Source organism: Pseudophryne corroboree, chromosome 1 (assembly GCF_028390025.1).
Source record: "Pseudophryne corroboree isolate aPseCor3 chromosome 1, aPseCor3.hap2, whole genome shotgun sequence".
Taxonomy (NCBI): Eukaryota; Metazoa; Chordata; class Amphibia; order Anura; family Myobatrachidae; genus Pseudophryne; species Pseudophryne corroboree.
In genome coordinates, this window is record NC_086444.1 from 443,747,214 (window position 1) to 443,819,302 (window position 72,089).

Genomic DNA, 72,089 nt, shown 5'->3' on the forward strand with positions numbered 1-72,089 from the left:
GTATGGTATACAGTACGGGTGAAACAGGGTTATCTTGAGTCAGACTATGACTTACTTGTTCCGAGATGATACCATTGGAGACTGCTTGTGTCAAGATGGTTTCTAGTTCACCTTTGTAACGCTGTGTGGGGTCATCAGGCAATTCCTCATACACATTCACATCCTGTAATTGAGAATAAATCTCCTGTTTGTAATCCGACAGATTCTGTAATACAATGCCACCTCCTTTGTCTGCGGTCCGTATGATTAAGTCTTTATCCATTCTCAGATCATGCAGTGCCTGTCGTTCTGCATGTGATAAGTTGTTAGAAATGGATCGTGTCTTTTGAGTCTGAGAGGCTACTGCTCTATCCAGAGTTTTAGAGAAGCTCTTGATGGACGCATTATTGGAGATGGGATCAAATCTGGATTTCGTTTTAATACAAGCAGGAACAGGGGCACTGCTGGATGGCACCGGGGGGGGGGAGATTTTTCAAAATATTCTTTGATTCTTAGGGAACGTGCAAATTTATAAGAATCAATTTTTCATTGAATGTCATTGAATGTTGTGGAGGGAACAAAGGAAAGACCTTTGCTCAAAACCGACATTTCCGCTGCACTCAAATTCCTTTTAGACAAATTGAAGACAGCTGTCACTTGCGACTCTTTGGCGTCTTTGACTTGGTCCCTCTGCCTCTGCCCGCCGCGCCTCGTGCGGGTCCTGCGGTGTCCTCGCGTTGTGCTCGTGTACGAACCCCTAAAGGGGGTTTACCTGATGCGGATGCTCTGTTACCTTCTACTTCACTTTGGGAACTGTATTCTAGACTTGATGAGTCCGTGTCTAGAGGACGGAACCTTCTTTGTGGTGGCCGGAATCGTGTTCTTGAGCTGCCACCTGGATTTTGTGCCCACGTGTACACGTTGTTTTCTTGATAATCACGTTGTACCTTGGTGAGTTTGTCTCTCTTGTACTTAACAAGATTCCGTTTATATGTATCCACTTGGTCACTCAATTTGGTAAGCCAGTCGGTCTCAGAGTCCTGTATAAAGGAATCCTTATGTAAGGATTCAAATGAGTTGATTTTTGATTTAATGAAATTCAATTCTCTAGCGGATTCTTCAATGACTAATAGAATCAGGTCATAGCTGCACTTATTAAGCACAGCTACCCATCTCCTACAAAATTCAGGATTATGTTTACCTATAGTAGGGATGTTTTTGACCTGGAATCCTCTGGGTATTTGCTTGGTACGGTGATAGTCCGATAAAGTTATGCCATGCAGGAGATAATCAACCTCTTTTTTATTTAAGCGCAGCAATTCATGGTATAGTTGTTCGGTGGATATATCCCCTCCTGAGGTTTGGAAGTTCTCTTTGAAATAGATGGAATTGGCCTCTGTGTCCGAGAAGCTGAGGGTTTCCCCTGGTGGTAATAGTATATTTCTGAAGTCACTCACTTGTGGATAGATGATTTCTTCTGACATTACACCACAAGTGCAAAAAGTGTGAGCTACTTCAGACAATGCTATCTGAAGAGCGGAGTCTTGACTGTGGTATTCAGTAGTTGGAGGGTGCCTTGCCGTGTTGCTGAAATCGAAACTGGTCCACACCAATCCGGATACAGGAACAAATGTACAGATGCAAAGGTGGCTGGCACTCCGTGATACAGTTCAATATTTACCCAGGTGCCTTCCTTACCACTCAAAGTGGAAATGTATGGATCATGCCTACATGAAAAAGACCAACCTGATCTAGCCACATAACATAGCGGAAGATCATTAATGTGTCCATTAATATGTGCACAAATTTTTGGAAGGACAAAGACAAATGAGCAAAGATAGACTGAAAGGGAACGACAGGACAGGAGGACAAGGAAGGGGAATTTCTCTGCCAAGGGGAAAAAAAATCTATCATGAGTATAAGGCTAACATTATTTATTGATAACAGAGGAGAAAGGAAGGTCAACAATAGTGGCAATTAAGAGGGGCCAGACAGACCTGCATCCAGCCACCCAGGCTATGCACCCTTACAAAAGCATTTCCTGGTGTCACGTCCATGCACTACTGCAGTGGCCTCCGTCAATGAAACAAAGGAACAGCATCCTGCCCAAGATACACAGTTCAATTGGTTACAAATCAACCCACTCCCTCAGATCATATCTACAGTATATGAGTAACTCATCCAGCTCCGATGGTGCAGTTGTCCCATTGGTCTAACAATTGCTTCCTTCAGCAGGCAAGTTCACTGAGAGAGTAAACCAGGTATGCAACATACATACGAAAAAACAACAATTTCTACACCTGCATGAAAATGCGCATATGGGCAGCAGAAGAATGGGAACCTGAAAAGGGTGTTACCTTCACCCCAATGAACACTTCTTAACAAACAAACAAAATATAGGTACCCCCTCTCTTGCGCCCCTGTAATTAATGAGTAATATAAGTTTGTCAACTCTACTTATCTTAAAGCAGGGGATTTCTTCGTATCCCGCTATCTCCTGGATTTAATTTGCACTTCAAATAATGGTCAAATGTATCTCCAGTGGCGTTTACATGCAAAGAAAAAATCAGAACACCATCTAGTGTAATAAATTCATAACACTTTTTTGAAAATTCTACAGTAAAGAAAGGATAATTCTTCACTTTAAATATAATGAATGTCAGTCCAATGAATGGATAAAAAGTCTCTTTTTTAATATTAAAAATTGCAATCCAGTTCCAACAATCTTCATCACAAGAAGAAAAGATATAAAATCATTTCACATCTCAGATTTATGAGGGTGGTCTCCTACCAGATTTTGGGATTTCAAAGTGCACGTATGGAAGCTGTGTAGATGTTGTATATCCCCAAGGATGCTGGCTCCAATCGTGGATACTTTGTCCTCTCCTCGTCTGGTCTGGTCAGTCCGCCACCGATCTCCTCTGTTAGCCAACGCGTTTCGATCAGATGATCTTTCTCAAGGCGTATATGCCTTGAGAAAGATCATCTGATCGAAACGCGTTGGCTAACAGAGGAGATCGGTGGCGGACTGACCAGACCAGACGAGGAGAGGACAAAGTATCCACGATTGGAGCCAGCATCCTTGGGGATATACAACATCTACACAGCTTCCATACGTGCACTTTGAAATCCCAAAATCTGGTAGGAGGCCACCCTCATAAATCTGAGATGTGAAATGATTTTATATCTTTTCTTCTTGTGATGAAGATTGTTGGAACTGGATTGCAATTTTTAATATTAAAAAAGAGACCTTTTTATCCATTCATTGGACTGACATTCATTATATTTAAAGTGAAGAATTATCCTTTCTTTACTGTAGAATTTTCAAAAAAGTGTTATGAATTTATTACACTAGATGGTGTTCTGATTTTTTCTTTGCATGTAAACGCCAATGGAGATACATTTGACCATTATTTGAAGTGCAAATTAAATCCAGGAGATAGCGGGATACGAAGAAATCCCCTGCTTTAAGATAAGTAGAGTTGACAAACTTATATTACTCATTAATTACAGGGGCGCAAGAGAGGGGGTACCTGTATTTTGTATGCAACATACATACGTTGGGATCGGCTCTCTCCAATGGAGAGGAAAGCAAAACCTGTGCTCTCTGCAGCAGCCATGGTGGTTTGGAATTCTTTGTTTTCCAGGTTGCCCAAAGTCACCCCCAGCGAACAGGAAGAGTTTAAAACTCACATTCACCCAGAGTTCTGTACACTGATGCCAAATAGTGTCCATTTACAAGACCATAGTGCCAGGGACTGATGTTATTAACTGTGCCAGTGCAGTATAGCGGATTGTGGCTGCATGTCATTCCAGCAGACTGACTATTAAGCACTTTAGTGCTGGGACATTTGTTTTGCCCCTGTTTATTTAATGTACTTGTTTGTCCAGGCTTATAGCTATCATATTAAGGAGTCATGTTTGCTGCCACTAAAGACAATGTTTCACCAATAACCTGCCTGTTGTGAGTCATCATATTTACAACCCTTTTACAATACAAAAAAAACCACATCCAAAATATGACCATATCTTACACAAGACACTGTAAAATCTCTAATCTGTGGACTCATTATCTCCTGCATTAATTATTACATTAGTCTTACTTGTCTTTTTTTCCAAAAAATAGACTCTCACCATTCCAATCCATCTTGAATGCAGCTACGAGGCCAATCACTGTCTGCTGATCTGCCTTTTCAGTCTCTCCACTGGTTACTGGTATTCTACCATATTCAATATAAAATACTTTTACTTATACATAAGGCTATTAACCAAATTACACCATGTACATCTCTTCACTTATCTCAAAATATCTCCCTATCCGACCTCTCTGCTCTGCAAAAGATCTGCATCTTTCATCCTTTTTTTGGGCTGCAACCACCCTGTGGAATGCCCTCCCACAAACAATAAGACTCTCCTCTAGTCTCCAGTCCTTCAAGCATTCTCTGAAACTCACCTCTTCAGATAAGCTTATCTGATTCCTGACTACACCCACATAGTACAGTCCACACATAACCTCACATACATAGGCATGCGCAGCTTATTTTATTAGGGGGTGCACCGCCTTTTGGACATGTCTAGGACTATTTTACATGCAGTAAAATTACATGGCTTAATCTGATTTCTCCCTAGTTCCTAATAATACAGGTAGATATAATACACCCCAAAGAAATAAAACATAAGGGTGCGACCACCGGTCAGTACTGACTGTCCGTTATGGCATAACCCTGAGACCTAGCTGCCATTGCACCCTATAGCTGCTTACTCATCCCCAACCTATCCCTGACCCAGTGGCAGAACTAGAGAGTGATGGGTCTAGGTGCATATATAAACCCCCGCCCCCCCCCCCCCCCCCCACACACACACACACACGCCCCTCCCCTTGAACCCTTTATTTTCAGATTTAGGGGGACGAACATTTGAGTTTTAATATAACACAAGTAAAGTTTATATTTTATTCATGTGCCATCAGAGCCACATTTTCCTCTTTTTATGCCATCAGACTTGGACTCTCTATATATGCAGGACACCAGCATTTGTCATACAAGTCCCCATGCTCACCAGCTACTGCTCCTTATTCACATTTCACCACACAGTATGAGCCGAAATTCACAATATGCAACACAGTATGAGGCAAATTCACATTATGCCAAACGGTATGAGGCTAAATTCACAACACGCTACATGGTATGAGCTGAAATTCACATTACACCGCACCATGTTAGCTAAATTTCACATTACACCACAGTGTATGAGCCAGAATTTACATTATGCCGCACGGTATGAGCCAAAATTTACATTATGCTGCACGGTATGAGCCAAAATTCACATTACGCCACACGGTATGAGCCAAATTTCACATTACGCCACACAATATGAGCCAAATTTCACACTATGCCACACAATATGAGCCATATTTCACATTACGCCACATGGTATGACCTAAAATTCACATTACGCCACACGGTATGAGCCAAAATTCACATTATGCCACACAGTAGGAGTCAAAATTTGCATTACGCCGCATGGTATGAGCGGAAATTCACATTACGCCACACAGTATGAGCCATATTCACATTATTATGAGCACTTTGTACCAAACAGCCTCCCCCTCTTCATTTTTTTGTCACCACCTTCATTTTATGTCTCTCTGTGTCATCATCCCCCTTTCATTCTGTTTCTCTGCCCCCCTTCAGTCTATGTTTCTCTGCCCCTTCCTTCTATGTCTCTCTGTCGATCCTCCCCATCCCGCCCTCCTATGGCTCTGTGTGTGTTCCCTTCTATATCCCTGTGTCCTGCCAGCCACCCTCACCCTCACCTTATGGGAGCAAAAGGACAGTGGACAGTGAGGCCAGGCAGCAGCATTGGTGTAGCAGTTGTACTCCTGACAGCAGCACAAAGTGAGAGCTGCTCTGCTGTAGATAAGTCATGCCACCGTGCCCGAACACCACGGGCCTTCGGCAGCGCGATGGTGAGTGGGTGGGCGGTGCAGTGCCAGGTTGGTGGGTGGTGTGGGCACAATGCCATTGCCAGAAAGCCACTGAGGGTTAGAGACATTTGGAATGACCCAATCGGCGGTCAACTGAAAGTAAACTTCAGCTCCAGCATCCGGCATCAAGGGCTGCTGGGAGCTGTAGTTTATATTCAGCTTGATCACTGTGCCGGCTCCTACTCAATTCAAGCAAGTTGCCTGGATCTAAGCCTCTGCTTTTGTGGCTTAGCGGGGTAAATTCGCTAATAGTGAGGGGCGTGCCGGACATTAGGGGGTGCCTGTGCGCACCAGGCATCCCCCGTGTGCACGCCTATGCTCACATATTTTGTCTTACTTCACTTTCACACCTTCCTGATCCAACATTGCACTGTCCTTGTTTATCAATGCCTATTTCCCTTTAAATTGTAAGCTTGTGAGCAGAGCCTTCCTACCTCTATGTCTGTCTGTTATTACTAAGTTTATTTTGTCACTGTTGTTCTAATTGTAAAGCGCAGCAGAATATCCTGTTCTATATAAGAAACTGTAAATAAATAAATAAATAATAAATGTCCTGAAGAATTGCAAACCAGACAAGGAATTGTGCAAAGTAATGAAACTATATACACCATCCACTCAACTACAGTCTGCCCAAAAGGAGAATGCAAGTGGGTGCTGAAGGCACTGAGAGAAACCCAGGGGGTAGAGAGATGACTAGCAGTAGAAGAGGAAAAATCCCACTCGCAGTGCAATGCAAACTAAGCAGTATATAATGGCACAGGGCAGATATGTCGAAGGAATTAAATGAGATGGTCATGTACTCAAGAACTCAGCAATGCATGTGATTGTGCATACGCTGAGTAGTGGAAAAGCCCAAGGTGCAAAACATGTGGACCATGTGAATATTATTATTATTATTATTACAATTTATTTATAAGGCACCACAAGTGTTTTGCAGGCGGGAGTATGTAGGGAGACGAGGTTGGAGATGTATGATGCAGTGGAAATAGAGAGGGCCTTGTATGTGTGGGTGAGGAGTTTGAAGAGGATTCTGTGGGGGAATGGGAGCCAGGTTTTGTTGAAGAGGAGTTGCAGATGTGGAGCAGTGGGAAAGGATTATAAGTCTAGCTGTGGAGTTGAGAATAGATTGGAGTGGAGCGAGATTGGAGAGTGGAAGTCCAGTGAGGAGAATGTTGCAATAGTCGAGCCGTGAGTGAGTTGATAATAAATTTAGTCCCACTCTGGGAGAAGAATGGCCTGATGTGAGCGATGTTGTATGGCTGGAATCAACAGAATTGAGCCAAAGATTGGATCTGGGGGGTTAAGGAAAGGGAGGAGTAAGAGTGACGCCCAGGCAGCGAAGTTGGGGAACAGGGAAGATGAAAGTGTTGTCAACAGTGATAGAGATATTGGGGAGGGGGGGAGTCTCTGGGGGAAAGATGATGAGTTCAGTTTTGTCCAAGTTGAGCTTCAGGGAGCACTCTCACATCCAGGAGGAGATGACAGAAAGGTAGCTGGATACCAGAGAGAGTACAGAGGGAGAGAGATCAGGGGAGGAGAGATATAGTTGCGTATCATCTGTATAGAGGTGGCATTGGAGGACGAAGGAGCTTATAAGCACACCCAGGAAATAGGTGTAGATGGAGAAAAGAAGGGGGACAAGGACAGAAACCTGGGGGACACCAATGGGGAGGGTGGAAGGGAGTGAGGTAGAGCCAGAGGCAGACACTGAGAATTAGCAGTTAGCAAGGTAAGAGGTGAACCAGGCAAGGACAGTGCTAGAGAGGCCAATTGACTAGAGCAGAGGTTCCCAAACTGTGTGCCGTGGCTCCCTGGGGTGCCTCGGGACACTTGCAGGGGTGCCCTGGGTTGGTGGTCCAGGGCCAATTCAAATTATTCATGGTCAATATAATAGGCAAAACCAGTGCTGGTGGCTGCCAGTCATAAAATATGTGGCCAAACAGAAGCAAATCTCGTCCATCACCACACAACTGATCCTAAGGATGACATATAAACGCGATCTACTTAATGTAATATTTCTTAATAAGAAATTTTTTCCTAGGGGTGCCGTGAAAAAAATTCTGATATTCTAGGGTGCCGTGATTCAAAAAAGTTTGGAAACCGCTGGACTAGAGGGTGCAGAGGAGGAGATGATGATCCACAGTGTCGAAGGCCGCAGAGAGAGCCAGGAGGACGAGCAGAGAAAATGACCCCTAGATTTGGCCAAAAGCAGGTCATTGGTGACTTTGACCAGGGCAGTTTCTGTGGAGTGGAGTGAGTGAAAACCAGATTGAAGAGGATCAAGGATGGAGTGGTCAGAGAGGTAGCTGGTGGTAATGAATACCTTCATTATCTACTAAGACATACCTTAATAATCAGAGCCTGAGGTGGGAGAAGGCTAAAAAGGAAAGTGGTAGATAATCGGGAGTAAAACTAAAAAGACAATGAAAGTAAGTAAATTCTACCCAAGTGCTGTTGTGGTGCCACTGTAAAAGTCTTTTGTTTACTCAACTGCCATACTGTATATCAGTGAGAATATATTGCTAATTAGATTAATTAGAGACTATACTCCTTTTAAACCACAGATGGAGCCACACTCATCTAGTGCGGCTCCATCGCATACGAGCGCTCCCGGCATGACTAGGCAATCCGTCGACTTAGTCACGCCGGGAGCGCAGAGAGACGCTTCAATTCTAGTGAATGGGGCACGTCATGGACGCATGTGTGCTCCAGGCGCAACGATAGGTGCACCCGGGCGGGCGCGCCCAGGCACAGACGGAGCTATGGTTAGCGTGGTCCATCTGTATAAGGCAGTTGATTAAACAAAAGACTTGTGGGAATTGAAAGGAGATTCAGTGTACTCCACCATTTTTATACCAAAGTCTCGGGTCTGACTAGGGCTTTTTAAACACAGTTGAAAAATGGGTCATACTCTGGGCAGACCCCTTTCACACCATGACACATTGTTATACCCCTTTCAGACTGCCAGCTATGAACACAGTTTATTGGCACATGAGCGTGCACCTGAAGTGCTGGCATTGTGGGGAGGAGATTGTCACATCTTTGCTAATAGGCTATCCCCCAGCGATACAGTTACCCGCGGTCATTGGGGGTCATTCCGAGTTGATCGCATGTAGCAATTTTTTGCTGCTCGTGCAATCAACTGGACACCACCTATGGGGGGGAGTGTATTTTAACATAGCAGGACTGCGATCGCTTGTGCAGCCCTGCTATGCTAAAAAAGTTTCAAGTAAAACAAGAGTAGCCCTATACCTACTTACCCTTTGCGACGGATCCAGCGATGCAGGTCCCGGATTTGATGTCAGACATCCGCCCTCAAAACACCTGGACACGCCTGTGTTCACTGGACCACTCCCGGAAAATGGTCAGTTGACGCCCCGACACACCTTCCTCCTGTCAATCTTCTTGCGGTCACCACTGAGACCGCTTTCTTTGTTCCCGGCGTCGTTGCCAGGTGACGGCAGTCACCAGGCAACAACGCACGTGTGCAATGCGCATGCCGCGATGCGCAGTTCCAACCCGATCGCACCGCTGTGAAGAAGTGCAGTGTGTGATCGGGTTTGAATGACCTCCATTGACCGCAGGCAAATGGATACTCCTCAGTGTAGTAAAAATTTTACAATTCTTTTGAATGGGAGCACATGGAAAACAGTGAGAAGTAGTTAAGGTTGCTTTAACAGTTGACTTAAGGGGATACATATGAAATCCTGGCAGGTGGGATGCCGGCTATCACTATACCGTCAGCAGATGCGCATGTGCCGGAATCCCGTCAGCAAGTCCCCTTGCGAGCTCGCTCGGCACAGGGTCTATTCCCACTTGATTGGTGGAGTGGACCAACCAACCAAGTGGGAATACCGGGCGGATGTCGGGATTCCTTATGTCTTCAAAATGCCGGCTGTCGGGATTCTATTCCGTCATCAGTCTCCTGAATGCCGTGATCCTAACAGCTGGTATGTTGATTGCATCCTGACTCAAGAGTCAACAAGACAACAAATGTTTGTTCTGTCACATTTGGGTGTTTAACAAATACAGATGAAACACACTTGTCATCTTGTCATTTTAATGCATATGAAATTTACTAACAAATGCTAACATAAATGTAACTCAGGTTAATGTGATTTTATTTGTATTTTACCATGTATCAAAAAAAGTAATATTAAGCACTAATATTTATATACAGGTGGCACTTGATATGCCTGCTGTCGGGATCCTAGCGCTCAGCATACGGGCACCGGAATCCTGACACCCAGCATACCGACAACTATTTTCCCTCTTGGTGTGTCCACGACACCCCTGGAGGGAGAATAAATAGCATGGCCCGCATAGCGCGTCACTGTTCCCGAAGAGTGGCGAGCGCAGCGAGCCTGCAAGGGGCTCTTTTGCACTCGACCTGCTGCCGGCATACCGATGGTCAGGATCACGGTGCTGGTATGCTGGACGCTAGGATCCCAAGCGCCAGAATACCGTTGTAGACCCTTATATACAGTTAAAGTATAAAGGACATTTCGTAAATTAACTTATTCAAGAGTAAATGTTAGTTGATTGCTACATGTGCAGTATGTACTAAATACACAAATATATGAAGAGTACTGTATAAGAAATTTTGTATATTGTATGTACAGTATGTGGGTGATATGCAAATCATGTAGCATCATTTCCTATTCAGTAACATCTTGTTATACATAAAGACAGAGCAATGTTCTGCTGATCATCTCATAAAGTGTCCATTAGTACTAAACACAGCAACAATGAAAGCTGCACTGGGCTTGTTTATATCACTAACATGTTTATCAGGTGAGACCCATATGAGACTTATCCTTGGTGATCAAAATGTGCTAATAAATTAATTATTACTATAGAGATGAGTTTGTGACAGAATTTCTATTGTTTATATTCCAGGTGTCCAGTGTGATGCCCGACTTGCCCAATCATCAGACCCAGTGCTGGTAAAGCCTGGAAACTCTCATAAACTGTCCTGTGAAGGATCTGGGTTCACTTTCAGCAGCTATAGGATGCACTGGGTTAGACAGTTTCCTGACAGAAGGTTACAATGGGTGTCTGCTATTAGAGGTAATTGGAAGAGTACATTCTATCATGATTCCCTTAAAGAACGATTTACAATCTCCAGAGAAAATAATAAGAACATGCTACATCTGCAAATGGCCAACATGAAAGCTGAAGACACTGCAGTGTACTATTGTGCTAGAGACACACTAGTAGAAAACATCCCATGGCTGTGTCAAAAATGTATTGACAGTTTTTTTTATGTCCGTAGGTGGCAGCACATACTGTATTAAGAGGATATTAGAGGATAAAATGGGTGAAAACACAAATATGGAATAAACAGTATTATTAAGTATATATTAGAGATGTTCTCTGGACCATTTTTACTGGATTTGGATGTGTATTTACTGTGACTCTGATTCATCACCCAGCTTTGGATTTGGATTTGCCAAACAGGTGTGACTAGTTTCTATTTGGATTTGCATTTTATTTTCCAAAAAATGTACAAAAAAAGCTAAAATCACATAGTTTGTAGAGATGAGCGGGTTCGGTTTCTCTGAATCCGAACCCGCCAGAACTTCATGGTTTTTTTCACGGGTCCGAGCAGACTCGGATCTTCCCGCCTTGCTCGGTTAACCCGAGCGCGCCCGAACGTCATCATGACGCTGTCGGATTCTCGCGAGGCTCGGATTCTATCGCGAGACTCGGATTCTATATAAGGAGCCGCGCGTCGCCGCCATTTTCACACGTGCATTGAGATTGATAGGGAGAGGACGTGGCTGGCGTCCTCTCCATTTAGATTATAAGAGACTGAGAGAGATTTACTGGAGCTGACTAGGAGGAGTACTGTTACTGTAGAAGTGTAGAGACTGAGTGGAGAGAGTTTACTAGTGAGGACAGTGCAGTTTACTTTATAATCCGTTCTCTGCCTGAAAAAAGCGATACACAGCACACAGTGACTCAGTCACATACCATATCTGTGTGCACTGCTCAGGCTCAGGCCAGTGTGCTGCATCATCTATTATCTATATATAATATTATATATATCTGTCTGACTGCTCAGCTCACGCAGCTTATAATTGTGGGGGAGACTGGGGAGCACTACTGCAGTGCCAGTTATAGGTTATAGCAGGAGCCAGGAGTACATAATATATTATATAGTGAGTGACCACCAGACACACAGTGCAGTTTATTTAATATATCCGTTCTCTGCCTGAAAAAAGCGATACACACAGTGACTCAGTCAGTCACATACCATATCTGTGTGCACTGCTCAGGCTCAGGCCAGTGTGCTGCATCATCTATTATCTATATATAATATTATATATATCTGTCTGACTGCTCAGCTCACACAGCTTATAATTGTGGGGGAGACTGGGGAGCACTACTGCAGTGCCAGTTATAGGTTATAGCAGGAGCCAGGAGTACATAATATATTATATAGTGAGTGACCACCAGACACACAGTGCAGTTTATTTAATATATCCGTTCTCTGCCTGAAAAAAGCGATACACACAGTGACTCAGTCAGTCACATACCATATCTGTGTGCACTGCTCAGGCTCAGGCCAGTGTGCTGCATCATCTATATATATTATATATCTGTCTGACTGCTCAGCTCACACAGCTTATAATTGTGGGGGAGACTGGGGAGCACTATGCAGTGCCAGTTATAGGTTATAGCAGGAGCCAGGAGTACATATTATATTAAAATTAAACAGTGCACACTTTTGCTGCAGGAGTGCCACTGCCAGTGTGACTGACCAGTGACCTGACCACACTGACCACCAGTATAGTTAGTAGTATACTTATATTGTGATTGCCTGAAAAAGTTAAACACTCGTCGTGTGACTTCACTTGTGTGTTTTTTTTTTTTTATTCTATAAAAATAAAACTCATTCTGCTGACAGACAGTGTCCAGCAGGTCCGTCATTATATAATATATAATATATACCTGTCCGGCTGCAGTAGTGATATATATATATTTTTTATATCATTTATCATCCAGTCGCAGCAGACACAGTACGGTAGTTCACGGCTGTGGCTACCTCTGTGTCTCTGCACTCGGCAGGCAGTCCGTCCATAATTGTAATACCACCTAACCGTGGATTTTTTTCATTCTTCTTTATACATACATAGTTACATAGACATCTTCTCTTTATCAACCAGTCTATATTAGCTGCAGACACAGTACAGTACGGTAGTTCACGGCTGTGGCTACCTCTGTGTCTGCACTCGGCAGGCAGTCCGTCCATAATTGTATACCACCTAACCGTGGTTTTTTTTCATTCTTCTTTATACATACATAGTTACATAGACATCTTCTCTTTATCAACCAGTCTATATTAGCTGCAGACACAGTACAGTACGGTAGTTCACGGCTGTGGCTACCTCTGTGTCTGCACTCGGCAGGCAGTCCGTCCATAATTGTATACCACCTAACCGTGGATTTTTTTCAGTCTTCTTTATACATACATAGTTACATAGACATCTTCTCTTTATCAACCAGTCTATATTAGCTGCAGACACAGTACAGTACGGTAGTTCACGGCTGTGGCTACCTCTGTGTCTGCAGTCGGCAGGCAGTCCATAATTGTATACTAGTATCCATCTCCATTGTTTACCTGAGGTGCCTTTTAGTTGTGCCTATTAAAATATGGAGAACAAAAATGTTGAGGTTCCAAAATTAGGGAAAGATCAAGATCCACTTCCACCTCGTGCTGAAGCTGCTGCCACTAGTCATGGCCGAGATGATGAAATGCCAGCAACGTCGTCTGCCAAGGCCGATGCCCAATGTCATAGTACAGAGCATGTCAAATCCAAAACACCAAATATCAGAAAAAAAAGGACTCCAAAACCTAAAATAAAATTGTCGGAGGAGAAGCGTAAACTTGCCAATATGCCATTTACCACACGGAGTGGCAAGGAACGGCTGAGGCCCTGGCCTATGTTCATGGCTAGTGGTTCAGCTTCACATGAGGATGGAAGCACTCAGCCTCTCGCTAGAAAAATGAAAAGACTCAAGCTGGCAAAAGCAGCACAGCAAAGAACTGTGCATTCTTCGAAATCCCAAATCCACAAGGAGAGTCCAATTGTGTCGGTTGCGATGCCTGACCTTCCCAACACTGGACGTGAAGAGCATGCGCCTTCCACCATTTGCACGCCCCCTGCAAGTGCTGGAAGGAGCACCCGCAGTCCAGTTCCTGATAGTCAGATTGAAGATGTCAGTGTTGAAGTACACCAGGATGAGGAGGATATGGGTGTTGCTGGCGCTGGGGAGGAAATTGACCAGGAGGATTCTGATGGTGAGGTGGTTTGTTTAAGTCAGGCACCCGGGGAGACACCTGTTGTCCGTGGGAGGAATATGGCCGTTGACATGCCAGGTGAAAATACCAAAAAAATCAGCTCTTCGGTGTGGAGGTATTTCACCAGAAATGCGGACAACAGGTGTCAAGCCGTGTGTTCCCTTTGTCAAGCTGTAATAAGTAGGGGTAAGGACGTTAACCACCTCGGAACATCCTCCCTTATACGTCACCTGCAGCGCATTCATAATAAGTCAGTGACAAGTTCAAAAACTTTGGGTGACAGCGGAAGCAGTCCACTGACCAGTAAATCCCTTCCTCTTGTAACCAAGCTCACGCAAACCACCCCACCAACTCCCTCAGTGTCAATTTCCTCCTTCCCCAGGAATGCCAATAGTCCTGCAGGCCATGTCACTGGCAATTCTGACGAGTCCTCTCCTGCCTGGGATTCCTCCGATGCATCCTTGCGTGTAACGCCTACTGCTGCTGGCGCTGCTGTTGTTGCCGCTGGGAGTCGATGGTCATCCCAGAGGGGAAGTCGTAAGCCCACTTGTACTACTTCCAGTAAGCAATTGACTGTTCAACAGTCCTTTGCGAGGAAGATGAAATATCACAGCAGTCATCCTACTGCAAAGCGGATAACTGAGGCCTTGACAACTATGTTGGTGTTAGACGTGCGTCCGGTATCCGCCGTTAGTTCACAGGGAACTAGACAATTTATTGAGGCAGTGTGCCCCCGTTACCAAATACCATCTAGGTTCCACTTCTCTAGGCAGGCGATACCGAGAATGTACACGGACGTCAGAAAAAGACTCACCAGTGTCCTAAAAAATGCAGTTGTACCCAATGTCCACTTAACCACGGACATGTGGACAAGTGGAGCAGGGCAGGGTCAGGACTATATGACTGTGACAGCCCACTGGGTAGATGTATGGACTCCCGCCGCAAGAACAGCAGCGGCGGCACCAGTAGCAGCATCTCGCAAACGCCAACTCTTTCCTAGGCAGGCTACGCTTTGTATCACCGCTTTCCAGAATACGCACACAGCTGAAAACCTCTTACGGCAACTGAGGAAGATCATCGCGGAATGGCTTACCCCAATTGGACTCTCCTGTGGATTTGTGGCATCGGACAACGCCAGCAATATTGTGTGTGCATTAAATATGGGCAAATTCCAGCACGTCCCATGTTTTGCACATACCTTGAATTTGGTGGTGCAGAATTTTTTAAAAAACGACAGGGGCGTGCAAGAGATGCTGTCGGTGGCCAGAAGAATTGCGGGACACTTTCGGCGTACAGGCACCACGTACAGAAGACTGGAGCACCACCAAAAACTACTGAACCTGCCCTGCCATCATCTGAAGCAAGAAGTGGTAACGAGGTGGAATTCAACCCTCTATATGCTTCAGAGGTTGGAGGAGCAGCAAAAGGCCATTCAAGCCTATACAATTGAGCACGATATAGGAGGTGGAATGCACCTGTCTCAAGTGCAGTGGAGAATGATTTCAACGTTGTGCAAGGTTCTGATGCCCTTTGAACTTGCCACACGTGAAGTCAGTTCAGACACTGCCAGCCTGAGTCAGGTCATTCCCCTCATCAGGCTTTTGCAGAAGAAGCTGGAGGCATTGAAGAAGGAGCTAAAAGGGAGCGATTCCGCTAGGCATGTGGGACTTGTGGATGCAGCCCTTAATTCGCTTAACAAGGATTCACGGGTGGTCAATCTGTTGAAATCAGAGCACTACATTTTGGCCACCGTGCTCGATCCTAGATTTAAAGCCTACCTTGGATCTCTCTTTCCGGCAGACACAAGTCTGCTGGGGTTGAAAGACCTGCTGGTGACAAAATTGTCAAGTCAAGCGGAACGCGACCTGTCAACATCTCCTCCTTCACATTCTCCCGCAACTGGGGGTGCGAGGAAAAGGCTCAGAATTCCGAGCCCACCCGCTGGCGGTGATGCAGGGCAGTCTGGAGCGACTGCTGATGCTGACATCTGGTCCGGACTGAAGGACCTGACAACGATTACGGACATGTCGTCTACTGTCACTGCATATGATTCTCTCAACATTGATAGAATGGTGGAGGATTATATGAGTGACCGCATCCAAGTAGGCACGTCACACAGTCCGTACTTATACTGGCAGGAAAAAGAGGCAATTTGGAGGCCCTTGCACAAACTGGCTTTATTCTACCTAAGTTGCCCTCCCACAAGTGTGTACTCCGAAAGAGTGTTTAGTGCCGCCGCTCACCTTGTCAGCAATCGGCGTACGAGGTTACATCCAGAAAATGTGGAGAAGATGATGTTCATTAAAATGAATTATAATCAATTCCTCCGCGGAGACATTGACCAGCAGCAATTGCCTCCACAAAGTACACAGGGAGCTGAGATGGTGGATTCCAGTGGGGACGAATTGATAATCTGTGAGGAGGGGGATGTACACGGTGATATATCGGAGGGTGAAGATGAGGTGGACATCTTGCCTCTGTAGAGCCAGTTTGTGCAAGGAGAGATTAATTGCTTCTTTTTTGGGGGGGTCCAAACCAACCCGTCATATCAGTCAGTCGTGTGGCAGACCCTGTCACTGAAATGATGGGTTGGTTAAAGTGTGCATGTCCTGTTTTGTTTATACAACATAAGGGTGGGTGGGAGGGCCCAAGGACAATTCCATCTTGCACCTCTTTTTTCTTTTCTTTTTCTTTGCATCATGTGCTGATTGGGGAGGGTTTTTTGGAAGGGACATCCTGCGTGACACTGCAGTGCCACTCCTAGATGGGCCCGGTGTTTGTGTCGGCCACTAGGGTCGCTAATCTTACTCACACAGTCAGCTACCTCATTGCGCCTCTTTTTTTCTTTGCGTCATGTGCTGTTTGGGGAGGGTTTTTTGGAAGGGACATCCTGCGTGACACTGCAGTGCCACTCCTAGATGGGCCCGGTGTTTGTGTCGGCCACTAGGGTCGCTAATCTTACTCACACAGCTACCTCATTGCGCCTCTTTTTTTCTTTGCGTCATGTGCTGTTTGGGGAGGGTTTTTTGGAAGGGACATCCTGCGTGACACTGCAGTGCCACTCCTAGATGGGCCCGGTGTTTGTGTCGGCCACTAGGGTCGCTAATCTTACTCACACAGCTACCTCATTGCGCCTCTTTTTTTCTTTGCGTCATGTGCTGTTTGGGGAGGGTTTTTTGGAAGGGCCATCCTGCGTGACACTGCAGTGCCACTCCTAGATGGGCCCGGTGTTTGTGTCGGCCACTAGGGTCGCTAATCTTACTCACACAGCTACCTCATTGCGCCTCTTTTTTTCTTTGCGTCATGTGCTGTTTGGGGAGGGTTTTTTGGAAGGGACATCCTGCGTGACACTGCAGTGCCACTCCTAGATGGGCCCGGTGTTTGTGTCGGCCACTAGGGTCGCTTATCTTACTCACACAGCGACCTCGGTGCAAATTTTAGGACTAAAAATAATATTGTGAGGTGTGAGGTATTCAGAATAGACTGAAAATGAGTGTAAATTATGGTTTTTGAGGTTAATAATACTTTGGGATCAAAATGACCCCCAAATTCTATGATTTAAGCTGTTTTTTAGTGTTTTTTGAAAAAAACACCCGAATCCAAAACACACCCGAATCCGACAAAAAAAATTCGGTGAGGTTTTGCCAAAACGCGTTCGAACCCAAAACACGGCCGCGGAACCGAACCCAAAACCAAAACACAAAACCCGAAAAATTTCAGGCGCTCATCTCTAATAGTTTGGTCCTTTTATTCTTCCTATAGTATTGTTAGTCTCAATAACATTAATGTTCATTCATTTCCAGTCAATTGTGACCACCTGACATCACAATATTGTTTTCACTAACATTGGGCAAAGGCTGCAGCGAGCTGGCTGGTTACTAAGCGACAGAGCAGCACAATCACATGGTAGTTTATAGTACATCTACTAAACATTGCCACAGCATACTTGGGTAGAATACACAGAACAGTAAAATAAATATATATATATATATATATATATATATATATATATATATATATATATATATACACACACACAACTGTGGGTCCGGCACTCCATAAAATGATGATCAGCTGCTCCCGGTGCCCTCATAAGGGAAGGTATAGCAAATACAGGTAGGTGTTGTGGCACTCAGGATATTGAAAACAAGACTCACAGTCAGCGTGGGTATCACACGCTGACTGTGATGTTTTCAATATCCTGAGTGCCGCATCACCTATTTGCTATATATATATATATTTATATGCAAAAAAGGAAAAAATAGCGCCACTTGTGGTAAGTTAACCTTCACAATTATGTATAATATATGTCCAAAAATACACTCCCTTGGTACAAAGGGTGTCAGCAGGCCCCTAAATAAAAACAGCAGTGGTAAGCTGCTGTAAAAAGTGTTATAGAAACCAAGAATATGGGCACAAGCGACCAATGGTGTCTATAGTAAAGGAACGTAAAAAGATTTTTTATATAGAAAGTAAAAGCATATTTATTTTACACGATTAAAAAACACTGATATACTTTAGTTTAAGAAAACATGCTTAAGCATAAGAATTCATAAAAAATGTGAACAAAAATATGGTTAAACGAGAAGAAAAAATCTAAAAGTACAAGGTACACATCGGTTTGTAGTAAATGTGTAAAAAGTGCTTATCTTAGGTTCAGGAGGTTGGTCTGGGAAAAATCATGGAATGCCCAACGCGTTTCGTCCTTTAGGACTTCCTTGATGAAGGACACCATTGGTCGCTTGTGCCCATATTCTTGGTTTCTATATATATATATATATATATATATATATATATATATATAATTATTTTTAACTTACAGTTTGGTTCAAAATGTTTGGAGTCATAGGGTTATGATCAATGGAAACTAGGGTAAAGCGCACCAAACAGTACAAACAATAGATCTATTTTTTTTTTTTTACTTGCAGTTTGGTTCAAACTGCGTGGAGTCACAGGGCTTATAGATGCACTTAAATAAAGTGCACTAAGGTAAAGTGCACCAAACAGTACAAACAATAGATATGTATTTTTTAATTATTGTGGGTTTTTTAACTTGCAGCTCGGTTCAAATTGCGTGGATCACAGGGCTTATAGATGTACTTAAGCACAGTGCACTAGGGTAAAGTGCACCAAACAGTACATTTTAAAGAGTAGAGTATAGCACAGCATACAGCAGTGTGCCCCCTATACAGTCACTATAAAGAATACAGCCACATGTGAGTCTGAACACAGCACAGCCAATACAGTAGAGTATAGTGCAGCATACATCAGCATGCAGTGCTCACCAGACACAATCACCATATAGCACAGCCAATTGTGAGTCTCTGGACACAGTACAGTCAGTACAGCAGAGTACAAAACAGCAGCATCCATTACAGTAAAATGGTGCAGAGTCCCGGCTGCAGCACCTTATATAGAATCCAAGTCCTCAACCCCGCTGTGGGATCAGGTTCTGGTGGGAACACCTGATCCTCAATGTTTGGGCTCGGGCGACTCTTAAAAATGGCCGCTCTGTACCTGCCTTTGCAGCCAAGCTGCGGAGGCAGGGAGGCATACACAATTCAGTGATGTGATTGCAATTGAATTGCGATCACATTGCTGGCTGGTATTTGTACACTGGGCGGCCTTGCCCATTGCTGGGTGGCACCCAGCATGCGATTGCAAGCAGTTGCAGTTTTGCTGTTTTAGCAAAACTGCAACTGAAGCTGAAGAGGGTCCATAATGCCCAAAGTACAAGTGTACCTTATTCACATAAAGCCCACAATAGTTGAGCCTCTAACACATATAATGCTCACATTGCTCCTTATACACATAATGCCCACAGCAGTTGTGCACCTTACACATATAGTGCCCACAGTAGTTGTGCCGCTTTTACATAATGCCCACAGTAGTTCAGCCCATTACACACATAATGCCTACAGTAGTTGTATCGTTTACTCATATAATGCCCACAGTAGTTGTGCCCATTACACATACAATATAATGCCAACAGTATTTGTGCTGCTTGTACACATAATGCCCACAATAGTTGTGCCCCTTACACATATAATGCCCACAGTAGTGTTGCTGCATACCCACATACTGCCCACAGTAGTTGTGCCCTTTACACATGTAATGCCCAAAGTAGTTGTGCAGTTTACACACATAATGCCCACAGTATCTGTGCCCCTTATACATATAATGCCTAGAGTGGTTGTGCCGCTTGCCCACATAATGCCCACAGTAGTTGTGCTTTTTACATATGCTTACAATCATATTACCCACGGTAGTTGTGCTGCTTACACACATAATGCCCACACTTGTGCCCCTTACACTCATAATGCCCACAGTAGCAGTGCCCCTTACACACATAATGCCCACCGTAGTTGTGGACACAGTATTTCAGATGAGGCCATATCAATGACCTATACAGTGGCATTATTACTTCTTTTTTTCTGCTACTAATTCCTCTCCCTATGCAACCAAGCATAAGACTTGCCTTTCTCATTGCTTTGTTGTATTGCATTCCTGCCTTTAATTCACTTGAGATAGTGACTCCTAAATCCCTTTCCTCCTCAGTAGTTTCCATTATGGTACCCTTGATACTATATTTAGCCTTTGGGTTTTTGAGACCCAAGTGCATGAGTTTGCATTATTTAGCATTAAATTGTAGTTGCCACTTTCTTGACCATTTCTCAAGTCTAGCTAGATCATTAATCATTTGTTTTATTCCTCCCGGTGTGTCTATCCTGTTGCATATCTTTGTGTCATCTGAAAAAGGTCATACGTTCCCTTCAATACCATTTGCAATGTCACCAACAAAGATATTTCTCATACGTCCTAGAGGATGCTGGGGATGCTTCAAGAGCCATGGGGTATAGACGGGATCCGCAGGAGACATAGGCACACTTTAAGACTTTTTGATTGGGTGTGAACTGGCTCCTCCGTCTATGTCCCTCCTCCAGACTCCAGTTTAGATTTTGTGCCCAGAGAGACTGGTCACACACAGGGGAGCTCTACTGAGTTTCTCTGAAAAGACTTTATGTTAGGTTTATTATTTTCAGGGTGACCTGCTGGCTACAGGCTCCCTGCTTCGTGGGAGTGAGGGGAGAGAAGCAGACCTACTTCTTAAGAGTTCAAGGGCTCTGCTTCTTAGGCTACTGGACACCATTAGCTCCAGAGGGTTCGATCACTTGGTACGCCTAGCTGCTTGTTCCCCGAGCCGCACCGTCTCCACCCTCACAGAGCCGGAAGAAAGAAGCCGGGTGAGTATAAAGAAGAAAAGAAGACTTCAGTGACGGCAGAAGACTTCAGTGTTGTGCGCGCCATGCTCCCACACACACACACACACACAGCGGCACTGGCAGGGTGCAGGGCGCAGGGAGGGCGCACTGGGCAGTATGGACACTGAAGCTTCTTAAACTGGCAAATATGACTATTATAAGTGCCTAGGCACTAAACATAGACCCCCGCCAGTATAAATATGTGAATTTGAGCAGGGTTTGAAGCGCGCCAGTGAGGGGGCGTGGCTTAGCCCTCACAGCACTTCCACAGAGACGCTGGTCCTTCCTGAATACTCCTGTATAGATCAGAGTGGAAAACGAGGGGGGGGGGGGGGGCAAAGTGGTTTGGTGTATTATAAATTGAAATAAAAACACTATATCATGGGCGCTGGGGGAAATGAGCTGGTAAATCTCCTTCTGTGTTTCCATGGCATAATGTACTGGAGTCTATCCTTTATAGCCATTGTAATGTCGGTGGGTGTTGGTACATGTGTGTAGGCATATTTGAGGCTGGGGGCTCTGCCACAAAGGGAATGACTATGTCGGTGCTGTCGACTCCTAATGGTACTTGATACATGTAAATATGTCAACATGGACTTCCGGTTCCGGGACCCATGGAGTGAGCCGCACACTACAGGAGCTCCGTCCCGCCGCCCACCGCAATAAACCTTTTCAAGGCTGTTACAGCCTCTACATCACCCGGCATACCCTCTGCAAATACTGCGGTCAGCATGGACCGCTATGTGACGCCCATGGCTGCGGCTACACAGGCTCCTGCAGGCGTAAATGCGAGGCTGGAAAAGCGCCGCGCGGGAACCAACATGGCGCCTGGCGCCGGCCCTGAAGTCACCTCCCCAGCCTCCAAAAAAGTCGCGGCCGAGGGGACAGACATCACAGGATCACAGGTATGCCGTGACCCTGAAGCCCCTGTAACGTATGGAGATGTAGTGGCAGCAATAAAGGCAACCATGGCCCCTCTATTATCACAGGCTGTCACTGATATCACTACACAGCTGCAGCACTTACAGCAGAGAGTCTCTCACACTGAATCCCAGCTGCAAGCTGCAACTCATGATATTGAGGGACTGCATCACTCAGTAAAATCTCTTACCACAGAGAATTATCAAATATGGAATAAGCTAGATGATATGGAAAATCGCTCAAGAAGAAATAATATCAGATTGGTGGGTTTACCAGAGTCACTTAAGGGCACAGCACTAGCTCATTTTGTACGTGTCACCCTGCCTACACTTTTGGGCATAGAACGAGACTGCAGTGATCTAGTTATTGAGAGGGTCCATCGTGTAGGCCCTGTCCCCACCCCCGCCAGACCGCGTCCACGGGTAACACTGTTTCGCTGTCTAAACTACCTTCATAAAATGGCATTCTGGTCTGCATCCCGAAAAATGAAAGATATCCAATGGGAGGGTAATAAGCTTTTCATATTCCAGGACTATTCGGTGGAACTGACCCGGGCCCGTAAAGCGTTTTCACCTATTTGCACTCAACTTGTGTCCGAGGGCCGCAAGTTTGGATTACTCTACCCCGCACGCTTACGCATTTATGAGGGTACCTCCCACAAAGATTTTCTGTCACCCGCAGACGCAGTGGCCTACCTCCGTAATATCTCTAGAGAAGACGCCACAGATATTACAGACATCCCTTCGGCGGCTGCTGGATTATAATATACAGGTTTTCCCCCTGCGATTTCATCATATCTTCTGCGTGAACTGTGCTGATTCTTCTTTTTGCATCATAGTGACTGCTGCCGCTCTATATTTGATTCGGCTTCATTATATCTTCGATATGATTACATATATACAAAACAAGAAGAAAAAAAAAATGTTCTATAATTGTTTATTATGTTACTTGCATATATTGGGGACTCCCCCATTATCATGGACTTCCATGGTTATGTTTGCTTATTTGTAATCTTTCCCATATATTCTTTACATTACTCGACTCACTACATTTCGCCCAGGAGCTGTTGTTTTTAGGAGTATGCTGTTACCCTGCCTGTTTTTTGTGGGATGCTGGGTGGGTATAGATAATAGAAATATGGCGGTGGGGAGGGGATCCTCCTTTCCTGTTAGTGCCCATCACTGTATACTCGGGCGCGGGTACACCATCACTGGTGCTCGCTCATGCTTGATGACCGGAGGTCACTGGCCACTGGCATATTAGTGACTTTTAAAATTGTACTTCTACGATTGTACAGCCTGTTACTCACGATTGCCTCCTATCTCCCTTTTTCTTCTCTTGTTTTGTCTCTTTCCACCCCCCACTTCCCCATCCCCCATCCATCAGGTTGTGATTATGTCGCTGTTTCTTGTGAAGGTGGTAAAGAACGCATCTGTTTTGCCTTTTCCTCTGACATATGGCTGACCTGACGGTAGGATCCTGGAATGTTGGGGGCTTTAATTCCCCAGCAAAGAGACGGAAAATACTCCTCTATCTTAATAAACAACGGGTAGACCTGGCGCTCCTCCAGGAAACACACCTGACTTCAGAGGAGACGGCAAAACTAAATGCTTTGAATTGGCGAGTATTGGGGTTTACCTCTTTCAATTCTAAAGCCAGAGGTGTTGCTATATTGATCAAACGTTCTATCCCGGCAGAAGTTCTGTCCACTGTGGCTGATCCTGAGGGTCGTTATGTGATACTATCTGCTAAGATACATGGTAGAGTTTATTCAATGTGTAATGTATATGCACCTAACGTCTATTCTAAGAAATTTTTTCAGTCCTTACTGGCCAAACTGACTCCCTTCCTCACAGATCCCTTGATACTCAGTGGAGATTTCAACCTTATCTCCTCCTCCTACCTAGACAGATCACACCCACCAACAAGACCTCTCTCATTGCTCAAATTCGGGGTACCCCTACTGGCTGAAAGACTGCAGGTAGTAGATATTTGGAGAGCCTTACACCCCACAGACAAAGAATACACCTGCCTCTCTGCGGCCCATCATACATTGTCTAGGATAGACTACATTTTATTATCCCATTCTCTTCTACCACATATATCCGACTCTCAAATTGAGGCAATATCTCTGTCGGACCATGCTCTAGTCACAGCGACCCTTCACTTTCCAGACGCTCCCTCATCTCCAAAATTGTGGAGATTCCCTACATATCTAGCCAACTCCCTGAAATTTCAACAAAGACTGGAATCTTCTTGGGAATCTTATAAGACTAATAATTCATCCCATTTAGATGAGGATCCTATATTATTTTGGATGACCGCAAAGTCGGTTCTCCGAGGTGATATAATATCCTATGTCTCCGCCACTAACAAGAAATACGCCTCTAAGTACCTAGAGTTCCAGAAACCCCTGTCGACGGCCTATCAGCAATACAAATCCTCTCCTACTCCACACAACCGTCTTCTTTATTTGGAGGCCAAAACACATTTCGATGAATTTATGTCTTCCATGGGTAATAGGTTCTCATTTTCAGTGAATCACAGGTTTTATAAGTTTGGCAATAGAACTGGAAAATTGTTAACGACTCTTCTTACTGGTTCCCGCCCTCCCATGGTCACCCATCCCTTACGCACCACCACTGGCGCATTAACTACAAACAACCAAGAAATCTCTGAGATAATGAAATCTTTCTATAAAGATTTATACTCCTCAACACCACATCCCTCCCCTTACACGGAACCCACCCCTCCACTATGGCCCAAGGAGTTTTGGGACACCCTTCCTATCCCCCAACTTCAACCCTCCATGGTACAATCATTGCTTGATCCGATCTCATTGGAAGAAGTCCAGAGTATCATTGGTCAATTTGGCAGAGATAAAGCACCGGGTCCTGATGGCTTTAGTGCCGATTTTTATAAAATCCTTTTACCCCGCATAGGGGACACTCTAGTGTCTGTACTAAATGCGATTTTGTCCTCTGACACACTTCCCAGACATTTTAATACTGCTGTCCTTAAAGTCCTTCCTAAACCGGGTAGAGATTTGTCCCAGCCTGGATCATATCGCCCGATCTCATTGTTAAATCTCGATTATAAGTTACTCACTAAAATATTAGCAAATCGAATTAAATTATTACTCCCCCAAATTATACACAAGGATCAAACTGGATTCATTTGGGGTAGACACTCAGAGATCAATGTGCGGAGAGTTTTAACTGCCATTTATACAGCTTCCTCTTTTTCTTCTCCTTCTTTCACTCCTCTTTCCCCTCCCCCAGTTATTCTCTCCCTTGACGCTGAGAAAGCGTTTGACCTCGTGGATTGGGACCATCTTTTCTCTACTCTCCTGCACTTTGGCTTTCCTAACGACTTTGTGAATCTTCTAAAACTACTTTATACTGCTCCACAAACCCAGATTTCCTGTAATGGGGTACTGTCCTCATCATTTGAGATTCAACGCGGTACTAGACAGGGCTGCCCCTTATCGCCCTTACTATTTGCAATAGCACTGGAACTCCTAGCGATAGCCTTACGCCAATCGAGAGTTTTTAAGGGAATCAAAATTGGAGACATTGACCTCCGTCTTGCTCTTTTTGCCGATGACATGCTATTATTCGTTTCTGATCCATCGACCTCCATCCCGGAGATCCTTGGATTGATACAAGCATTCGGAACTAGGGCGGGATATAGAATTAATGTGGCCAAGTCAGAACTTCTACCCCTGGGCCCTTCTGCTCATAACATTTCCAAACTCCTCCCATCTCTTTCCTTTAAAATTTCCCACACAAAGCTTACCTACCTGGGGATTCAAATCCCAGCGAATCTCTCCAGACTATATGAGGAGAACTACACCCCTGCCTTAACACGTGTCACCTCGTTGCTAGATAGCTGGAAATTGCTGCCTCTGTCACTGTTGGGGAGGATAGCCGTCTTGCAAAGCATAGTCTTCCCGAAATTATTTTATCTTATGCAGATGCTCCCGATCCGCCTCAAGACTCAAGACATCCAATATTTACGAAAAATCATGTCAAAATTCCAGTGGAAGGGGAAAAAAGCATTTATCGCATTGGATAAACTAATGGCCCCTAAGGCCGCAGGAGGCTTTGGAGTACCTGATTATATGTCCTATTCTATGGCGACTCTATTCCGATGTGCTGCTGACTGGCTGTTTGACAGGGAACTCTTCACAGACTCTGCTCTAGATGAGGCCTTATTTACTCCTTACTCCCCGGGAGCATTGCTTCTATCCAAACCCTCCCTGATCCCAACTCACATCCTTAACAATCCTCTTTTTCATGATATTTATTACAACTGGCGCACCCTACACAAGAAATTTAAATGTAACCCTGAGGTGTCTGTATGTATTCCGCTATGGGGCAACCCCGCCTTCCCCCCATCTCTCATTATCTCCAATTACCGGCTCTGGAAAGAGAAGGGTCTGTCTAACTCTTCCAAAGTGTTTGACCCGGGGGGCTCTATATATGCATTCTCATCACTCCGAGAGAAATATGACCTGCCTCACTCTCATTTTTTTCATGTATCTCCAGACCCGACATTATTTAGACTCAATAACTCGTATGCGCAACATACCACATGACTCGTCCCCTTCCTCTCACCCATTGTTAATCACACTTAATATTCACAAAGCCGGACCAACACGCATTAGACAGATTTATACCATCCTGACTTCTCGCACAACAGAAGGTAGATGGGACAAACTATTCACCCAATGGTGTAAGGATATACCTGGCCTGAATAGTCACCATCACTTAGTGATCATTATGTCTCTACTCTGAAAGCCCTGGCTTCACCTTACCTACAAGAGGTTCACCTCCGAACTTTACAGAGAGCCTACATCTCCCCAACCCAACATGCTCGATTTAACCCCTTGGAAACCGGGGAATGCCCCAAATGTCATGTTCGAATAGCTTCCTTCTATCACATGTTTTGGGAGTGTGGTCTGATCCGACGTTTCTGGCACAAATTATAAGCCTACATTAATCAGCTATTGAATATACGTGTATCAGCAACGCCCCTTTCTTGTCTATGGGCAAATTTTTCGGATTGGAATCTAGGGCCTGGGAAACAGCGAATTATTCCATTTCTCACTATCTTAGTAACAGTATCAAAGAAAATTATTTTATCCCACTGGTTATCGTCTTCTTCACCTACATTGGTAGAAGTTCATAGTAAGTTGTTACAGATCTTATATTACGACAGAAAATCGGCTCAAATAAATAAAGAGTCAGGTATCAAAACTTTTTACAAAAAGTGGGGCCTTTACATTGACTCGCGGGATCAGACCACACAGGCCCAAATATTTAAGGTATTTGAGCACACCGAATGGTTCCTTCATAGGAAGATATTGGAAGAGTCCATGTTATAAAACTGTCTCCCGCACCTTAAGATAAGCCTTGGAGTTGAAATTTAGTACTCTCCGTCCTGATATTCAAGTATCAATTGCTACCATACATTGTCTTTATGGATAAAAAACATCCTGATCCTTCTTCCCTACTTACCCTTATGTGTTTCCCTGTCCTCTCCCCCCCCCCTCCCTACTTTCTCTCTACTATTCTTCTATCTCCCCCTTTTCTTATGGACTTGTGTTTGATATAATGTTTCTAATGTTCTACTTCAAGGAAGGATTTCCTGAGGTTTGATTTTTGGAGTACTATTTGACTCCAGTGCAATGTGTTCTTATTGATGAATCACATCTACTCCACGACTTTGACGATATTATAGATTTGATTCCTGACAGTGATTGATGTACACACCAATGTTGTTTTTGTGCTTTATTCATCAAGTAATTGCTATCTGTTTCTGTCTTACATTGTACTCTATGAAAATCATAATAAACAGATTTAAAAAAAAAAATATGTCAACATGTCGGTAGAGGTATATTTTTCCCCTGAGAAAACTATATGGGAGACACAGACGTGGGGGGTTTCCCTGTCAGCACCAACAATATCTGACTGGGTGGATATGGACATGATAATATGATACATATCAGATAGATCTATACCTATATGTAATATGTATGTATAGTATGATTATATAGGTATGTGGCACGAGCACAGTCGTGATAATATTTATGGAGGGAGTCCTATTCATAGAATGGATTTCTCTCAGACCCCTCAGGGTCGCAAAAATGTTATTTTGCCCAGTTACTACTCCCTGAGATCGACTCGGAAATCTTTCTTAGGTCGACCATAATGTTTCCTGATCAGATCCTCAAAATTTGGCATTCAGTTCATACTAGTGATGAGCACCGGAAATTTTTCGGGTTTTGTGTTTTGGTTTTGGGTGTTTTTTTCAAAAAACCCTAAAAAACAGCTTAAATCATAGAATTTGGGGGTCATTTCGATACCAAAGTATTATTAACCTCAATAACCATAATTTCCACTCATTTTCAGTCTATTCTGAACACCTCACACCTCACAATATTATTTTTAGTCCTAAAATTTGCACCGAGGTCGCTGGATGACTAAGCTCAGCGACCCAAGTGGCCGACACAAACACCTGGCCCATCTAGGAGTGGCACTGCAGTGTCACGCAGGATGGCCCTTCCAAAAAACACCCCCCAAACAGCACATGACGCAAAGAAGAAAAAAAAGAGGCGCAATGAGGTAGCTGTGTGAGTAAGCTAAGCGACCCTAGTGGCCGACACAAACACCTGGCCCATCTAGGAGTGGCACTGCAGTGTCACGCAGGATGGCCCTTCCAAAAAACACCCCCCAAACAGCACAAGACGCAAAGAAAAAAAGAGGCGCAATGAGGTAGCTGTGTGACTAAGATAAGCGACCCAAGTGGCCGACACAAACACCTGGCCCATCTAGGAGTGGCACTGCAGTGTCACGCAGGATGGCCCTTCCAAAAACTACTCCCCAAACAGCACATGACGCAAAGAAAAATGAAAGAAAAAAGAGGTGCAAGATGGAATTGTCCTTGGGCCCTCCCACCCACCCTTATGTTGTATAAACAGGACATGCACACTTTAACCAACTCATCATTTCAGTGACAGGGTCTGCCACACGACTGTGACTGAAATGACGGGTTGGTTTGGACCCCCACCAAAAAAAGAAGCAATTAATCTCTCCTTGCACAAACTGGCTCTACAGAGGCAAGATGTCCACCTCATCATCATCCTCCGATATATCACCGTGTACATCCCCTCCTCACAGATTATCAATTCGTCCCCACTGGAATCCACCATCTCAGCTCCCTGTGTACTTTGTGGAGGCAATTGCTGCTGGTGAATGTCTCCACGGAGGAATTGATTATAATTCATTTTAATGAACATCATCTTCTCCACATTTTCTGGATGTAACCTCGTACGCCGATTGCTGACAAGGTGAGCGGCGGCACTAAACACTCTTTCGGAGTACACACTTGTGGGAGGGCAACTTAGGTAGAATAAAGCCAGTTTGTGCAAGGGCCTCCAAATTGCCTCTTTTTCCTGCCAGTATAAGTACGGACTGTCTGACGTGCCTACTTGGATGCGGTCACTCATATAATCCTCCACCATTCTTTCAATGGGGAGAGAATCATATGCAGTGACAGTAGACGACATGTCCGTAATCGTTGTCAGGTCCTTCAGTCCGGACCAGATGTCAGCATCAGCAGTCGCTCCAGACTGCCCGGCATCACCGCCAGCGGGTGGGCTCGGAATTCTGAGCCTTTTCCTCGCACCCCCAGTTGCGGGAGAATGTGAAGGAGGAGATGTTGACAGGTCGTGTTCCGCTTGACTTGACAATTTTGTCACCAGCAGTTCTTTGAACCCCTGCAGACTTGTGTCTGCCGGAAAGAGAGATCCAAGGTAGGTTTTAAATCTAGGATCGAGCACGGTGGCCAAAATGTAGTGCTCTGATTTCAACAGATTGACCACCCGTGAATCCTTGTTAAGCGAATTAAGGGCTCCATCCACAAGTCCCACATGCCTAGCGGAATCGCTCTGTGTTAGCTCCTCCTTCAATGTCTCCAGCTTCTTCTGCAAAAGCCTGATGAGGGGAATGACCTGACTCAGGCTGGCAGTGTCTGAACTGACTTCACGTGTGGCAAGTTCAAAAGGTTGCAGAACCTTGCACAACGTTGAAATCATTCTCCACTGCGCTTGAGACAGGTGCATTCCACCTCCTATATCGTGCTCAGTTGTATAGGCTTGAATGGCCTTTTGCTGCTCCTCCAACCTCTGAAGCATATAGAGGGTTGAATTCCACCTCGTTACCACTTCTTGCTTCAGATGATGGCAGGGCAGGTTCAGGCGTTTTTGGTGGTGCTCCAGTCTTCTGTATGTGGTGCCTGTACGCCGAAAGTGTGCCGCAATTCTTCTGGCCACCGACAGCATCTCTTGCACGCCCCTGTCGTTTTTTAAATAATTCTGCACCACCAAATTCAAGGTATGTGCAAAACATGGGACGTGCTGGAATTTGCCCAGATTTAATGCACACACAATATTGCTGGCGTTGTCCGATGCCACAAATCCACAGGAGAGTCCAATTGGGGTAAGTCATTCTGCGATGATCTTCCTCAGTTGCCGTAAGAGGTTTTCAGCTGTGTGCGTATTCTGGAAAGCGGTGATACAAAGCGTAGCCTGCCTAGGAAAGAGTTGGCGTTTGCGAGATGCTGCTACTGGTGCCGCCGCTGCTGTTCTTGCGGCGGGAGTCAATACATCTACCCAGTGGGCTGTCACAGTCATATAGTCCTGAGTCTGCCCTGCTCCACTTGTCCACATGTCCGTGGTTAAGTGGACATTGGGTACAACTGCATTTTTTAGGACACTGGTGACTCTTTTTCTGAGGTCTGTGTACATTTTCAGTATCGCCTGCCTAGAGAAATGGAACCTAGATGGTATTTGGTACCGGGGACACAGTACCTCCAACAAGTCTCTAGTTGGCTCTGCAGTAATGATGGATACCGGAACCACGTTTCTCACCGCCCAGGATGCCAAGGCCTCAGTTATCCGCTTTGCAGCAGGATGACTGCTGTGATATTTCATCTTCCTCGCAAAGGACTGTTGGACAGTCAATTGCTTGGTGGAAGTAGTAAAAGTGGTCTTACGACTTCCCCTCTGGGATGACCATCGACTCCCAGCAGCAACAACAGCAGCGCCAGCAGCAGTAGGCGTTACACGCAAGGATGCATCGGAGGAATCCCAGGCAGGAGAGGACTCTTTAGAATTGCCAGTGACATTGCCTGCAGGACTATTGGCATTCCTGGGGAAGGAGGAAATTGACACTGAGGGAGTTGGTGGGGTGGTTTGCGTGAGCTTGGTTACAAGAGGAAGGGATTTACTGGTCAGTGGACTGCTTCCGCTGTCGCCCAAAGTTTTTGAACTTGTCACTGACTTATGATGAATGCGCTGCAGGTGACGTATAAGGGAGGATATTCCGAGGTGGTTAACGTCCTTACCCCTACTTACTACAGCTTGACAAAGGCAACACACGGCTTGACAAATGTTGTCCGCATTTCTGTTGAAATACTTCCACACTGAAGAGCTGATTTTTTTGGTATTTTCACCAGGCATGTCAATGGCCATATTCCTCCCACGGACAACAGGTGTCTCCCCGGGTGCCTGACTTAAACAAACCACCTCACCATCAGAATCCTCCTAGTCAATTTCCTCCCCAGCGCCAGCAACACCCATATCCTCCTCATCCTGGTGAACTTCAACACTGACATCTTCAATCTGACTATCAGGAACTGGACTGCGGGTGCTCCTTCCAGCACTTGCAGGGGGCGTGCAAATGGTGGAAGGCGCATGCTCTTCACGTCCAGTGTTGGGAAGGTCAGGCATCGCAACCGACACAATTGGACTCTCCTTGTGGATTTGTGATTTCGAAGAACGCACAGTTCTTTGCTGTGCTTTTGCCAGCTTAAGTCTTTTCATTTTTCTAGCGAGAGGCTGAGTGCTTCCATCCTCATGTGAAGCTGAACCACTAGCCATGAACATAGGCCAGGGCCTCAGCCGTTCCTTGCCACTCCGTGTGGTAAATGGCATATTGGCAAGTTTACGCTTCTCCTCCGACGATTTTATTTTAGATTTTTGAGTCCTTTTTTTACTGATATTTGGTGTTTTGGATTTTACATACTCTGTACTATGACATTGGGCATCGGCCTTGGCAGACGACGTTGATGGCATTTCATCGTCTCGGCCATGACTAGTGGCAGCAGCTTCAGCACGAGGTGGAAGTGGATCTTGATCTTTCCCTATTTTTGGAACCTCAACATTTTTGTTCTCCATATTTTAATAGGCACAACTAAAAGGCACCTCAGGTAAACAATGGAGATGTTATGATTCCAGCACTCCTGGCCAGAGGAGATCTTATGACAATGACCAGAGCGCTGGAATGGAATGCTGGTAACGGGAGCAGGAAAGACTAGTTGCCCCTGGCGCCCTAACTCTATTGTCTCACCCGTGCTATCGGAAATCCCTTGTGAGACTATGGTTTCTTGAGCCCTTGGCAGCCACGTTTGAAGGGCGGATTATGTCTGCCCAACTCCGGTGCCCCCCGGTCTTAATGAGAGACAAAGGGAAATCCGATGCAGATGATAACAAGAGGACCTCTGACTGACAACAGGCCAGGGGCAACAAGCTAACTAGCAAAGACCTGAAGTATGTGCGGAAAAACCGCAAGGGAAAAGGACAACCAAAAATCCACTTGTCCAATACTCCTACCCAGCACCGCCGGATACCAGAGTGGACATGTGGAAGCGGAACCCTCCGCAAAATGCTCCAAAACACAAATAATAAATGGTAAAGCGGCCAAGCCGTGACTCACGAACACCACTGGATGTTAAACGGTGATCAGTCAGGACTCCAGGAACAAGATGACAACTTCCGAGTACAGGACTACTGGAGACTGGAACGACCGGATACAGCAAGACTGGAAACAGACTCTCAGCAAACAAGGACAGCATGCAGGAAGCTATTACCGGCGTCTGTGAGAAGCCCTGAGAGTGCATATAAACAGGAGTCCTCCAATCAGCTGCTGACAGGGCTGATTACACAAATGCCGTGCAGCTGCCTTGCTGCACGGCCAGGAAACAGGTGCACAATCATTTTAACTGGACCCAGCAACGGGGAACGCGGTCCGCCAGTGGCGTCCCCGTTGCTAGGGTCCGTGCGGCTCAGTGCGCCCGGCGTCTAGCGTTGCCAGGGAGCCGGCGGCTGTACGCGTACGGCGTCCCTGGTTGCTAGGCGCTGGGCCGCACCGACGAGCGGACCCCGGCGCCTAACAGTACCCCCCCTTGAGGAGGGGTCAAGGAACCCCTAAAGCCAGGCTTCTGAGGAAATTCCCGAAAAAATGCCCTCTTGAGCCTCGGGGCATGAAGATCCTTATCCAGGACCCAAGACCTTTCCTCTGGACCATAGCCTCTCCAGTGAACCAGAAAATAAAGCCTGCCCCGGGACAATTTGGAATCGAGAACCTTCTCCACCATGAACTCCTGTTGTCCCTGTACATCCACTGGAGATCTTCCCTGAGAGATCTTCCGAGGAAATCTACTGGAAGAAACGTATGGTTTCAACAGGGAGCAATGAAACGTATTTCCAATCCGGAGAGATCTTGGTAAACGTAACCGGAAAGCAACTGGGTTGACTTTTTTAATAATATGAAATGGTCCAATAAATTTGGGTCCCAATCTAGCCGAGGATTGTCGAAGTCTAATGTTACGAGTCGACAACCATACCCTATCTCCCACCTTAAAAGTGCAAGGACGTCGGAGCCTGTCAGAAAAATTTTTCTCTTGAAAGGCCGCTTTTCTGAGAGCAAGGTGCACTTTTTTCCAAATGGCTCTCAGATGGGAGGTTAAGGTTAGCGAGGAAACTGAGGAATGTTGAAAAAAAGAATTAGCTCTGGGGTGAAAACCAAAAACTGAAAAGAATGGAGACACATTAGTGGAGGAATGACAAGAATTATTGTAAGCAAACTCCGCCAATGGAAGAAACTCGGACCAATCATTCTGGAGTTTGGCTGAGTACAAACGCAAATACTGTTTCAATGATTGGTTAACTCGCTCGGTTTGCCCGTTGGATTGGGGGTGGTAACCGGATGTTAATGACAATTTCATCTTTAATGAAGCACAAAAACACTTCCAGAATTGTGCAATGAATTGTGGACCCCGATCAGAAACAATATCAGTGGGCAACCCATGAAGTCTGAAAACATGGCGGAGAAACAAAACTGCCAATCCTTGGGCAGATGGCAGTCGGGGAAGAGCAATGAAATGAGCCATCTTGCTAAAACGGTCCACTACCACCCATATGACTCGGAATCCGGCTGAAAGGGGAAGGTCTACCACAAAATCCATGGAAATATGAGACCATGGCCTGAGGGGGACATTTAAGGGCATAAGTTGCCCGATAGGCAAGGAACGGGGAACCTTATGCTGTGCACAAACCTGACATGAAAAAACAAACTCCTTAACGTCTTTAGAAAGACCAGGCCACCATACTGAGCGGGAGACTAACTCCAAAGTCTTAGAGATCCCCGGATGCCCGGAAACTTTGTTATCATGGAACTCAGTCAAAACAGTAGCTCTCAAAAACTCAGGGACGTAAAGACGACCAGCAGGAGTATTTCCAGGAGCTTGGTGTTGAAGCTGTTTTAACTGGGTAAATAAATCTTGTGTGAGGACTGCCCAAATGACTGAAGATGGAAGTATGGGAGTAACAGGACTGTTATTGTGAACCGGAAGAAAACTGCGTGACAGGGCATCCGCCTTGGTATTCTTGGAACCTGGCCTGAAAGTGATAATAAATTTGAAACGAGTAAAGAATAAAGCCCAACGAGCCTGCCGGGCATTCAGCCGCTTAGCTGATTCGATGTATTGCAGGTTTTTATGGTCAGTCAATACTGAAATAGTATGTGTTGCTCCCTCCAGCCAATGCCTCCACTCCTCGAAAGCCCATTTTATTGCCAGTAACTCCCGGTTACCAACGTCATAGTTGGATTCAGCGGAGGAGAATTTCCTGGACATAAAGGCACAAGGATGTAGTTCCAGAGACTCCGGATCCTTTTGAGATAGGATAGCCCCCACTCCAACCTCCGAGGCATCAACCTCCACAACGAAGGGCAATTCTGGATTGGGATGTCTGAGGACTGGAGCCGAGACAAAAGCTTGTTTCAGGGCCCGAAAGGACAACTCAGCTTCACGCGACCAGTTGGTAGGATCCGCTCCTTTCTTTGTCAGAGCCACAATGGGAGCAACCAGGTCGGAAAAAGAATGAATGAACCTCCTATAATAATTCGCAAACCCTAAAAAGCGCTGAATTGCTTTTAAATTGGTGGGTTGCGCCCAACTAAGGATGGCCTGGAGCTTCTTAGGTTCCATGAAAAATCCCCGAGGGGAAATAATGTACCCTAAAAAAGATACCTCCGTGACATGAAACTCACATTTCTCCAGCTTGGCATATAGATGATTCTCACGTAACTTTTGAAGAACCTGACGCACCTGGGTAACATGTTGTTCAATTGAGTCAGAATAAATCAGGATGTCGTCTAAGTAAACGACCACGAATTTCCCTAGGAAGTCACGGAGCACATCGTTAATGAGGTCCTGGAAAACTGCTGGAGCGTTAGACAAGCCGAACGGCATCACCAGGTACTCGTAGTGACCCGACTGAGTACTGAAGGCCGTCTTCCACTCATCTCCAGACTTGATTCGGATGAGGTTATACGCTCCTCTTAGGTCAATCTTAGAAAAAATAACAGCCGAACGCAGCTGATCAAAGAGGACAGAAATCAGCGGCAGAGGATAAGTATTTTTTACTGAGATTTTATTCAGGGCTCTAAAGTCAATGCAAGGTCTAAGCGAGCCATCCTTTTTCTCCACAAAGAAGAAGCCTGCACTTAAAGGAGATTTTGATGGCCTAATAAATCCTTTCCCTAGGCTCTCCTTAACATAATCATTCATGGCCGCAGTTTCAGGCCCGGATAAAGAATATAACCTTCCCTTTGGCAATGCGGCACCAGGAATTAGCTCAATAGCACAATCATAAGGCCGATGTGGAGGCAGAATGTCTGCATTGCCCTTGGAGAACACATCAGCAAACTCTTGGTATTCCACGGGAATGAGTTCAGGAATGGCAGCTGCTATTCTGACTGGAAACGTAATACATTCCTTATCACAGAAGGTACCCCATTGTGAAATCTCCCCCGACCGCCAATCAATGGTGGGATTATGAAAGGCCAGCCAAGGGTGACCCAGAACCACTGGAACTGCTGGGCAATGGGTAAGGAAGAACTCGATTTTTTCAGAATGAAGAGCTCCTACCGTAAGTAGTACAGGGGGTGTACAGAGGGAAATAACCCCATTGGACAGTGGACTCCCATCTAAGCCATGCATGGTGACACACCTACCCAAAGATAACTGAGGAATGCCTAAGGCCTTAGCCCAAGTTAAATCCATAAAGTTTCCTGCAGCTCCACTGTCAACAAAAGCCGACACCGAAGAACTGAGGCCGCCAAAGGAAACTTTAGCTGGGACTAAAAGGGAGTTATTCGAGGAGGTAAGCTGCAGACCTAGGTGAACCCCCTCACAATTCACCTGGTCGAGGCGTTTCCCGACTTGTTCGGACAATTACGAGCAAAATGTCCCTTACCCCCACAGTACAAACAAAGACCAGAGTTTTGCCTTCTGGCTCTTTCTTCGGGAGACAGCCGGGAGAGACCCATCTGCATGGGCTCCTCTACGTCCTCAGGAATGGAATATACACATGGAGTTGACCTGACAAGTGCTCCTTTTTCAGCCCTCCGCTCTCCGAGACGACGATCAATCTTAATAGAAAGCTCCATGAGTTTATCGAGAGTCTCAGGAGCGGGATACTGAAGGAGACTGTCTTTTATAGACTCTGATAAGCCGAGGCGAAACTGACTGCGCAGGGCTGGGTCATTCCAGCCACAGTCGTTCGACCAACGGCGAAACTCCGTACAATAAACCTCTGCAGGATTCCTACCCTGTCTGAGAGCGCGCAACTGACCTTCAGCGGATGCCTCTCTATCAGGGTCATCATACAATAGCCCTAAAGATCCAAAAAAGGCGTCTACTGACAACAAGGCCGGATCCTCTGCTTTTAAACCAAATGCCCAGGTCTGAGGATCCCCCTGGAGCAAAGAAATAATAATCCCAACCCGCTGAGATTCAGTACCCGAGGAGATCGGTCTTAAACGAAAATAAAGTTTACAGGATTCTTTAAAATTAAAAAACTCTTTCCTATCACCAGAAAAACGGTCAGGCAAATGCATCTTTGGTTCAGGGACTACCTTCGGGGAAGTTCGCAAAAGATCTTCCTGCGACTTCACCCGAAGGGAAAGATCCTGAACCATCTGAGTAAGTTCTTGAATCTGGCTGACTAAGAGCTGACCAGGATTTGGCCCTAAACCTGTTGGATTCATGAGGCCGATAAACTCTTACAAAACTGAATGAGAAAAAAATGAAACCCCGTTTAATTTTAAGTTTTGGTGTGGCCGGTAATAATGTTATGATTCCAGCACTCCTGACCAGAGGAGATCTTATGACAATGACCAGAGCGCTGGAATGGAATGCTGGTAACGGGAGCAGGAAAGACTAGTTGCCCCTGGCGCCCTAACTCTATTGTCTCACCCGTGCTATCGGAAATCCCTTGCGAGACTATGGTTTCTTGAGCCCTTGGCAGCCACGTTTGAAGGGCGGATTATGTCTGCCCAACTCCGGTGCCCCCCGGTCTTAATGAGAGACAAAGGGAAATCCGAGGCAGGATGATAACAAGAGGACCTCTGACTGACAACAGGCCAGGGGCAACAAGCTAACTAGCAAAGACCTGAAGTATGTGCGGAAAAACCGCCAGGGAAAAGGACAACCAAAAATCCACTTGTCCAATACTCCTACCCAGCACCGCCGGATACCAGAGTGGACATGTGGAAGCGGAACCCTCCGCAAAATGCTCCAAAACACAAATAATAAATGGTAAAGCGGCCAAGCCGTGACTCACGAACACCACTGGATGTTAAACGGTGATCAGTCAGGACTCCAGGAACAAGATGACAACTTCCGAGTACAGGACTACTGGAAACTGGAACGACCGGATACAGCAAGACTGGAAACAGACTCTCAGCAAACAAGGACAGCATGCAGGAAGCTATTACCGGCGTCTGTGAGAAGCCCTGAGAGTGCATATAAACAGGAGTCCTCCAATCAGCTGCTGACAGGGCTGATTACACAAATGCCGTGCAGCTGCCTTGCTGCACGGCCAGGAAACAGGTGCACAATCATTTTAACTGGACCCAGCAATGGGGAACGCGGTCCGCCAGTGGCGTCCCCGTTGCTAGGGTCCGTGCGGCTCAGTGCGCCCGGTGTCTAGCGTTGCCAGAGAGCCGGCGGCTGAACGCGTACAGCGTCCCTGGTTGCTAGGCGCCGGGCCGCACCGACGAGCGGACCCCGGCGCCTAACAGGAGATGGATGGATACTAGTATACTTATGGATGACGAGCGACTGCCGACACAGAGGTAGCTACAGCCGTGGACTACCGTACTGCGTCTGCTAGTATAGACTGGATGATAATGATATAAAAAATATATATATATCACTACTGCAGGACAGGTATATATTGTATAATGACGGACCTGCTGGACACTGTCAGCACTGCAGACTCCTAAACTACTAGTATGAAGAAGATAGAAAAAAAAAAACCCACCACAGGTAGGTATACAATTATGGACGAGCGACTGCCGACACGGAGGTAGCTACAGCCGTGGACTACCGTACTGCGTCTGCTAGTATAGACTGGATGATAATGATATAAAAAATATATATATATATCACTACTGCAGGACAGGTATATATTGTATAATGACGGACCTGCTGGACACTGTCAGCACTGCAGACTCCTAAACTACTAGTATGAAGAAGATAGAAAAAAAAAAACACCACAGGTAGGTATACAATTATGGACGAGCGACTGCCGACACAGAGGTAGCTACAGCCGTGGACTACCGTACTGCGTCTGCTAGTATAGACTGGATGATAATGAGATAAAATATATATATATATATCACTACTGCAGGACAGGTATATATTATATAATGACGGACCTGCTGGACACTGTCAGCACTGCAGACTCCTAAACTACTAGTATGAAGAAGATAGAAAAAAAAAAAAACCACCACAGGTAGGTATACAATTATGGACGAGCGACTGCCGACACAGAGGTAGCTACAGCCGTGGACTACCGTACTGCATCTGCTAGTATAGACTGGATGATAATGATATAAAAAATATATATATATCACTACTGCAGGACAGGTATATATTATATAATGACGGACCTGCTGGACACTGTCAGCACTGCAGACTCCTAAACTACTAGTATGAAGAAGATAGAAATATAATGAATGACGGACCTGCTGGACACTGTCAGCAGAATGCGTTTATAGAATAAAAAAAAAAAACACCACACGAGTGTTTAACTTTTTCAGGCAGACAATATACTGGTGGTCACTGCTGGTCAGTCACACTGGCACTCTGGCAGCAAAAGTGTGCACTGTTAAATATGTACTCCTGCTATAACTGCTCCCCAGTCTCCCCCACAATTAAGCTGTGTGAGCAGTGAGCACTACTCAGCACAGTCAGATATACATAGATGATATTATCATGCAGCACACTGAGGCTGAGCACAGATATGGTATGTGACTGTGTATCGTTTTTTTTCAGGCAGAGAACGGATTATATTAAATAATAAATAAAACTGGTGGTCACTAGTATAACTATCAGCAAAACTCTGCACTCTCTGAGTACTCCTAATGCTCCAGTAAATCAAGTGTCTCACTCTCTATCTAAACGGAGAGGACGCCAGCCACGTCCTCTCCCTATCAATCTCAATGCACGTGTGAAAATGGCGGCGACGCGCGGCTCCTTATATAGAATCCGAGTCTCGCGATAGAATACGAGCCTCGCGAGAATCCGACAGCGGGATGATGACGTTCGGGCGCGCTCGGGTTAGCCGAGCAAGGCGGGAAGATCCGAGTCTGCCTCGGACCCGTATAAAAAGCGTGAAGTTCGGGGGGGTTCGGTTTCCGAGAAACCGAACCCGCTCATCACTAGTTCATACACATTAGAATGTATTAGCGTCACTAGGGACCTTGCTGTTCCTGACAAAAAACATGTATATGTAGGTGTGCATATATATGTATATATATGTATATATATGTATATATATATGGATATATGTGTGTATAGGTGCATTGAACGGACTATATGATGTATATATGTATATAAAGATATTTATAATGAATGCTGAGGTAATGTTGTCCTTTTCAATGGTTGGGGGTAACTTGGTATGATGCCACTAAGACAATATATGCCAAATCTGTGGAAGGACGTGTGGAAATAACAAGAAACAATGCTGACAATGTGACATTTCCTAGAAGTGAAAACCTGATTACTGCAGATACTGCAACTTATTTCTGTGCTAGGACACAGTGTTTAAAACTTTCTAAACATATTACAATATCCTGCTTGCATTACATTTTGAAGAAAGTTAATTATCCAGGAAGTCAGATGTTTTGTGGCAGTTATTTAACCCACAGCACATCTCTCTCAGCTGTACTCATGGCAGAACTAGTGTTGTATTTATCAAGGGGCCCAGTCTATGCACTCTCTAATGAGTAGACAAACAAATGTGGTAGCTGGCCACACCCCCTCTGGATACTGGCCACACCCCTAAACATGGGCCTCTACCACTGTATTGCCCCGGTGAGCCTTTCATGACCCAGTCCGACACTGGTTGGGGGTGTGGTATTTATGGGGCTTGGAGGTGGGGGAGAGGGGAGCTGGCATTGGCTTTCTATCACTACCAGCTCTCCCCAACAATGGGGATAGGAGAATACCAAACCCAAGACTGGTGCTGGGCACCCTATTAACTCTTAGGCTGCCAGAGGATGAGACTATAACCCACAGCCTTGTACCGGAGGCACCATCTGGTCCTCTCTGGTCCTTTTATACTGATCATTTACCCACAGAAAGTGAGTTATAGTATTCAGCATATATTGTACAATGTTGCCCATTGTTACCTTGCCAACTCCTTACCTATGTATAGTACTATGTATTGTTCACTATCAAAATATAGCTAAAATAAAGTATAGTGAACCATGTTACTGTCTTTCCTGTTTATGTTTGCATGATATAAACATCATATCCTAAATGCCTCACAAATAAATAAAAAATACTTTCATAGCTTTTAAAGCATATTGGAGTAATAGTATTGATATGGATGTAATATGATGAGACGAAAAAGGTGCAAGAGATTTACTTGGCAGAATAAAATTATTCAACCCAAATTGATTTTAAAATATTTTACATTTTAAACATCTTTTGTAGGTTTGTAGATAAAAGACCAAGAGAGGGAAACCCACTAAGAAGGAGAAGTGAGGACTTATATGGGACCTACTTCCTTCAGATACAACAAGCTGTGAATTAACAGAATCAAACAGACCCTTTCAAAGGAAGCCAGCTACTAGAGTTTCATGCAACTATAGAGGCCACCCAGTCCTGAATTTGGATAAGTGAAGGCTTCTAAACTAATAAGTGTCAGCCTCAATATGCCCATTTTATATGTTTATTCCATATTCTGATCATTTATTAATGTTTTATTGCTACAAATGTCTAAAATATATTAAAAATAAATTTATATATTCACATTTTAACTGATTCTATTTGGTTGTAGTCAATGAACAGTGTGTAAGGACATATCTATTATCCTCACCATTAGCTTAAATGCTTGATGTAGAATAAGGATCCAAACTACAAAGTTTTAAAATTAGGTGCCCCCTAAGAAACACCTTTTCTTTACTTATCCCAATAGGTCCATTCTGGCAGAGGACCACTCTTTAGGGCTTTGCCGCCATTATGGTCTAAAGTTATTAAGATAAAGGGAATTCCCTTTAGATAGTGCCACAAAACACTTAAGTGGGAACACACACACACACACACACACACACACACACACACACACACACACACACACACACATACATACTGTACACACATAAATGGCCATATAGGAAAACCTTATATGACTCCACAAGTTGTACCAGCTTCCCTTACTAGGATGAACCTGTGGAAACAAGGAAAGCCAATCCTATAGCAGGGACTATAGATAGTGCCCCTAATTCAGACTAACTGGAGTTGTGATAACTGAACTTCTGTGCAGATGAAACCTTATTAATATTTACCTTAGTAGACTTAATGTTCCCAAGGGAAATATATACCAATCAGTAATAATACTGATATAGTTCAATAAATATCTGAGTAAATAAAATAACACTGGGGAACAAAAAAAAATATTATTATTTTTTGTTGCCAAGGATTTAAGATTGGTTTGCGAGTACTCACAGGTCCTATTTTCACATTAGAGCTTTGCTATAGCTGAACTGGCTCCAGTTTTCAAATTAATGAAAAATTATAAAATTCAATTATTTTCTCCATTTGAAGTACCTTAGTAGGCCACTTTACTTAGCAGAATCAACTTAGTTTTGTTTTTTTAACAACTACCCCCAACAATAACAAGAATTTGTTTTATTTGTGAAAACGTAGCTGGTAGTCACATTCATATATCCTTACTAACGCTGGGAGGAGGCGTGGTAGTGCACTGCTGAGCCTGCTGAAACATCCTCAGACCACAGCCATGCCTCCTTCCAGCATACAGAGAAGAGCAACAGAGAGGACCGAGTGACGCAGTTAGCACACCTCCTGTTCCTTTGTTCAGAATTCTCTCTGTCCCATCACAACCGATTTTCCGTTGGTTGGGCTTGTTTTGTTCAGTATGTCCTTGGCTTTTGTTGGGAGTTAGCAATGAATGTGTGCAAAAAACACTTTCAATGTAAAAATGAGTTCTTCTCAGAGACGGTGTACTAACAACACTGATTTTTTTTGTTAAATTTGTGAAAAATATAGTGTTGCAAAGAAAGAAAAGATATAACTATATTCGTAAAAAATCATATTAGGCTTATTTTGAACATCACATAAGCCAGTAAGACAAGATATGGGTGCCTCACAAAGTTGTAAATTCTGTGTGGAATCACTCTGCAATTGGACTAAAGGTGATTGAAAAAAACTTAATTTTGGCATACCTATGATGTATTGTGATCTAAAAGATCACTTGAGTAACTGCTATTTTTGTGCTGTAAATGTGAAGGGTATGAATTGGTTTAAAAACGAAAATGGGAATATTCAAGTATGAATTCTGCCAAGCAACTGATACCACATAGTGAAGATTTACCTGTACCATCATTCAGTTCTTTGTGTGAAGTTGAGTGTGATGATGTGGAAACAGTGGCGGATCTAGACTTTAGCTTTAGGGGGGGCGGATTAAAAATGAATACTGACCCCTCCCCTCTCTACTCTTACTCCTCCCACTTAGTTATGCCCCTCCCACTTAAAAAAATCGTGAGGTCCGCAGCCTGGAGCAGCTCCTGGTACTTCCCCATCCTGTGACTGATGAGGCTGCAGTGGGGAAAAAGTGCTCCTTACAGCCGGAATATCCTTTCTGGAAGAGGTGATGATGAGGAGCTAGAATGAGGAGGGGGCAGACATGGATCAGTCATCCAGCAACAATGGGGGAGATGGAGGGAGAGTGTGTCAGATGTTTCTTTGAGGGGGGTGCCCACTGCAGCTACCTATTGTTCCCAGCATGGTAAAAGGTGACCAGTGGCTGCTGAGCCTGAGAGAGTCTCATCACATTTTCTTAATATAGAACACACAATTTTGGAATGCATTTAACTATCAAAAACTAAAGGCCTAAAATCTGTACATCAATATTCCAATAGGTAGCTATTAATATAAATTGTAACACCTATAGATGACATATATATCACCTGTAGTGTGACCAATTGTATATACTGTAGATTCTGTAGTGTAAAAACACACAATCAGAAATGAGGGACATCTGTAAATGCCACCTGGCAGTGCTGACATGAGTTGCTAGCTTATTGTTACTGCACATAAATGTGGCACAAGTCATCAATAGCTCATGTTAATATTTCCCATAGTTGGCACATTCACTAGTGCGGCCTATACATCCATGTGCAGAAAGAAAACATTGTGCTGCGGGCTGGTGCTGCCCTATACAGATGTGTAGTAATACTACAGTCTATATAGGTGATCACTCTGAGATCTACACAGCAGGAAGACTTTCAACTGGTATCCCAGTAATAGCTTGGAGGGAAGTTCCAGTGTACTCACCGAGAACTTAAGCCTGCCCAGAAGGGGCATGAGTGTCTGACCCTGGCAGAGGTGGTTAGAGCCAGGGCGGCGAAGCTAACAGCCACGATCAGACATCCGAGCACCATCTGGGATACTCCGAGGGACAGCATGATCCATCCGGGAGCGGGTGCGGTACTCCCGAAGGCGGGACAGTCAGGCTGCAGGACTTCCCACAGTGCTGGCTACGGCTGCCGCAGCTGATCGAAGTGCCGGCCGCTGGCCGGATGTGTTGCCTGGCTGCGGCTGCGCAGATCATGAACGCCGCGGCGGGACCTGGCCGTCCATCCCGGGGCTGGTATGTATAGGGGGGGCGTTCGCCCTCATCGCCCCCCACTAAATCCGCCACTGTGTGGAAATGTTATTTTCATCCAGTGTAAGGGAAGACTAAGCCGTACTGCCTTTCTTTAGCCAAGATAATAATATTGTCTATTGCAACAATATTTCTGAACTTCTCCAGATGATGGGTTTACCAGAATATCGAGCAGAAGATTGGTGGCTCTTCTTGGATAGACCTAAAAAGGTGCTTAAAATGCATATTACTGAACAATGGGAATAAATTTGCGTAGATTCCTATCGGTCATTCAACAAAACTTTAAGAACAGTATGAAAATATCAAGTTAGTCTTAGAACAAATTGCATATTCTCAGCATCAGTGGTCTGTTTGTGTTGATTTAAAAACGGTAAACTTTATTCTTGGACAGCAAAGTGGATATACTAAGTATCCTTGTCACATATGCTTATGGGATAGTCGTGCAAAACAAAAGCACTAACAGCAAACCGTATAGCCTCCAAGAGAAATTATAACTGTAGGAGAAGACAAAATCATTCATGATCCTTTAATCGACAGGAAAAAAATCATACTGCCGCCTTTCCATAACAAACTGGGTTTAATGAAGCAATTTGTAAAAGCACTGGACAAGGGTTCACTACGATATGCCGGCGGTCGGGCTCCAGGCGACCAGCATACCGGCGCCGGGAGCCCGACCGCCAGCTTACTGACAGTGTGGCGAGCGCAAATGAGCCCCTTGCGGGCTCGCTGCGCTCGCCACGCTACGGGCACGGTGGAGCGCTACGCACGCCACACTATTTTATTCTCCCTCCAGGGGGGTCGTGTACCCTCACGAGGGAGAATAAGTGTTGGTATGCCGGCGGTCGGTATGCCGGCGGTCGGGCTCCCGGCGCCGGTATGCTGGTCGCCGGGAGCCTGACCGCCGGCATACTGAAGACCACCCCTGGACAAGTCACATATATCTGTTGAACATTTCCATCTCTTAGTATTCAAAAATTAAAGGCAGGAATTTTTGACGGCCCACAGATACGGAAAATGGTGAAGGATCCAAATTTTACCACATCTATGACTGAAACATGTGTCTGTCATTCAATTTTTTTTAGCCAATCACAAGGCAGACAACTATCAGAAATTAGTCCACAACTTGCTAAAATGTTTTAACAAAGTAGGTGCCAATATGAGTATTAAAGTACATTTTTTTATACAGCCATTTCGATCACTTCCCGAATCCCGTGCTATCTAGGAGATTTTTTTGTGAAGAACAGGGTGAACGGTTCCACCAGGATATTCAGGCAATTGAAGAAAAATATCAAGCAAGGTGGGATCATCACATGATGGACGATTACTGTTGGAGTCTGCAGAGGAACAGAATACAAAAGAAAATCTTACAATAAACGCTTCTCATAGCTCCGTAACACTTAATGTATGTAATTATTCTGTGTCTTTTTATAACATTTTACGAATCATATGTAATCTGAATAAAAAAAAATAAGAATTTACTTACCGATAATTCTATTTCTCGTAGTCCGTAGTGGATGCTGGGGACTCCGTAAGGACCATGGGGAATAGCGGCTCCGCAGGAGACTGGGCACATCTAAAGAAAGCTTTAGGACTATCTGGTGTGCACTGGCTCCTCCCCCTATGACCCTCCTCCAAGCCTCAGTTAGGATACTGTGCCCGGACGAGCGTACACAATAAGGAAGGATTTTGAATCCCGGGTAAGACTCATACCAGCTACACCAATCACACTGTACAACTTGTGATCTGAACCCAGTTAACAGCATGATAACAGAGGAGCCTCTAGAAAAGATGGCTCACTACAGCAATAACCCGATTTTTTGGTAACAATAACTATGTACCAGTATTGCAGACAATCCGCACTTGGGATGGGCGCCCAGCATCCACTACGGACTACGAGAAATAGAATTATCGGTAAGTAAATTCTTATTTTCTCTAACATCCTAAGTGGATGCTGGGGACTCCGTAAGGACCATGGGGATTATACCAAAGCTCCCAAACGGGCGGGAGAGTGCGGATGACTCTGCAGCACCAATTGAGAGAACTCCAGGTCCTCCTCAGCCAGGGTATCAATTTTGTAGAATTTTACAAACGTATTTGCTCCTGACCAAGTAGCTGCTCGGCAAAGTTGTAAAGCCGAGACCCCTCGGGCAGCCGTCCAAGATGAGCCCACCTTCCTTGTGGAGTGGGCATTTACAGATTTTTGGCTGTGGCAGGCCTGCCACAGAATGTGCAAGCTGAATTGTACTACAAATCCAACGAGCAATAGTCTGCTTAGAAGCAGGAGCACCCAGCTTGTTGGGTGCATACAGGATAAACAGCGAGTCAGATTTTCTGACTCCAGCCGTCCTGGAAACATATATTTTCAGGGCCCTGACAACGTCTAGCAACTTGGAGTCCTCCAAGTCCCTAGTAGCCGCAGGCACCACAATAGGTTGGTTCAGGTGAAAAGCTGAAACCACCTTAGGGAGAAACTGAGGACGAGTCCTCAATTCCGCCCTGTCCGAATGGAAAATCAGATAAGGGCTTTTACAGGATAAAGCCGCCAATTCTGACACGCGCCTGGCCCAGGCCAGGGCCAACAGCATGACCACTTTCCATGTGAGATATTTTAACTCCACAGATTTAAGTGGTTCAAACCAATGTGACTTTTGGAACCCAAAAAACTACATTGAGATCCCAAAGTGCCACTGGAGGCACAAAAGGAGGCTGTATATGCAGTACCCCTTTTACAAACATCTGAACTTCAGGGACTGAAGCTAGTTCTTTTTGGAAGAAAATTGACAGGGCCGAAATTTGAACCTTAATGGACCCCAATTTCAGGCCCATAGACACTCCTGTTTGCAGGAAATGTAGGAATCGACCCAGTTGAATTTCCTCCGTCGGGCCTTACTGGCCTCGCACCACGCAACATATTTTCGCCAAATGCGGTGATAATGTTTTGCGGTTACATCCTTCCTGGCTTTGATCAGGATAGGGATGACTTCATCCGGAATGCCTTTTTTCCTTCAGGATCCGGCGTTCAACCGCCATGCCGTCAAACGCAGCCGCGGTAAGTCTTGGAACAGACAGGGTCCTTGTTGGAGCAGGTCCCTTCTTAGAGGTAGAGGCCAAGGATCCTCCGTGAGCATCTCTTGAAGTTCCGGTTACCAAGTCCTTCTTGGCCAATCCGGAGCCACGAATATAGTGCTTACTCCTCTCCATCTTATCAATCTCAGTACCTTGGGTGTGAGAGGCAGAGGAGGGAACACATACACTGACTGGTACACCCACGGTGTTACCAGAGCATCTACAGCTATTGCCTGAGGGTCCCTTGACCTGGCGCAATACCTGTCGAGTTTTTCCCAACGGTTTATAATCATGTGGAAGACTTCTGGGTGAAGTCCCCACTCTCACGGGTGGAGGTCGTGCTGAGGAAGTCTGCTTCCCAGTTGTCCACTCCCGGAATGAATACTGCTGACAGTGCTATCACATGATTTTCCGCCCAGCGAAGAATCCTTGCAGCTTCTGCCATTGCCCTCCTGCTTCTTGTGCCACCCTGTCTGTTTACGTGGGTGACTGCCGTGATGTTGTCCGACTGGATCAACACCGGCTGACCTTGAAGCAGAGGTCTTGCTAAGCTTAGAGCATTGTAAATGGCCCTTAGCTTCAGGATATTTATGTGAAGTGATGTCTCCAGGCTTGACCATAAGCCCTGGATATTCCTTCCCTGTGTGACTGCTCCCCAGCCTCGCAGGCTGGCATCCGTGGTCACCAGGACCCAGTCCTGAATGCCGAATCTGCGGCCCTCTAGAAGATGAGCACTCTGCAACCACCACAGGAGGGACACCCTTGTCCTTGGTGACAGGGTTATCCGCTGATGCATCTGAAGATGCGACCCGGACCATTTGTCCAGCAGGTCCCACTGGAAAGTTCTTGCGTGGAATCTGCCGAATGGGATTGCTTCGTAGGAAGCCACCATTTTACCCAGAACCCTTGTGCATTGATGCACTGAGACTTGGCTCGGTTTTAGGAGGTTCCTGACTAGCTCGGATAACTCCCTGTCTTTCCCCTCCGGGAGAAACACCTTTTTCTGGACTGTGTCCACGATCATCCCTAGGAACAGAAGACAAGTCGTCGGAACCAGCTGCGATTTTGGAATATTGAGAATCCAATCGTGCTGCCGCAACACTACCTGAGATAGTGCTACACCGACCTCCAACTGTTCCCTGGATCTTACCCTTTTCAGGGAATCGTCCAAGTAAGGGATAACAAATTCCCTTCCTTCGAAGGAATATCATCATTTCGGCCATTACCTTGGTAACGACCCGGGGTGCCGTGGACCATCCATACGGCAGCGTCTGAACTGATAGTGACAGTTCTGTACCATAAACCTGAGGTACCCTTGGTGAGAAGGGTAAATTTGGACATGAAGGTAAGCATCCTTGATGTCCCGAGACATCATGTAGTCCCCTTCTTCCAGGTTCGCAATCACTGCTCTGAGTGACTCAATCTTGAATTTGAACCTCTGTATGTAAGTGTTCAAAGATTTTAGATTTAGAATCGGTCTCACCGAGCCGTCCGGCTTCGGTACCACAACAGTGTGGAATAATACCCCGTTCCCTGTTGCAGGAGGGGTACCTTGATTATCACCTGCTGGGAATACAGCTTGTGAATGGCTTCCAAAACTGTCTCCCTGTCAGAAGGAGACATCGGTAAAGCCGACTTTAGGAAAACGGCGAGGGGGAGACGTCTCGAATTCTAATTTGTACCCCTGAGATATCACCTGAAGGATCCAGGGGTCTACTTGCGAGTGAGCCCACTGCGCGCTGAAATTCATTGAGACGGGCCCCCCACCGTGCCTGATTCTGCTTGTAAAGCCCAAGCGTCATACTGAGGGCTTGGCAGAGGCGGGAGAGGGTTTCTGTTCCTGGGAACTGGCTGATTTCTGCAGCCTTTTTCCTCTCCCTCTGTCACGGGGCAGAAATGAGGAACATTTTGCCCGCTTGTCCACGAAAAGACTGCGCCTGATAATACGGCGTCTTCTCATGTTGAGAGGCGACCTGGGGTACAAACGTGGATTTCCCAGCTGTTGCCGTAGCCACCAGGTCTGAAAGACCGACCCCAAATAACTCCTCCCCTTATTAAGGCAATACTTCCAAATGCCGTTTGGAATACGCATCACCTGACCACTGTCGTGTCCATAACCCTCTACTGGTAGAAATGGGCAACGCACTTAGACTTGATGCCAGTCGGCAAATATTTCGCTGTGCATCACGCATATATAGAAATGCATCTTTTAAATGCTCTATAGGCAAAAATATACTGTCCCTATCTAGGGTATCAATATTTTCAGTCAGGGAATCCGACCACGCCAACCCAGCACTGCACATCCAGGCTGAGGCGATTGCTGGTCGCAGTATAACACCAGTATGTGTGTAAATACATTTTAGGATACCCTCCTGCTTTCTATCAGCAGGATCCTTAAGGGCGGCCATCTCAGGAGAGGGTAGAGCCCTTACAAGCGTGTGAGCGCTTTATCCACCCTAGGGGGTGTTTCCCAATGCACCCTAACCTCTGGCGGGAAAGGATATAATGCCAATAACATTTTAGAAATTATCAGTTGTTATCGGGGGAAAACCACGCATCATCACACACCTCATTTAATTTCTCAGATTCAGGAAAACTACAGGTAGTTTTTCCTCACCGAACATAATACCCCTTTTTGGTGGTACTCGTATTATCAGAAATGTGTAAAACATTTTTCATTGCCTCAATCATGTAACGTGTGGCCATACTGGAAGTCACATTTGTCTCTTCACCGTCGACACTGGAGTCAGTATCCGTGTCGGCGTCTATATCTGCCATCTGAGGTAACGGGCGCTTTAGAGCCCCTGACAGCCTATGAGACGTCTGGACAGGCACAAGCTGAGTAGCCGGCTGTCTCATGTCAACCACTGTCTTTTATACAGAGCTGACACTGTCACGTAATTCCTTCCAACAGTTCATCCACTCAGGTGTCGACCCCCTAGGGGGTGACATCACTATTACAGGCAATCTGCTCCGTCTCCACATCATTTTTCTCCTCATACATGTCGACACAAACGTACCGACATACAGCACACACACAGGGAATGCTCTGATAGAGGACAGGACCCCACTAGCCCTTTGGGGAGACAGAGGGAGAGTTTGCCAGCACACACCAAAGCGCTATATATATACAGGGATAACCTTATATAAGTGTTTTTCCCCTTATAGCTGCTGTATTGTTAATACTGCGCCTAATTAGTGCCCCCCTATCTTTTTTAACCCTTTCTGTAGTGTAGTGACTGCAGGGGAGAGCCAGGGGAGCTTCCCTCCAACTGAGCTGTGAGGGAAAATGGCGCCAGTGTGCTGAGGAGATAGGCTCCGCCCCTTTTTCGCGGACTTTTCTCCTGCTTTTTTATGGATTCTGGCAGGGGTTAAAATTCATCCATATAGCCCTGGGGGCTATATGTGATGTATTTTCGCCAGCCAAGGTGTTTTTATTGCTGCTCAGGGCGCCCCCCCCCTAGCGCCCTGCACCCTCAGTGACCGAAGTGTGAAGTGTGCTGAGGAGCAATGGCGCACAGCTGCAGTGCTGTGCGCTACCTTGGTGAAGACAGGATGTCTTCTGCCGCCGATTTTCCGGACCTCTTCTGTCTTCTGGCTCTGTAAGGGGGCCGGCGGCGCGGCTCTGGGACCCATCCATGGCTGGGCCTGTGATCGTCCCTCTGGAGCTAATGTCCAGTAGCCTAAGAAGCCCAATCCACTCTGCACGCAGGTGAGTTCGCTTCTTCTCCCCTTAGTCCCTCGATGCAGTGAGCCTGTTGCCAGCAGGTCTCACTGAAAATAAAAAACCTAAACTAAAACTTTCACTAAGAAGCTCAGGAGAGCCCCTAGTGTGCACCCTTCTCGTTCGGGCACAGAGATCTAACTGAGGCTTGGAGGAGGGTCATAGGGGGAGGAGCCAGTGCACACCAGATAGTCCTAAAGCTTTCTTTAGATGTGCCCAGTCTCCTGCGGAGCCGCTATTCCCCATGGTCCTTACGGAGTCCCCAGCATCCACTTAGGACGTTAGAGAAATCTTTTTAACTATTTTTAACATTGTTTACTTTAATTTTTCAGAAATATTAAAGACATGCATATCTCAAAAACTGTAACTAATTGAAAAATAAGCATGGCATATTCATGATCAGGAGCACAAAATTAATCAAAATCGATTCTTAAATCCCTGGCAACAGATTGACTGTTCCCCAGTGTAATCTATCAGATACTTGTCCCAACTCCCATACAGAAATTGTTGAGGAGGAAAAAGAAAGAATCCTGTTGCCAACATTATCAGCAGAGTTTCTCTTCAGCTATTAGATTAAACTCTTGTCAAGGACACTCCCGTACTTGATTCATTAATTATAGTCCAGCCATTACTCCTCTCCAAAGCTGTGAGGCCTAGCTGGATAATCTACACTCATAGGAGTCAATTTAAAGTTGTGACTTCTATTTAAGATGGGATGTTGCCCATAGCAACCAATCAGATTTCAGGTATTATCTTCTAGAACACAGGTTCTCAAACTCGGTCCTCAGGACCCCACACGGTGCATGTTTTGCAGGTCTCCTCACAGAATCACAAGTGAAATAATTAGCTCCACCTGTGGACCTTTTAAAATGTGTCTGTGAATAATTAATACACCTGTGCACTTGCTGGGTTACCTGCAAAACATGCACTGTGTGGGGTCCTGAGGACCAAGTTTGAGAACCCCTGTTCTAGAAGGTGCTAGATAAATGAGAAGTAGAATCTGATTGGTTGCTATGGGCAACATCCCATCATAAATAGAACTCCCATCTTAGTAAATTTACCCCATAGTATGCACACTTACAGTATGTAGATACTTATACTCCTAGCTGAAGCTATAGATATAGCAAAAGACTTGACCCAGGCAGGCTGGCTCTTCCACAGGGCTGGCAGCAGTTTCTGACACAATGGGGCAGATGCATTAAGCCTGGAAAAGTGATAAAGCAGTGATAAGTGCGAGGTGATAATGCACCAACCAATCAACTCCAGTATGTAAATTGACAGTTAGGAGCTGATTGGCTGGTGCATTATCACCTTCCATTTATCACTGCTTTTTCACTTCTTCAGGCTTAATTTATCTGCCCCTTGATTCGGTTCACAAACAACCAGTTCCCCCCTCCAGCCTTAGTGGTATTCTCAGACATGTTGCAAAGAGAAATACTGTATATACATTATAGTATAAACACTGATGTAAAACACAGCATATATACAAAAACAGGATTTACCACAAATATCTGAGTAAAGTATAAATATTTTTTCAGAAACTTATCTAACTCCCACATAGATTTGAGCTCTGAAGGAGAAAGTAGCTTTGCACTCATCTCATCAGAGCCTCTCTTTTAGCTGATGGACTGAATGGATTTCACAGAGTTGCTCCAAACTCTCATATGCTGAGGAAGTCCCCAGTTAATCAGATGTCTTTCCTCAGTGCATTACCCTTTCTGCTAGGATAGGCATGAGCGCATCTGTCCCTACATTCAAACCCTTTCACATAGGAGGCAGGATGTACTAAAGGGAAAATGCAATAAACCCCCCGTTTTCGGGGGTTTTATTGCATTTTTCTATGTCCAAACACCTGACCACCGCATTTTCGCTGCACAGGGTATTGCCATCTTTGGATGGCGATACCATATAGAAGCCTATGAAATTCTTATTACCGGTCGCCGAAACCCACTGCCCCATGCCGCTCCCCGCCGCAGACACCGACCCCCCTCCCCCCTGGCATACCTTCCTCCAGGAACCCTGGACCCGAAAGGTAGTCTCCTCCTCCCCCTAGCAACACATACGGAGGTTGTTCCAACTGCAGGGAGGAGGAGGAGGCGCCGGGGACAGCCTGTTGTCTGCTTCCCGGCAGGGGAGCAGGTGAAGAGCCCGGGGAGGTGACGAAGACCCCCCGCACACCACTTCACAGGTATCGCAGGGGAAGATCCGTCACCGCATTGCGATATTGATCATATATGTTAGTACATATGCGATCAACATCGCTGTGATGGGCGGCGATGTATGTTGATACATCCCACCCTGAAAGGCATTGCTGCAGATAAAAGATGAGATTGGGCATGCCCAGTGTGGTGTGGCTGTTGGTGGATGTGGATCTGGCCTTGCTGTTCCTGCTGGCTGGATGACCTATCTCAGTGTGTTGCCCTCTCTACTAGGATAGGCACTGAGGGTCATTCAGTAGCTGTTGTTCTTTCTACTCCTGTTGCAATGATTTGTCGTATGCAATTGCAATTGTATGCTAATATGGGCAGAAGCTAACAATTGCAAAAGAACGCCCACTACAGTCGCATCATTTGCATATGGTGCTGCATGATTACAGAAACATCGGCTAACATAATTACACACTGGGTCTCAACATGGAGCCTGAGTACCTCTTTAGACGCTAGAGATGTGTGCCTGGCCATTTTTCAGGTTTTGTTTGTTTTTCTTTGTATTTTGGTTTTTAGATTGGTTCGCCAAAACCGCCGTTGTGTGTTTTTGTTTTGGTTCCAATTTTTTGTTTTAAATAAAAATAATAAAAACAGCTAAAATCACAGAATTTGGGGATGTTTTTGTTCCTACAGTATTATTAACCTCAATAACATTCATTTCCACTTATTTCCAGTCTATTTTAACCACCTAACAGCTCACAATAATGTTTCCATCTAGTTTAGGCCAAAAGGTTGCACCGAGGTAGCTAGATGACTAAGCTAAGCAACAGAAGTGGGTGGCACAAAAACCTGGCACATCTAGGAGTGGCACTGCAGTGGCAGACAGGATGGCAGTTTTATAAACTATGCCCAAAAAATGCTCCAAAGAGTACATAATGCAAATAAATAAGGTGCAAGATGGAATAGTCCTTGGGCCTTCCCACCCACCCTTATGTTGTATATATTAAACAGGGCATGCACAGTTTAACAAACCAATCATTTCAGCGACAGGGACTGTCACTTGTGGCTGAAAAGATTGGTTTGTTTGGGCGCCCACAAAATAATTTTTAAAAGGACTTCCTCTGTTAAGTAATTACTCTGAGGATGTTGATAATGAGGTGTTAATTACATTGAACAATCTTGTACAATAAATGTAATGTCTTTGCCGCAAATGATATAACATGGAGGATGTGCCTATATGGCTAATGTTCCTACCTCTACTAAATTTGGCCTCACAAATGGAGCAGATGCTTTCTTAAGCATTGTCAGGATTGGGGTAAAAATAATCCCACACCCAAGAGGTTGCTTTTTTGGTCTTATGCACAAGCATCACAATGGCTTTCTTTTTATCATGGTCAACAACTGCAGCCAACGGTGGCTGACTTACACAAACAGCATCATCATCAACATCATCCTTACTGTCAGATAGTACACAAGTAGAGAGAGCACCACTTTCCGTCAAACTCAAAAGTGACAGGTTGACACGCCTACAATTATGCAAATCAAGCCTTAACCACGACCCTAATTATGCAAATCACGCCCTAATCACGCCCCTAATCACTCCTCCGACACTCCCACTTTTCCTCCCTTTCTGATGTTGTTTTATAGGAAATAAGCTTACAAAAGGAGTTATAAGCGTCGTTTAACCATTGAAAACCCTCCTGCGTATTAACTCTTAGTTGAATTAGTAAATGTTATATCCGGATGATTTATAAAATAAGCATACGAGCTATGCTTGCTGTTTATTGGTTTCAGAGTGATATCTATAAAATTGCATAAACTTATAGCTACTTTAGTTCACCTTTCTATGACTGATAGTTCAACATGAGCTTTGCTACAGATCGGTAAACTATTAATGCACACAGACGTTTGTGTGCATTAAGAGTTCACTATATGTGTATTTTAAGCTATGGTGTTTGTGACAGATTAGTAAACTAATGACCGGTACAAATAGACGTGTCATTTGTTTTAATTAGAAGTTGACATAGATGTCTAGGTTGTCCTTACGTTGTTTACATTGTTACAGACAGATTAGTTAATACAATATTGGACAGTACACATAGACATGTAATTTGTTTTAATTAAGCGTAGACACAGCGGTCTAGGTGGTCCTTATGTTTGTTTATATTTACAGCTATTTGAGCGACGCAAACAGACAAGAAAGTTGCAGGGGTAATTAAGTTCTGTTACTAGGGATATGATAATTTGTAAGACTGGGGAATTTGCTAGTGACCGAAGTTTGAACTAATAGGGCAAACAGACATGACCAGACTTGTCTGGTCATTAATTAAGGTCTAACAAGAGTGCTATGAGAACACGATTTTGTAATTGACTGGTTGTCGGATGTAAAATGGCATACACGCTATGGATAATGATATATTATCAATTAGCAGCGGTTGGTGGTTAAGAGATATAGAGAGAGAACCATTTTAACTGCGCTGCAGTAACACGACTGGTAATAAGCATAATACTTAATTGCCGGTTTATAGATGCTAGCCAGTATTGATAGAGCCTAATGGTTATATAAAATAATACATACAGTATAACAAGTAGTACAAATCAGTAAAAGCATTCTGCGTCATATAGGAACTAAACTGTTTTTATCATTTTACGAGCGAGATATTTAAACATATTAATGCCGTTTCACATTTGAAATGCTGTGGCTACAATAACAATACTTGACAGACATGTCTATTAAACCTAAATGTTGCTAAAATATAGAAGCGAGATAGCGCTAATTGTGTACATATATGTATATATATATATATATATATAACCTAATATCGCTTGTAAAAACATTGCGTGTTTATATTCAAAATGTTGGCAATGCTTTATGTAAGATAAAGCCTTATAAATTAATTGTATAACATAATCAGGTGTAAAATTATGTGTTTATTAATAAATAAGCTGTTTTTTGAAACCCTATTTGTACATGACCCCTATAGCTCCACCCGTAGGGTCTGAGTTTTGCATGTGTCAACAACATTTCAGCTTTATAAGGAGAGTCCTGTAACCATTCCATAACAGCGTTGAAATCTATCACACAGAAGATACTGAGTCATTGCAACACAAAAAAGTGCACTTGTACTGCATGCTGATGCTAATAATAATAATAATAATAATAATAATCAGTTTTATACATTGGTAAATGCACCACACTGCATTTGTCAGGAGGTATTAACAGTTCCATGCCACAGTTGTGGGTTTTGGTGTCCCCGTCCTCCACTAGGCTGGAGAATAGGCAGATGGTAGAACGCGAGCATTATTGATTGTCTTGATGCGTAGGAATGGAACGGTATTGGAAGCTTTGGATAACCAGTTTCATCATATAGCCGGCTTAGTTATTATTCATGCATATTAGCATTGCCCTATTTACTTTCAAAACACTTAATAAAAATAATAAACAATTAGGTGTAAAACATATTTGACTATCCCTTCCTCATTCTGCCGGAGACTACCTGAAATAGTAGCAATCTACATGATCCCCTGAATGGTTACTCAATCTACCTGACAAAAAAAAAAAATCAGCGATACATACATTCAAAAGGGATCAACTGCGACATTTCCCTGTATTGGAATAAGGTAAAATGATCCCTAGGGCTACATGCATTTTAAATAAGGTTTTATCGTGCCCACTTACAGTATATGGAATATCATGTCATAAACAATACACAAAGAAATACTGCAAAATAGCAGTGTATTTTCTTCAGCAAGTAGATCTTGCTAACTTTGGGTATTATTTACATTTGGATGTAAGTAATTTTCACAACACGACTCTCAGATGTAACAGTACGTGACCGCGCTGATATATGTTAATTTTACAGTATCACTGAAATGCTTTTTCAAAAGTATGAAAGTATGATGTAAAATGAAATATTTGTTGTCTACACATGGCAGTGGTATCTACAGCTCCCACACATCGCTGTGTTTAGCATTCTGGGATATTCCGTGTTGATAGACCCCATGTGAATTTGCTAACAGTATTAGCATTGGAAGCCCTGACATTTTTTTTTTTTAAATAACAGTTGTCGCAGTAACGGGTTTACCAATAATCTGGCGTTGGATAGGTATAGCTGGTGAAATGTAGTTCAAAGGGGGGGTTGTATTCTAATCCTACCTTTTCAGATTTCATAAGGCATTAGTGGTTTATCTGAATGGGCATATAATTAGTTCTTCTTGTTATACAAGGCAGTGTGAATGTATAATGATATAATCCCTAGCTGGTGTGGTTGGGGGATAGGGGCAGCAGTTTAGCAGGAACAAGCTTTTCAATTGACATCACGTGCATCCTGAATACATAATGCCTCATGAAAATATTATAGTGGGGTGCTGAAAGGTACAGTTTTTACTCTCTAAACATTGTAAATGTTTTTTATTTCAGACGTTCAGTTATGCAGAGGTTTGCTGGGAAATTTTGTCTTTTTCTTTTTTTTATTTTTTTATTACCAAATGTTTTTAATAAAATAGTGTAATCTGTTGGCCTTGTCATCATGTCATTCAATTATTCTACAATGGGCCTTTCTGAGAATATAGATAAACATAACAAGATAAATAGACTACTTTTTAAAATACTATAATACACAAGTCAAGTTAACCTATAAATTCCTGCGACTGACATCTGCATGTTATTCAGTGTAATTGTCGATGGCTTGTTGATATAGCGGCCACCATCATGAATAGTCATAGTTTCTGATCTGGACAATGCTTAAAATGTTTTTTTTTTTTTAATTTATGAAATGATTTCACTGATCTCGGCCTGTATCCAGAAATAGTTATAAGAATTAATAATTAATCCAAGAAAAAAGATGCTCATACTACGTCCCATTGAGTACCAACAGAAGTAGACCAGGGTAATTAGGACCTTCGCCATTCTCCGCTCTCGGCACCACAGCTTAGACTGTAACCCAATGAGTGCCATCAGAAACAACATAGCTGTAACTATGCATATCATTTGCAATAGTGTTTAAATAGATTTTAATCTGTGTTTCCCCAGGGATATGCACATATGTATGGCTAATATTATTTATAGCACATTGACAGTTCTTGATTTATGATTATTTGTATATCTACATTTACTGTAATTTATAGATGATAAATCAGGGTCGTAGCCAGAATTTTGTGGGACCAGATAGCAACATTTGAAGGGTTCCTGTCCTAATGCGTCTAGAGACACCTATCCACAGCAATTGTTAATTTCTCTAACGTCCTAAGTGGATGTTGGGGACTCCGTAAGGACCATGGGGAATAGCGGCTCCGCAGGAGACTGGGCACAAAAGTAAAGCTTTAGAACTACCTGGTGTGCACTGGCTCCTCCCCCTATGACCCTCCTCCAAGCCTCAGTTAGATTTTTGTGCCCGAACGAGAAGGGTGCACACTAGGTGGCTCTCCTGAGCTGCTTAGTGAAAAGTTTAGTTTTAGGTTTTTTATTTTCAGTGAGACCTGCTGGCAACAGGCTCACTGCATCGAGGGACTAAGGGGAGAAGAAGCGAACTCACCTGCGTGCAGAGTGGATTGGGCTTCTTAGGCTACTGGACATTAGCTCCAGAGGGACGATCACAGGCCCAGCCATGGATGGGTCCCAGAGCCGCGCCGCCGGCCCCCTTACAGAGCCAGAAGACAGAAGAGGTCCGGAAAATCGGCGGCAGAAGACGTCCTGTCTTCAACAAGGTAGCGCACAGCACTGCAGCTGTGCGCCATTGCTCTCAGCACACTTCACACTCCGGTCACTGAGGGTGCAGGGCGCAGGGGGGGGCGCCCTGAGACGCAATAAAAACACCTTGGATGGCAAAAAAAATGCATCACATATAGCTCCTGGGCTATATGGATGCATTTAACCCCTGCCAGAATACATAGAAAAACAGGAGATAAGGCCGCCGATAAGGGGGCGGAGCCTATCTCCTCAGCACACTGGCGCCATTTTCCCTCACAGCTCCGTTGGAGGAAAGCTCCCTGGCTCTCCCCTGCAGTCACTACACTACAGAAAGGGTTAAAAAAGAGAGGGGGGCACTAATTACGCGCAGTATTAAATAAAACAGCAGCTATAAGGGGAAAAACACTTATATAAGGTTATCCCTGTATATATATAGCGCTCTGGTGTGTGCTGGCAAACTCTCCCTCTGTCTCCCCAAAGGGCTAGTGGGGTCCTGTCCTCTATCAGAGCATTCCCTGTGTGTGTGCTGTATGTCGGTACGTTTGTGTCGACATGTATGAGGAGAAAAATGATGTGGAGACGGAGCAGATTGCCTGTAATAGTGATGTCACCCCCTAGGGGGTCGACACCTGAGTGGATGAACTGTTGGAAGGAATTACGTGACAGTGTCAGCTCTGTATAAAAGACAGTGGTTGACATGAGACAGCCGGCTACTCAGCTTGTGCCTGTCCAGACGTCTCATAGGCCGTCAGGGGCTCTAAAGCGCCCGTTACCTCAGATGGCAGATATAGACGCCGACACGGATACTGACTCCAGTGTCGACGGTGAAGAGACAGATGTGACTTCCAGTAGGGCCACACGTTACATGATTGAGGCAATGAAAAATGTTTTACACATTTCTGATAATATGAGTACCACCAAAAAAGGGGTATTATGTTCGGTGAGGAAAAACTACCTGTAGTTTTCCTGAATCTGAGAAATTAAATGAGGTGTGTGATGATGCGTGGGTTTCCCCCGATAACAACTGATAATTTTTAAAATGTTATTGGCATTATATCCTTTCCCGCCAGAGGTTAGGGTGCGTTGGGAAACACCCCCTAGGGTGGATAAAGCGCTCACACGCTTGTAAGGGCTCTACCCTCTCCTGAGATGGCCGCCCTTAAGGATCCTGCTGATAGAAAGCAGGAGGGTATACTGAAATGTATTTACACACATACTGGTGTTATACTGCGACCAGCAATCGCCTCAGCCTGGATGTGCAGTGCTCGGTTGGCGTGGTCGGATTCCCTGACTGAAAATATTGATACCCTAGATAGGGACAGTATATTTTTGCCTATAGAGCATTTAAAAGATGCATTTTTATATATGCGTGATGCACAGCGGAATATTTTCCGACTGGCATCAAGTCTAAGTGCGTTGTCCATTTCTACCAGTAGAGGGTTATGGACACGACAGTGGTCAGGTGATGCGGATTTCAAACGGCATTTGGAAGTATTGCCTTATTAAGGGGAGGAGCTATTTGGGGTCGGTCTTTCAGACCTGGTGGCCACGGCAACAGCTGGGAAATCCACGTTTGTACCCCAGGTCGCCTCTCAACATGAGAAGACGCCGTATTATCAGGCGCAGTCTTTTCGTGGACAAGCGGGCAAAAGGTTCCTCATTTCTGCCCCGTGACAGAGGGAGAGGAAAAAGGCTGCAGAAATCAGCCAGTTCCCAGGAACAGAAACCCTCTCCCGCCTCTGCCAAGCCCTCAGTATGACGCTGGGGCTTTACAAGCAGAATCAGGCACGGTGGGGGGCCCGTCTCAATGAATTTCAGCGCGCAGTGGGCTCACTCGCAAGTAGACCCCTGGATCCTTCAGGTGATATCTCAGGGGTACAAATTGGAATTCGAGACGTCTCCCCCTCGCCGTTTCCTAAAGTCGGCTTTACCGATGTCTCCTTCTGACAGGGAGACAGTTTTGGAAGCCATTCACAAGCTGTATTCCCAGCAGGTGATAATCAAGGTACCCCTCCTGCAACAGGGAACGGGGTATTATTCCACACTGTTGTGGTACCGAAGCCGGACGGCTCGGTGAGACCGATTCTAAATCTAAAATCTTTGAACACTTACATACAGAGGTTCAAATTCAAGATTGAGTCACTCAGAGCAGTGATTGCGAACCTGGAAGAAGGGGACTACATGATGTCTCGGGACATCAAGGATGCTTACCTTCATGTCCAAATTTACCCTTCTCACCAAGGGTACCTCAGGTTTATGGTACAGAACTGTCACTATCAGTTCAGACACTGCCGTATGGATGGTCCACGGCACCCCGGGTCTTTACCAAGGTAATGGCCGAAATGATGATATTCCTTCGAAGGAAGGGAATTTTAGTTATCCCTTACTTGGACGATTCCCTGATAAGGGTAAGATCCAGGGAACAGTTGGAGGTCGGTGTAGCACTATCTCAGGTAGTGTTGCGGCAGCACGATTGGATTCTCAATATTCCAAAATCGCAGCTGGTTCCGACGACTCGTCTTCTGTTCCTAGGGATGATCCTGGACACAGTCCAGAAAAAGGTGTTTCTCCCGGAGGAGAAAGCCAGGGAGTTATCCGAGCTAGTCAGGAACCTCCTAAAACCGAGCCAAATCTCAGTGCATCAATGCACAAGGGTTCTGGGTAAAATGGTGGCTTCCTACGAAGCAATCCCATTCGGCAGATTCCACGCAAGAACTTTCCAGTGGGACCTGCTGGACAAATGGTCCGGGTCGCATCTTCAGATGCATCAGCGGATAACCCTGTCACCAAGAACAAGGGTGTCCCTCCTGTGGTGGTTGCAGAGTGCTCATCTTCTAGAGGGCCGCAGATTCGGCATTCAGGACTGGGTCCTGGTGACCACGGATGCCAGCCTGCGAGGCTGGGGAGCAGTCACACAGGGAAGGAATTTCCAGGGCTTATGGTCAAGCCTGGAGACATCACTTCACATAAATATCCTGAAGCTAAGGGCCATTTACAAGGCTCTAAGCTTAGCAAGACCTCTGCTTCAAGGTCAGCCGGTGTTGATCCAGTCGGACAACATCACGGCAGTCACCCACGTAAACAGACAGGGTGGCACAAGAAGCAGGAGGGCAATGGCAGAAGCTGCAAGGATTCTTCGCTGGGCGGAAAATCATGTGATAACACTGTCAGCAATTCCGGGAGTGGACAACTGGGAAGCAGACTTCCTCAGCAGACACGACCTCCACCCGGGAGAGTGGGGACTTCACCCAAAAGTCTTCCACATGATTATAAACCGTTGGGAAAAACTCGACAGCTATTGCGCCAGGTCAAGGGACCCTCAGGCAATAGCTGTAGACGCTCTGGTAACACCGTGGGTGTACCAGTCAGTGTATGTGTTCCCTCATCTGCCTCTCATACCCAAGGTACTGAGATTGATAAGATGGAGAGGAATAAGCACTATATTCGTGGCTCCGGATTGGCCAAGAAGGACTTGGTAACCGGAACTTCAAGAGATGCTCACGGAGGATCCGTGGCCTCTACCTCTAAGAAGGGACCTGCTCCAGCAAGGACCCTGTCTGTTCCAAGACTTACCGCGGCTGCGTTTGACGGCATGGCGGTTGAACGCCGGATCCTGAAGGAAAAAAGGCATTCCGGATGAAGTCATCCCTATCCTGATCAAAGCCAGGAAGGATGTAACCGCAAAACATTATCACCGCATTTGGCGAAAATATGTTGCGTGGTGCGAGGCCAGTAAGGCCCGACGGAGGAAATTCAACTGGGTCGATTCCTACATTTCCTGCAAACAGGAGTGTCTATGGGTAATAAAGCCAGTCCCTAGATTGTAGATTTGTGGCTCTACAACTTTTGTGAAACTGAAAGCACTATGAATGGAAGGGCTTGCTGGGCATTGTAGTTCTACAAAAGCTGGAAAAAAACCATACCACACATTAAACTATGGCATTGCCTGCAGAAACATATAGCTACCCGCCTACTCAGACACAATATATGACAAAATAAATAAATGAAATCACCATATGTATATCCTTAAAAAGCCTGTACTGCCTGTTGCCCGGTTTGTGTACTTGCAGACTAAGTGTGTCAGGCTTACAGCTGTTTTTGCACCTATTGTGATACCACAGTTTTCTGCCTTGCTGGGGAACTAGTGCACTGTGCAATTAAAATGGCACTTGCTAGGATTGCTTTAATGAAGCGGTTAACATAACGTATGCAGAAAGATGTTAACCTTTAACATGATTGGCAGTACCATATACTGTAAATAATGTTTTCATATAACAGTCAGGGTCTGGGCAGGCCCTTCAAAACCATTAGAGAGTTTGATGGGGTATATCTGTTACTTGCAATGTAAACAAAAACCTTCTACATTCAGATTTACATTTTGAATGGCATTATTTCTATAATTACATCAAATCTAGTTATTTTACCACTTTATATGTCGGCGTAGGGAAAAGATATGAGTGATCAGTGCTAATAAGTACAAACTACGTTTTGGTTGGTCCTCCCGCTGACAGTCCCCATGGGTTTCATCTAAGGCTACAAGTGGATGCAGCATCAGGAAATACGGCTATATTCTGTCCTAAATCCTCTGGTTAAGGGAGAGGCCTCATAGTAAAATGATTTCCTATGTGTTACTGTGGTAGAGGTTTCCCTCTCTCTCGACTATAAACAATGACCGCCATTCCAACCGATTTAAAAAAGTTCCAAAAGTGGTGCTGCAATAGTAGAAGAAGCTTAAATGAAGCATTACACATGTATGATTACTGTTGCATGTCTTATCTGCGTATGAATCTATCAATGTGCAGCCTGTACAAAACATTTATTGTTACCTAGGAAACTGCAACTCAATTAAATATGCTATAGCATTCGATCTGCCCGATACCATACAATGCAGAGATATAGCACCTTGACAAGCAATGTCTGGTTTCTCTACATGAGATGACAAGCATCATGCTGTAAATATTTTGTTAAGTAAAATAATATCATTTATTTCACTTATATTATTTATACTTTGCAGGATTGCTTACAGAACTAAAGTATCTTTATGTGTCTCATAATCGCTTAAAAATACATTCTGCGAGATTCAAGGTGTCTTTTCCCATTCAACTTGAGGATTTGTTTTTATGGCCCATTGTAATGTGGCTCTAAAAGGTAACTTTTGCCTGTTTATTGATTGATAGGATCTGGTATATACTCCTCAGTAAATAAGCGTCAACGGTTTCTACAATAAAATCAAAGCGTGAGAGGTACTTCCAATACCTGGCCAGGATTCCACCCCCACCATTGACTGTACGACTAATTCGATAATCCTACCTGTTAAATCATTGTTGATCACAAAAGGATTCTTGAAGCATTCCCTGTGTTTGTGATGACGGTCTGCATCGGGCTCTTCAGTACCATTCTATAAAACAGAAAGGTAATACATCATCAATTATGTCCATGCTGCTCCTGTGATTAAGTAAAACCTGATGTTAACACAACCATTAATATAATAACAGTCTATACAAGCACAGTCGTTATAAGTTCTCAATACACACAGTATAATGAATGAAAGTCATACAACCATCTGTGGAGGACCTCTGGTAAGATAAACCCTGAGGACAGATGTCTGTGTGCCTATTGGACAACAGATGTTTACAACGCTAACATTCAGTTTTACTGGAAAAATCTGTAAAATAATATTATGCAAAAATTAAACACAACCGTCCCATGAATGAGAGGATTAATTCACATATTCTCTCTTTTTAAATGTAAGCAATCTAATTTATAAAACGTTTCAACATCACTTTCATAGTGTAGGGGTGATATATTATCATACTGCCGCAGCAAAGCACAGTATTATTACTAAATGCAAATATTAGGGGAAGTTTGATATGCCCTTTACACTATATATCCTTTGATAACAAATGTAAGAAAAGTTTACTATTTCCAGGTTTATAACGTGGATTTATCACAAGGGCATCGCTGCCATAGATGCCTTTAGTGCAGCTGCTATGGGCCCAGAGCTAAGAGGGGCACACTTTGTTTGTTATGCAGGGTCCCTTACAAACCATTGCCATCAGGCCTTCAATATATGTATTTATGCCCCTTCACTTGTTCACTGTAATGTGATATAAAAAGAAATGTTGTGCGTTATAATTTTTCATAATCTGAACTGGCATCTGTAATGTGGCACAATATGAAGTGGCGGCACTATAGTGTGGCATAATATGAACTGGTCACACTGCATGTCATAATGTGAATTGATGTCACAGTGTTGGATAATGTGTACTGCTAGCCCTACAATGAATTTGAACTAGAGCACTACTGTGGTTCATAAAATAGACTAGGACACTACTATGGGGCATAACATTTACTATGGCAACAGTATGGCTCAGAATCCAAATATATACTGGTAGGTTAATTGGCTCTCAACAAAATTAACCCTATCGTGAATGTGTCTGTGTGTACATGTGATAGGTAATATAGCTTGTAAGCTCCACTGGGGCTGGGTCTGAAATTAATGGGAAAATGATCTCTGTACAGCGCTGCGGAATATGTGTGCGCTATATAAATAAACTGGTAATTAATAAATAAATAATACATATATTATTATGGGTTTAAAATTAACAATTGCTGTGGATAGGTGTCTCTAGACGCATTAGGACAGGAACCCTTCAAATGTTGCTATCGGGTCCCACAAAATTCTGGCTACGACCCTGATTTATCATCTATAAATTACAGTAAATGTAGATATACAAATAATCATAAATCAATAACTGTCAATGTGCTATAAATAATATTAGCCATACATATGTGCATATCCCTGGGGAAACACAGATTAAAATCTATTTAAACACTATTGCAAATGATATACATAGTTACAGCTATGTTGTTTCTGATGGCACTCATTGGGTTACAGTCTGAGCTGTGGCGCCGAGAGCGGAGAATGGCGAAGGTCCTAATTACCCTGGTCTACTTCTGTTGGTACTCAATGGGACGTAGTATGAGCATCTTTTTTCTTGGATTAATTATTAATTCTTATAACTATTTCTGGATACAGGCCGAGATCAGTGAAATCATTTCATAAATTAAAAAAAAAATAAGAATTTACTCACCGGTAATTCTATTTCTCGTTGTCCGTAGTGGATGCTGGGGACTCCGTAAGGACCATGGGGAATAGACGGCTCCGCAGGAGACTGGGCACACTAAAAGAAAGATTTGGTACTACCTGGTGTGCACTGGCTCCTCCCTCTATGCCCCTCCTCCAGACCTCAGTTAGGATACTGTGCCCGGAAGAGCTGACACAATAAGGAAGGATTTTGAATCCCGGGTAAGACTCATACCAGCCACACCAATCACACCGTATAACTCGTGATATTTAACCCAGTTAACAGTATGAAATACAACTGAGCCTCTCAACAGATGGCACAATAATAACCCTTTAGTTAGGCAATAACTATATACAAGTATTGCAGACAATCTGCACTTGGGATGGGCGCCCAGCATCCACTACGGACTACGAGAAATAGAATTACCGGTGAGTAAATTCTTATTTTCTCTGACGTCCTAGTGGATGTTGGGGACTCCGTAAGGACCATGGGGATTATACCAAAGCTCCCAAACGGGCGGGAGAGTGCGGATGACTCTGCAGCACCGAATGAGAGAACTCAAGGTCCTCCTCAGCCAGGGTATCAAATTTGTAGAATTTAGCAAACGTGTTTGCCCCTGACCAAGTAGCAGCTCGGCAAAGTTGTAAAGCCGAGACCCCTCGGGCAGCCGCCCAAGATGAGCCCACCTTCCTCGTGGAATGGGCTTTTACTGATTTAGGATACGGCAATCCAGCCGCAGAATGCGCCAGCTGAATTGTGCTACAAATCCAGCGAGCAATAGTCTGCTTAGAAGCAGGAGCACCTATTTTGTTGGGTGCATACAGGATAAAAAGCGAGTCAGTTTTCCTGACTCCAGCCGTCCTGGAAACATAAATTTTCAAGGCCCTGACTACGTCCAGTAACTTGGAATCCTCCAAGTCCTTAGTAGCCGCAGGCACCACAATAGGTTGGTTCAAGTGAAAAGCTGATACCACCTTAGGGAGAAACTGGGGACGAGTCCTCAATTCTGCCCTATCCATATGGAAAATCAGATAAGGGCTTTTACATGACAAAGCCGCCAATTCTGACACACGCCTGGCCGAAGCCAAGGCCAACAACATGACCACTTTCCACGTGAGATATTTGAGATCCACGGTTTTAAGTGGTTCAAACCAATGTGATTTTAGGAAACTCAACACCACATTGAGATCCCAAGGTGCCACAGGAGGCACAAAAGGGGGCTGAATATGAAGCACTCCCTTTACAAAAGTCTGAACTTCAGGCAGTGAAGCCAGTTCTTTCTGGAAGAAAATCGACAGAGCCGAAATCTGGACCTTAATGGAACCCAATTTTAGGCCCATAGTTACTCCTGGCTGTAGGAAGTGCAGAAAACGACCCAGCTGAAATTCCTCTGTAGGGGCCTTCCTGGCCTCACACCACGCAACATATTTTCGCCAAATGCGGTGATAATGGTTTGCGGTTACTTCTTTCCTGGCTTTTATCAGCGTAGGAATGACTTCCTCCGGAATGCCCTTTTCCTTTAGGATCCGGAATTCAACCGCCATGCCGTCAAACGCAGCCGCGGTAAGTCTTGGAACAGACAGGGCCCCTGCTGTAGCAGATCCTGTCTGAGCGGTAGAGGCCATGGGTCCTCTGATAACATTTCTTGAAGTTCCGGGTACCAAGCTCTTCTTGGCCAATCCGGAACCACGAGTATCGTTCTTACTCCTCGCCTTCTTATTAGTCTCAGTACCTTTGGTATGAGGGGCAGAGGAGGGAACACATAGACCGACTGGTACACCCACGGTGTCACTAGAGCGTCCACAGCTATCGCCTGAGGGTCCCTTGACCTGGCGCAATATCTCTTTAGCTTCTTGTTGAGACGGGACGCCATCATGTCCACCTGTGGCCTTTCCCAGCGGTTTACCAACAGTAGGAAGACTTCTGGATGAAGTCCCCACTCTCCCGGGTGTAGGTCGTGTCTGCTGAGGAAGTCTGCTTCCCAGTTGTCCACTCCTGGAATGAACACTGCTGACAGTGCTAGTACGTGATTTTCCGCCCATCGGAGAATCCTTGTGGCTTCTGCCATGGCCACCCTGCTTCTTGTGCCGCCCTGTCGGTTTACATGGGCGACTGCCGTGATGTTGTCTGATTGGATCAGAACCGGCTGGTTTTGAAGCAGGGGCCTTGCCTGACTTAGGGCATTGCAAATGGCCCTCAGTTCCAGAATGTTTATGTGTAGGGACGACTCCTGACTTGACCAAAGTCCCTGGAAATTTCTTCCTTGCGTGACTGCGCCCCAGCCCCGAAGGCTGGCATCCGTGGTCACCAGGACCCAGTCCTGTATGCCGAATCTGCGGCCAACTAGAAGATGAGCACTCTGCAGCCACCACAGTAGAGACACCCTGGTCCTTGGAGACAGGGTTATCAGTTGATGCATCTGAAGATGCGATCCCGACCACTTGTCCAAGAGGTCCCACTGGAAGGTCCTTGCATGGAACCTGCCGAATGGAATTGCTTCGTACGAAGCCACCATTTTTCCCAGGACTCGTGTGCAGTGATGCACCGATACCCGTTTTGGTTTTAGGAGGTCTCTGACTAGAGATGACAGCTCCTTGGCTTTCTCCTGCGGGAGAAACACTTTTTCTGTTCTGTGTCCAGAATCATCCCCAGGAACAGTAAGCGTGTGGAAGGAACCAGTTGTGACTTTGGAATGTTTAGAATCCAGCCATGCTGTTGTAGCACTTCCCGAGATAGTGCTACTCCGACCAGTAACTGCTCCCTGGACCTCGCCTTTATTAGGAGATCGTCCAAGTACGGGATAATTAAAACTCCCTTTTTTCGAAGGAGTATCATCATTTCTGCCATTACCTTGGTAAACACCCTCGGTGCCGTGGACAGTCCAAACGGTAGTGTCTGGAATTGGTAATGGCAATCCTGTACCACAAATCTGAGGTACTCCTGGTGAGGAAGGTAAATTGGGACATGCAGGTAAGCATCCTTGATGTCCAGGGATACCATGTAATCCCCCTCGTCCAGGCTTGAAATAACCGCCCTGAGCGATTCCATCTTGAACTTGAATTTTTTTATGTATGTGTTCAAGGATTTCAAATTTAAAATGGGTCTCACCGAACCGTCTGGTTTCGGTACCACAAACAGTGTGGAATAGTAACACCGTCCTTGTTGAAGTAGGGGTACTTTGACTATCACCTGCTGGGAATACAGCTTGGGAATTGCCTCTAGTACAGCCTCCCTGCCCGAGGGAGTTGTCGGTAAGGCCGATTTGAGGAAACGGCGGGGGGGAGGCGCCTCGAATTCCAGCTTGTACCCCTGAGATACTACTTGAAGGATCCAGGGATCCACCCGTGAGCGAACCCACTGATCGCTGAAATTTTTGAGGCGGCCCCCCACCGTACCTGGCTCCGCCTGTGGAGCCCCACCGTCATGCGGCGGATTTGAAAGAAGCGGGGGAGGACTTTTGTTCCTGGGAACCTGCTGCGTGGTGCAGCTTTTTTCCCCTTCCTCTGCCTCTAGACAGAAAGGACCCGCCTTTTCCCCGCCTGTTTTTCTGGGGTCGAAAGGACTGTACCTGATAGTACGGCGCTTTCTTAGGCTGTGAGGGGACATGGGGTAAAAATGCTGACTTCCCAGCTGTTGCTGTGGAAACAAGGTCTGAGAGACCATCCCCGAATAACTCCTCACCCTTATAAGGCAAAACTTCCATGTGCCTTTTAGAATCTGCATCCCCTGTCCACTGCCGAGTCCATAAGCCTCTCCTAGCAGAAATGGACAATGCACTTATTCTAGATGCCAGCCGGCAGATCTCCCTCTGTGCATCTCTCATGTACAAGACTGAGTCTTTTATATGCTCTACGGTTAGCAATATAGTGTCCCTGTCCAGGGTGTCAATATTTTCTGACAGGGAATCTGACCAAGCAGCAGCAGCACTGCACATCCACGCTGAAGCAATAGCTGGTCTCAGTATAACACCAGTGTGTGTATATATAGACTTTAGGATAGCCTCCTGCTTTCTATCAGCAGGTTCCTTTAGGGCGGCCGTATCCGGAGATGGTAGTGCCACCTTTTTAGACAAACGTGTGAGCGCTTTATCCACCCTAGGGGGAGTTTCCCAACGTGACCTATCCTCTGGCGAGAAAGGGAACGCCATTAGTAATTTTTTTTAAATCACCAATTTCTTATCAGGGAAAGCCCACGCTTCTTCACACACTTCATTTAATTCTTCAGATGGGGGAAAAACTATTGGTAGTTTTTTCTCCCCAAACATAATACCCTTCTTTGAGGTACCTGGGTTTATATCAGAAAGCTGTAAAACCTCTTTCATTGCCTCAATCATGCCACGAATGGCCCTAGTGGACATTAAATTTGACTCATCGTCGTCGACACTGGTATCAGTATCCGTGTCGACATCTGTGTCTGCCATCTGAGGTAGTGGGCGTTTTAGAGCCCCTGATGGCCTTTAAATTGCCTGGGCAGGCACGAGCTGAGAAGCCGGCTGTCCCGCATTTGGCATGTCGTCAAATTTTTTATGTAAGGAGTCGACACTTGCACGTAATTCCTTCCATAAGTCCATCCACTCAGGTGTCTGCCCCGCAGGGGGTGACATCACATTTATAGGCATCTGCTCCGCCTCCACATAAGACTCCTCATCAAACATGTCGACACAGCCGTACCGACACACCGCACACACACACAGGGAATGCTCTTAAAGGAGACAGGACCCCACAAAAGCCCTTTGGGGAGACAGAGAGAGAGTATGCCAGCACACACCAGAGCGCTATATAATGCAGGGACTAACTGAATTATGTCCCCTATAGCTGCTATAATATTTACTGCGCCTCAAATCTGTGCCCTCCCTCTCTTTTTTACCCTTTTCTGTAGTGTAGACTGCAGGGGAGAGTCAGGGAGCTTCCTTCCAGCGGAACTGTGAGGGAAAATGGCGCCAGTTTGCTGAGGGAGATGGCTCCGCCCCTTTTTCGGCTGACTTTTCTCCCGCTTTTTTCTGTATTCTGGCAGGGGTAATTACCACATATATAGCCTCTGGGGCTATATATTGTGGTTATTTTGCCAGCCAAGGAGATATTATTGCTGCTCAGGGCGCCCCCCCCCCAGCGCCCTGCACCCTCAGTGACCGGAGTGTGAAGTGTGTATGAGGAGCAATGGTGCACAGCTGCAGTGCTGTGCGCTACCTTGGTGAAGACTGAAGTCTTCTGCCGCCGATTTTCCGGACCATCTTCTTGCTTCTGGCTCTGTAAGGGGGACGGCGGCGCGGCTCCGGGAACGAACACCAAGGACGGGTCCTGCGGTCGATCCCTCTGGAGCTAATGGTGTCCAGTAGCCTAAGAAGCCCAAGCTAGCTGCAAGCAGGTAGGT

The 72,089-nt window shown here is 45.1% G+C and overlaps 1 gene segment (V, D, J or C); it reads left to right on the forward strand.

Moving 5' to 3' along the window:
• Positions 1 to 10,697: 10,697 nt before the first annotated feature.
• LOC134891437 (Ig heavy chain V region 7-39-like) lies at positions 10,698 to 42,074 on the forward strand. The segment is given in 3 exon segments: positions 10,698 to 10,759; positions 10,865 to 11,035; positions 41,813 to 42,074. Coding segments are annotated over 3 exon segments (225 nt in total).
• Positions 42,075 to 72,089: the final 30,015 nt, after the last annotated feature.